Genomic DNA, 71,931 nt, shown 5'->3' on the forward strand with positions numbered 1-71,931 from the left:
AGAAGATGGAATACATTAAAATTCAGAATGCATAAAAACCAAATCACGGAAAATTTTGTTATTTATTTATTTTTTTTTTGATAGTGAAAACGTCACAGGCAAATTCATTACTTAGGACAAACTGTCCTCACAATTTACATCCAACTGAACTTGAATTGCAATTACAGGGGGGTGTCTTCCACCCAAATCTGACAGTCATGAATACCTCTAGCTTCCTTAGCCATAATATGCGCAGCAAAATTATTTTGTCTGCTAATATGGCTTACTGACCATTGCTTAAAGGAACCCAGCTCCACATTTATCCCTTCCACCACCTTCAAGATAAAGCTTGGCCTCGGTACTGCATCAGTGATTGCTTTGACTACGACTTGTGCATCACTCTCAATTTTCACTTCCCATAAACCAAGGTCACGAGCCAAATTTATCCCCTCTTCCACTGCCTTCGCTTCCACCTCCAAAGCACCTAAAGGGAGGGGCAAATTTCTGCTCAACGCGCCCATAATCTGTCCAACCTCGTTCTTAATGACCACCCCAATTCCACAGCTTTTCAGGCTTGTAAACACTGCCCCATCAACGTTAACTTTGAAGCTCCCTTTTTGAGGCGGACGCCATTTTGTTTTGACCCGGGCTTGGCTGCGACAAAAAGGTCGTGATACATCTGCTACTTCTTTTGCATACTCCCTAGCCTCCAGTGCAATTCTCTTAGGGTCCTTACATCTCCCCTCATGCTTGAGCGCGTTCCGGTTGTTCCATACCATCCACGCTGTTATGGCAAACAGCTCCCAATCTAACTCACCTTTCTCCTCTTTAAGCGACCACACCACATCAATAAAATTCGTCATAGACTGCTTCAGCTTGGGCAGATTGATATCTACTTCCTTCCAAACTTCCGCCGCAACAACACAGTCCCATTATTGACCAAACGTTATAGCATGCTACAAAATAGGGGTAGCTTTTTCCTTCCCATATCCCTCTCTCCTTGGACTAATCTGACTTCCTTATTGAAGGAATCTATCACTTTGCTCGAGTCTAGTGGTTCTATCAATTCTTGACATTGTCAAGACAATACTCTACTTCAAGTTATGGATTATGTGTGACCCTTAATTTGTAATTTGTTGAAACTTAATAATATAATGATGTCGGTTATGCTTAGCTTGTCATATCAAGTACTAATAGTAAAGTTGAGTTGCTTAGAGAAGTTAAAATCAAATTGAGGAACTCATGAACAGAAAAATTAATGTGGACACAAAAAGTTCATAGCAACTGGATTATCTTTGTGGACTAAGATGCCAAATATTTTCAGAAAGTGATTAGGAGAAGAAGAGCTAGCAATTTGATTGTGCATCTCAAGAAGGAAGATGATATGTGCATTAATGACACTGAGGGGGTGTTTGGTTCGCCGCGATGTTATATTATGCCATAATATTACGTTATTATAATCTTACATTAATGTAATCTTAACACAAGAATATAATGTTACATTGTTTAGGAAGGTGATGAGATTAAAATGATGCGATATATTTTGTAATTTTAAATTATTGTAATGTTAAAAAAAATAAAATAAACTAAAAACCTTAATGTCACATCATCATAACGTGCATCACATTAAGGGCACATCACAGCAATCAAACGCTCCCTAAGAGATTGAAGGGGCTTTTGCGCAAAATTTCAAAACTGAGTACAGTAAGACATAATCAAGTATTGAAGAGATTGTCCATCAAATTGATGAGCTAGACATTCCTTCGCTATCAGCAGAAGAAGTCATATTTATGGATGGCTTTGTGATAAAGTAAAATATTAGTGCAATTGTTTTCTAATGGGTAGCAATGAGGGCAATAGAATCATCAGATGACACTCCAACAGCATAGTATCTCAGCACCTTTGGATATTACCAGAACTTTTGAGTATCTCTACCGTATGCAAGCTTCTTATTTATTTATTTAAACTCAAATCACCTTCTAAAATCCCAAATTTTTTTTGTCATTTAACACGATTTTGCTAACAAATTCGTTAAAAAGAGACCATTTCACGGATTTATGAAGAGTGTGTGCATAAATCTCCTAAGAGACATTCATGTTTCACACAATGAACATATTCAATAAACATGGATATAAGTCAAATCTTATTGGAACCCCAACAATGGTACATACATAATAAATTTTACAATATTTATTTTTATTATTTGTTGAGGTGACAAATTGTAATTAGTACAATATCACTTTCACTCGGACCAATATTAACATCACGTTTCTTGAATGCTAATCATAATCAATCAGCTCAGCAATCACAAAAAAAAAATGGTAAAATTGGTTGTTATTAGAGCTATTGCACGGAAAAACCTACTTGTTCCATCAATTAGTGTGAGCCAAGTCATAAATGGGGCCCTGAAAGTTACTGTAATCAAATTCTGGACTACCATCTTCATCTTTTTCTCTTTCTTTAACAATTTGCTTTTAAATAGGATTTGAATCCATCTTTTTCTCTTTCTTTAACAAATTGCTACTAATATGATTTGAATCCATGACATACACGTGCTCTATAAAATTATGTATTTTCTAAATGATGCAAGGACCAGTTTAGCTTTTAGAGTTGGTTCTGACAAAGTCCACATTAGCATCAATGCATCTTAAATTCACAACTTAAATAAATTATTGATTTTACATTTTCAAATCATCCCCCATTCAATAACCACCTAACCATGCAAAGACAATATTCTTTTGACTCACACAAACCTACTCTCCTAATATTCCTCGAGTATCAACCACAATTTATTCTAGGACCACAACTCTTAACATATCCTTTCCTACAACTATCTTAAGTGGCAGATTATGTATCACTTTCACATAGAGCTATCACTTTTTCTCTATCAATCACAATCAACTACATAGGAGAGCTGTGATAAAGTGTATGAAATATGTTGTGGTCTTAGAATTATTGTTATTGTAACACATATGTATCAGCAAAATATTATATATAAATATAAACAGTAGCATGAATCTCACATATCTACTACTAGCTAGCAAAAATAGCCAACAAAACAAACTATGGCACTAACTGCTACTAGCACAGCCACCATCACCACTTTACTTGTCTCCCTCCTCTTCCTTCCCAAATTTTATTCTTTTGAACTCATCATGGACTATGATTATTCATCAATCTCAAAATCAGACGTGGATCTTTTGGAATTTCCTCTGAACTTAGAGTTCTTGGAAGCTGAATTCTTTTTGCATGGCTCTTTGGGTTATGGCTTAGATAAATTTGCTCCAAATTTAACCAAGGGAGGTCCATCACCTATTGGTGCTAAAAGGGCAAAGCTGGACCCATTTACCCAGGATATTATCAAGCAATTTGCTTTCCAAGAAGTTGGACACTTAAGGTTTCTCTCTTGAAATCATTATTTAATTTCTTTCACTCTTTTTTGTGTGTGTTTAATGGCTAACGGGTTTCAATTAGTTTAATTGACAAAGATTTTTGCTCTTAAATAAGGGATTTGGATTTGAATCCCACGTTGATGTCTTGACATAATGACAAAGACCAATCATCATAATGTAGATACTATAGATTTTAAATACTATCATAGCTATAAAATTATAAATAAATAAATAAATCATGGTACTAATTACTAAGTTTTTGATGCAGGGCCATTCAAAAAACAGTTAAAGGATTTCCAAGACCATTATTGGATTTAAGTGTAGCATCATTTGCAAAAGTGGTTGATCGTGCATTTGGGCGACCTTTGGCCCCACCTTTTGATCCTTATGCCAGTGGACTAAACTTTCTCCTTGCATCTTACCTTATTCCTTATGTTGGACTTACTGGCTATGTTGGAGCAAATTCAAAACTACAAGCCCCTGCTTCCAAAAGGGTAACCAAGACTTAAACTTGATTATCGATCCCTAGTAATGTTCTATGAAAGACAGTAATAACAATATATTGCTTCTATGTGCATGTAAATACATTCACACACACTACCATTGTTTTTATAGAATAAACTATCATTTTTCTGCTACAAAATGATAAAGCTTAACAAGTAAATTTGTAATTTTTTAAAGGTCCACAATCAAGTTATATTGAGTATAATTCACATACAAAGTTTAGCTACAAAATTAGTTGTAGCCTTAGGCTACAAACTCACTTAATAAAATAAATATTACTGTAAATTTTGAAAATCTAACCGTTGAATTACATGTTCTTTACGTTCTTAATGCACATGTCAATTTTTGTGTCAATCGGTTATCATTTACTATATAATCTATAATCTTATATTTTATACATAATTTTAAATTACAAAAACTTACAATTTAAAAATTTATTAATGACATAGCTATTGATTTTTAATTTTCTTGAAATTTTGCAAACATGGAGGATATAAGAAGAAGATGCAATCCAATGGTAAATTTGTCAAAATTCATCTCCAATAAAAAGATATTGAGTGAGTTTGTAGCCTAAGGTTACAATTGATTTTGTAGCTAAACTTTGTCCATAATTCACCTAATAGTTTTTTATTGGATTAATATATTAAAAATCCTATTGTTGGATTATATGTTCTCCATATTTTTAACATGCCAAAGTTTGTATCAATCAATGTAATTTACTTTTTAATCCACAAACTTCTTTTTTCTACCAATTTTAAAGTAAAAAATTTAAATTTTAAACATTTTATAGATGACATAATTATTAATCTCTAGTCATCTTTATATTTTTCATGCATATAAGTTATAAGAAGACAATGTAATTTAAGTTATTTAATAGTGGATTTGTCAAAATTTACTCTTAATTTATATATTGAATGGTATAACATTGATAGAAGTTACGCTAGGTTTAAGTTAAACCCAACCATTTTTCGAGATGAGAGGTAAACTGCCTGGTTGAGTAGAGATAGGAGTCAAGTTCACATCATTAAACCATTATTTTAACAAGATGTGGATGTGGATGTGGATATGTTCAGCTTGTTGCAGGCCTTTTAGCCGTGGAATCAGGCCAAGATGCAATTATTCGAGCCTTATTATACGAGCGTGCAACAGTGAAAGTGCCACCATATGGAATAACTGTGGCAGAGTTTACAGATCGCTTTTCAGAACTAAGGAACAAGCTTGGGCATGCAGGTTTTAAAGACGAAGGCCTTGTGGTTCCCCCAGTTGAAGGTGCTGAGGGAAAGATCATCGGGAACGTACTTGCTGGAAATAGAAACTCCATTGCATTTGAAAGGTCCCCAGAAGAGGTATTAAGGATTGTGTATGGTGGAGGTAATGAGCATAAACCCGGTGGGTTCTATCCAAAAGGAGCTAAAGGTCGCATTGCCAGATCTCATTTACATTCTATGCCTACAGCTTGATTAAAATAAAACTAACTTTGGTGTGTGTGTGTGTGTGTTTTATTTTTATTTTTATTTTTTTTAATGGTTTATTTCATTGTTTAAATTATGTTCCCTCTGCATTGATAACAAATAAATCTTTTGTGAGTCTTTATGATTGACAAATTACTGTTTTTAGCTTTATCAACATTGTTCAAATGCTTAGACTTTGTGTAGAATCCAGCTAACTTTTTAGTAATCAACATTGAATAAGTGTCATAAGGTCAAATCCTATCATATCTTAATAAAATGAGGGGAAGAGGGGTGGGGGTTGGAGTTAAGTAGGTAAGATTTATTCAAAAACTAAGCTAACAATATATCATATATTCATGTCCTTATCCTTATCTGATTATCCAACTCTCAATAATTTGAAACCCTAATAAATTATAACCCGAGAGGGCCGAGACTAAGCGGTGAGCTTGAAATATGCCATATATATATATATAGGGCTATCTCAAGCTGCTGTATGAAGAGGACACTTGCAAGGAGGTAGCTCAATAAGAACCTCCACAGACTAACTACATTAATACGAAGTTCACGAAATCATAAAGTTTTAAAGTTAGACACATTTCCTTGATTTTTGGTCTCCTTATAAACTCTTAATCTAATCTACTCTTTTCTATTTTTATCTTCTCTCTCTATTTCAAGTTAATGCGATTAACATTTTTTTTGTTCATTCAGCTTACCCACCTCGGGAGATTGTATAGTACCGAGGGAGGACATGGTTATTACATGAATTTGGGGGTAATAGTGAAAAATTCTTATCTTTCAACATTAATATATGCATCTATCTAGAGTATGTATACTTTTTTAAATGGTTAAAAGTATTAGAAGGGGAAAAATGTAGAGGGATTTTTTTTTTTTTTGAAAAAAGCAAATCCCCCCCCCCCCCCCCCCACCAAACAACTCAGGTCAACACTAAACACCCCAAGAAACACCATTCATATTAAGAGCTTCATAAAATGACAAAATAAATACTTGCATCAAGGAAAATATATGAATTTATTAATATTAGACAATGAAGGTACAAACCACTAATAAATCTATATAACACGCTTGATTTGGGCTCTTTCTAATGAGAAATTTTGGGTTTGTATCACCATTACGTCCTCCATCAAATGTATAAAATCACAGCTTTTAAAAGCCATCTCCCTGACACTCCCACATTGCATGGGATATGGATTCAACCTCCCCTCCACATATCTCACATTTGGCATTAGCTTTAATCAGCTTCCTTGCCAAGTTGTGTGTTGTAGGGAGGATATGTAATGACCTCGCTCCAATTGTGTAGATATTGTCCGCTTTGGGGCTCATGTCCCTCACGGTTTTGTTCTCCTTCAAAATTTATAGTAATAGGGAAAAAACCTCTACACATTAAAGGAAGGTCACTCCTTATAAGCACATCCCCATATGCTTCCATTGGCGATGTAAGATTCCATGAATTGCAAGACTCCCTTTTGGGTCACTAGACTCACTACAGGATATATTTAATTGCAGGCCCTTCATAGAAGCACCTTTTAACTATTTCGGCACCTCGGACTGCCATATGTATTGCCCTCTATACATGCACTCTCTGTGTCTACAAAATACGAGCATTCCGCATAGGTTGGGTTGGACGATGCTCAAAATTAAGCTAGGTAGAATGAACAGAGAAAGCTCTTGCCTTGCTATGGGTCCAAACTTACTTGACGATTTGGTATGCTTGGATTTTCGAGTAAAATTCTGGATATCATCTCTGCTTCCTCTTCGTTGAACACTTCTCGGATAAGTGAAGATTCTACTAATTTATGTTTTAAGTCAAGTAGCTTTGCTACTCTTGCCTAGGCATCCAGACCCCATCTCAAGGAGAGGACTTCAGCATGGTACGTTCAAGGTGGGCACCCATTTATCACCATATATATGGACACTCTTTCCATTCCCTATCCTCCACACCAGCCCTATTGGCTATTGCAAATTTGGGCATGCACAACTTTATCCCATTTTAGTCAAAAAATCGGTCTTTCTTCCCTCCCCTCTGCCCCCACCAAAATTTTGCCTTCAACATATTTTATTCATAACTTCATATTATAATATTACATGGTTTTTGAACTAAATAAGCTTCTTAGAAAAAATAAGTAAATAAAGCTATCTAAAACTATGAGATTTATATACAACAACTATGTGTACGTTTGGTATTCCATAGTGTAGGGACTCAAATTGGATTGACCCTGAGTGACGGGTTTACAGCCCAATAAGCCCAAACAATAAATTTATAGAGAGTGGGGTGAAAGGTTTAGGTGCTGACCGTCGATCACCAAGTAGGAATGTTCTTACAACGAAGAAAAGTGCTAAGAGTTTTTCTTTCAAGGGGGGAGATGCTCCTCGGCCTGTGGCCGAGGAGACCTTATTGTTCTCCCCCTCTCTCTTTGTTCTACTAACTTCTCTTTTATAGTTTTCATCCTCCTATCCCCTCTCTCCATCTGTTGATCATCTATTTGCCTTCTTATCTGGCCATCCGTCCCATCAGAGGCCTTATCGGTACTCAAGTGGTTCACTCTGATCAACGTTGTCCTGCCAAGGGGTTACCTCCCCATTAATGCGGCCAGGAGGGTTAGTTGAGTGTATTAAATGCGAGAGTGACAGCTTACTTTGGGGTTAGCCACTCCCTAAAGTCACCTTTGTCAGGCCGAGGACGTGGTATCCTCGGCGTGGATCCTAGGAAAATAGGCTCTCCCCCTCTCTCTCAGAAATAGCTTGTGCTCCTCGGCATGGGCCTTGGGCTTGCTATATGATGGGCCGAGGCTATCAGGCCTACGGGCCCCACACATAGTTTTTGATAATTTATTTGCTAAATATTAGACAAAAAATATAATAGCTTTTATGCTAAATGTATGACAAAAATATTAAAGTTTGCTTCTTTTTTCTTTTTTTCTTTTTTAAATAGTTAATTTTGTTAATTAAAATAAAAAACTGCAACAAAAAGTAAAAAAACAAATTTTCTATTGCCAATAATAGTATGTATCAACAATACTATGGGGGTACAACTATTCTTACACTCAATCTTACAACTTGTTAATTCGTTTGATTAATTATGAATGGTTAAGTAAAGGTGGTGGGTCACACAAGTTAGTATTATTAACCAAATGTTTAAATTTCAAGATTTTATAGTATAAAATTTTACATAAAAAAAAGTTTATTGATTGAATAGTAAATAACATCCAATTTGAATGAAATTTGACATGCATATTATGAACATAATAAACATGCAACTTAATAGTTAGATTTTCAAAATTCACATCCAATTAAAAAAAATATGAGGAGTTTGAAGGGTACACTATTCTGATTTATTGAAGAAAAAAGTTAACGGATGCCTTAAGGCATTGGTTTATGAAATATTTTTAGAAACTTTTTATTAAAAAAACAATTAATAATTTTTATGGTTTTTTATATTCTTATAAAAGTGGTGTCAAAATTTTCCTAAAATTGTTTATTAACAATTACTCTAAGGAAACCCGTTAAGATGACTGTTTATTGAATGAATGGTTTTAGGACCACAAACTATTCCACAACACTAGAAGAATCAAGAGAGACATTACTAAAGGGAGGGAGCTCAATACGCACCCGAGACTTCGTTGGAAACACATAGAGGGAGATAACATTCTAGTTAGGCCTCAAACTCCATCACTTGGGTTGTTAGGTTGGACCATTGAAGTAAATTCTTCACCCACCTTAAACAAATAAATTGGGGGCCCGACTTCATAGTTCATCAAGCATTTTGGGCCGGGCCGCCACATTAATTAGTTCATGTGAAAGTAACAAACAACTAGTTGTTTGTTACTTTCACGTGATCTAATTACAATTTGACACATAGGATAATTGTGGTATTTTATGTGTTACTAAAAGTATTCTTGATTGTGGTACCATAAATTTTTTAGGGATAATTACACTTTACCCACCTGTGGTTTGCCTCTAATTCTATGTGCCTACCCGTGGTTTTAATTTTGACACTTTACCCACCCAAGGTTCAGTCCGTTATTGCTCCGTAACCCACCTCCTTGTCTGCCGTTACTCTAACACGTAAACTCATAAAAGAAGAACCTAAAACAGAACAAACACTGAAAAATGAAGAACACATCAAATTACTGAAGAACGAAGAACATAGTACTCAAATATTTTCTTTTCCAACATTTCTCATACACACAAATTCAACTAAATACAAAAAATTTCATCCCAATTATCTCCTAATCTAGTAAATCAAAACCCAACCAAATCAATAACAAAACATCTAAATCAACTAAATACAAAAGCAATCAATAAGCGTGCAATGTACAGAAAACAATTCAAACTATTCATTTTTTTTTTCATTTAGGTCCTCACGCTCATTTTTTCTCTGCATTAAGCTTTTCTACTGGGTTCTTTCATTTTCTACTGGGTTCTCTCCGATGGGTTTCATTTTCTACAACATTCTCACGCTCATTTTTTCAGTTTTTTTCATCTGGGTTCTCATGCTCATTTTTTCTCTGCATTAAGCTTTTCTACTGGGTTCTTTCATTTTCTACTAGGTTCTCTTCGATGGGTTTCATTTTCTACAACATTCTCACGCTCATTTTTTTCATTTTTTTTCATCTGGGTTCTCATGCTCATTTTTTTCTCTGCATTAAGCTTTTCTACTAGGTTCTTTCATTTTCTACTGGGTTCTCTCCGATGGGTTTCATTTTCTACAACATTCTCTCTCTCATCTCATGGGTTTCATCTGATTTCCTTCGTTCTCGCATTCGTCTCGGTCTCAGCCTCCGTCTTGGCGGTTTGGAGCAGATCCAAGATGAGGGACGGCGGTGGTTTAGAGAGAATGGAGCTCGATCTCGGCCTCCGTCCCAATCTCGGCCAAAATGGAGCTCGATCTCGGCCTCTGCCAAGTCCATTGATGATTGCGAAATCCCTCTTCCTCTTTTTTTTTTTTTAAATCAATGATGGTGGTAGTGGGTTTGTTGACTGATCGGTGGGTTTGGTGACTGGTTCGATGGGTTTGGTGACTGATCGCTGGGAGTCACCGCTGGGGTGGATCTTTTGTTTGGTCAGCGGGGTGGTGGTGGTTTGATTGTGTTGGTTAGTGGTGGTGGGATCTGGGTTTGATTGTGTTTTATGGGTTTGTTGTGATTGGTTTCTTGATCTGGGTTTGATCTGGGCATGATTAGTTATACATTTTTCATTTTTGCCTTAATGTTGTTGTTGTGTTTTGTCTCAAGGAATGCTGTGAACCTTTGCATAAAAGAATAATACAAAGAATGCTAGAAAAGTTGCCAAGTTCTGAATTCTTGGAATCTTCTTGCAAATTTATGCTCCAAACTTATGTTTGAAAACCAATTTTCCTTGCTATTGTTAATGGCTCTTGAAAACAATTCAAAGATGAAATCATTGCATTATTTACCAAACATCAGAATACAAAATTTAATAAGAATACAAAATCTGTTGGGTCAAGCACCAAATTTTTGGAGTAGCTCACTCAGTAATGGTTTACATACTTTCTCCTACTGCTTTGACAGCAAAACCCAGTAATACAAAATCTGCCAATATACATTAATTAAACAACAAGAAGTGTTTGTCCAAATGAAAACCCAGATGATTTTTGGTCTAATAAATAAGGTGGTGGGTAGCATTGTAGCATCTAAGCTCTTAAGTGGGTGAGCAAACGTGGATGAGAGTGTTTTGCTGGAGAAGAGTGTTTGATCCATTTTGTGTTTTGATTTTGCAAGAAAACGCGTTAAAGTAACGGTAGACAAGGAGATGGGTTACGGAGTAATAACGGACTGAACCTTAGGTGGGTAAAGTGTCAAAATTAAAATCACGAATAGGCAAATATAATTAGAGACAAATCACACGTGGATAAAGCGTAATTATCCCAATTTTTTAAAGTCTTAATCCGGATGTCTGGGCCAAGTGGCAAATAAGGTGAATTTTGAAGTGCCTTTTAGCCGATATGGCAAAACAAAAGCCACACAATGTCAAGTGAGGTCAAATGGTTGTAGTAACTACCACTAGTAAACAAACAAAGAAATCATTCGCATGATTAGAAAAGCAAGAAAGAAAAAATGTCACAAACGCCGAGAAAGTGAGTGAGCCATCACTGTCATTAATTCATTAAAACTCACGAAACCCCACCAGTGTCGGAATTATATATATACCAGTAAAGAGAGAAATCGCTTATAGTATATTTTTATCATTAGGGCGAACACAAATAGAATCGCGGCTTATCTAAGCGATATTAGCGAACAACCACCATGGCCCACGGTGGCTATGGCAAGCGCAGGGTCAAGCCCGCCGCTCGCCGATCGAAGAGCTTGGGCGTAGAGAAGAAGCCCAAGCCCAAGCCTAAGGCCAAGCCCGTCACGCTCAAGAACCAGATTCGATCCATCGAGCGCATGCTCAGGAAGGTACTTTTTGTTTTGTTTATGAACTGAACTTTCTTTTCGTTATTAGGGTTAGGTTTTTGTGTGCCTATGTGTGTTTCAGTAAAGTTAAGTTGCTGTTTGGTTGCTGAGAAAAACAAAAACCAGAAAGGTTGGAAAATGGAAGGAGAGTTCTTAGAATTGAATATTGGCATTTTTATCGTATGTGGCCTAAACAATTAGGTTGTTTGGGTCAAATTACCACATGGGTTGTTGTATGTGGAGAATCAAATGCTGGAATTATTGTTTGCTTTTGATTTTTATAATGGTTTTCTGGCTGCCAAGGGTCTTGTAGCTCAACTGGCACCTCCTGGTGTTTTGAATTCAAATCCCTCCACCCCCATCATCTTAATCCGGATGTCTGGGCCAAGTGGCAAATAAGGTGAATTTTGAAGTGCCTTTTAGCCGATATGGCAAAACAAAAGCCACACAATGTCAAGTGAGGTCAAATGGTTGTAGTAACTACCACTAGTAAACAAACAAAGAAATCATTCGCATGATTAGAAAAGCAAGAAAGAAAAAATGTCACAAACGCCGAGAAAGTGAGTGAGCCATCACTGTCATTAATTCATTAAAACTCACGAAACCCCACCAGTGTCGGAATTATATATATACCAGTAAAGAGAGAAATCGCTTATAGTATATTTTTATCATTAGGGCGAACACAAATAGAATCGCGGCTTATCTATAAGCGATATTAGCGAACAACCACCATGGCCCACGGTGGCTATGGCAAGCGCAGGGTCAAGCCCGCCGCTCGCCGATCGAAGAGCTTGGGCGTAGAGAAGAAGCCCAAGCCCAAGCCTAAGGCCAAGCCCGTCACGCTCAAGAACCAGATTCGATCCATCGAGCGCATGCTCAGGAAGGTACTTTTTGTTTTGTTTATGAACTGAACTTTCTTTTCGTTATTAGGGTTAGGTTTTTGTGTGCCTATGTGTGTTTCAGTAAAGTTAAGTTGCTGTTTGGTTGCTGAGAAAAACAAAAACCAGAAAGGTTGGAAAATGGAAGGAGAGTTCTTAGAATTGAATATTGGCATTTTTATCGTATGTGGCCTAAACAATTAGGTTGTTTGGGTCAAATTACCACATGGGTTGTTGTATGTGGAGAATCAAATGCTGGAATTATTGTTTGCTTTTGATTTTTATAATGGTTTTCTGGCTGCCAAGGGTCTTGTAGCTCAACTGGCACCTCCTGGTGTTTTGAATTCAAATCCCTCCACCCCCATCTATTGAATTATCAACAACAAAAAAATGGCTTTCTAGGTTGCATTGCTGACAATATGAAATTGAAAATTACTAGCTGAGCTAGTTGCAATTTAAAGATTAATGCTTCATTCCCTTACTTTTAGTATACCTTCTATTAGTATGGTTGACATTTGCTACCGTAGAGTTGATTCCATGTAACGAGTGCTAGTGCTATTTTTTCCCCATTTGGTGAATTAATGTGTGTCATTTTTCACAAAGTTGTTGTGTGCACCCTAGTGCCAATGAGTTTTGGCTCAAATGGGATTTCCTCCTCCCATAGGAGTGGGTGGAGGGTGAGTTCGTGGGTTCAAAACCCACTGGGTACGTGCATAACTTGCCAATAAAAGAAGTTTAATGCATCCTAACTAGTATTTTACTTTTTCAAGGATTTACCACCTGATGTTCGGGAGGCTCAAGAGAAGAAGCTAGAAGGACTCAAGAAACAGCAGGAGATCCATTCTCGTCTTGCTATTGAACGCCAAATATTCTTGCGAGATAGGAAGATAAAATTTTTTGGTATGTTTCCTTGAAGTTTGTTCATGGTTGACTTTCTTGCATAGTGTGAAACTTAATTGCATTGAGATTGAACATTTTACTTAACTCATGCAAGTGAATATGTGCCCTTTTCAGAGAGAAGAAAGGTAGAAAGAAGAATAAGACGTCTAGAGAAATCCCAACGTACTTCATCTGGTCAGGCACAAGATGCAGAGATTGCTGACCAACTTTCTAAATTGAAAGAAGATCTTGAATATGTCAGGGTGAGATAAATATTGAATGCTCTGATATGTTGCTTCAAGAATTCAGCAATATGGCATTTGTAGATATATTTTGAGCTTTGCTAGATAATGTTTGCTGCCATGAGAATTTATGAGCTTTTTCATGCCTTTTAACCTTACCAAAGAAATATTTTGAACATAATACTGTGGCGATTCACTTATGACAATGCTAAACTGTTTGTTCGAACTTATGTCCTATATGGAAAGAGCTATAAAGTTTGCTGCCATGAGAATTTATGAGCTTTTTCATGCCTTTTAACCTTACCAAAAAATATTTTGAACATAATACTGTGGCGATTCACTTACGACAATGCTAAACTGTTTGTTCAAACTTATGTCCTATATGGAAAGAGCTATAAAGTTAGCTTTGCTTTGATCACAGACTTGTGGCCCGTTTTTTGTGAATAACATGCTTACCATTAAAGATAAGCCATCGGGGACTAAAAGATCATGTTTAATTGAATTGCAGTTTTTCCCCAAGACTGAGAAATATGTGTCCTTATTTACTGGAGGTGATGGCTCAGACATAGTTGATTCGAGAAATAAATTGCGCAAGCAAATCAAAGCCAACTTAGTAGCTGCTGCAGCTAGTGGGAAGGATTTGGAAGGTATTTACTTTGCTCTAGTTTCATTAGCACTTTGCCACATTTTGTTTGGAGATTGACTTATTTTGCTTAATTACTGGGCCTAGCTGGGTTGTTAAGCATTGACATAAATTCAAATTGTGGAACATGCATATCTTGCTTGTTTCTGCTTGTGTTCACATGTTGGGTCTAGCACCAACCCACCTTCTGACCCGATCAGATTGGGTTTCAAAAATTTCAATTGATGCTGCTCTGAAAATGATTGGCTGTACAAATGTGATTCCATTTCAAGTTGTCAGTCAGAATTGGTCAGTTCTGTCAGGTGAGAGAGGCATGGTAAGGCCTAGGTCTGGCTTCTCATGACCATGATCTGGCCTCACATGATGGTGGTAGTGGACAGTAAGGCCTAGATCTTGCGAGACATGTTAGATTGGTTGTATTTGGAAATATAACTCCTCTACGCCTGATATTTGACCAAAACTGATTGGGTTTCACAGCACAGAATCCAATGCTAACTGTAGCAGTGTCCTAAATCATCTGAAATGAGTCAGATGGGTTTTGTTACTCGGTTTTTTGAGGGGTTATATTGCCTATGGAAAGAGTTTTCATAAAACTTAAGCTGAAACATTCTAATATTCATTCTCTGTGGAGCATCAAAGCAAAATGTAAATATGTGACATTACAATAATTTATTGCAGGTTTGATATTTGTACACATGTTAAATGAAACTTACTTGATGGTTCAACTTGATTTCTTTTCCAAATTTTCAGATAACAAAATATTTTAAAAGGCTTCTATGTTTGCTCCTGACAGATATTTGAAGCTTCATGATCTTGCTTGCAAAGCTAATTGTATATATAAAAAAAATAGATATAATAAAATAACATGTAGAATTCTTTAGAAACTTCAAAAAAATTATAAATGCCTAAAATCATTGAGATCTAATTAAATGTTAATAATTGGGCTGGATTTTGTATAGACAAGTGTAGCCATCAAACTTGTAATCATTAAACTCAAGTATGTGTACAACCTTGGTGGCCAGCGATGATGTCCAGCTGTGTAAGATTGATATTGTGATTTTTACCTTTTGATTATTTGCTCTAGCTCAGCTTTGATTTGGTCATAAGTACTCCTTGGGTCTTGTTATGCTCACAAGAATGATGCCTTACTCAAACTTCTCTCAACAGAGACAGGGAGTGAGGATGATGGGCTTTTGGATCTAAGTGAAGATGATTTCTTCCTTAGTGGTAGTTCAAGTGATGAAGCAGATGCAGATGATGAATGGACTGACAAGAGTACAAGGTATTTATCATTATCTTTGAGTAGGAATTCAAGTCTTTAGAACTTCTTTTCTAATTTTGAGAGCAAGATGATTGATAACGTTAATTGGCTGTAAAGCTGGTCTCAATGCTGATTTAGTTGAAGCCTTCCATTCAATCTCTTCGCTGGTGCCTTAGCTGCTGTAATTATTATCCTTATTTTTTTTGATAAGTCAATTTTTTTTTTTTTTTTGATAAGTAAAAAGATGTATATTCAAAGAGCTACCTCATGAAAAAAAAAAAGTAGAGCAAGGAGTACAGAGAAGGAAACAAACAACAAGAAAAGACAACAAAACAAACATAAGCCAACAAAAGAACTAAGTACAGAGTAGAGAATTAAGGAACAAAGGGAGAGAGTCACTAGAGGTGATTCCCCAAGCCCTAGTCCAATCAAAAAGAGAACCACTAAAGAAAGCGAGCAACTGATTATCGGATTTGTTCGTATCCTCAAAGGTTCGCCAATTCCGCTCCCTCCAGATACACCACATAAGGCACAAAGGAGCTAAATTCCAAATGCTAGAAGAGTGCTTTCCAAACCAATTCCACCAACCAAAAAGCATATCTGCAACCGATCTTGACAGAACCCAAGAGATCCCAAAAGTTCTAAAAACCAAGCTCCACAGCTGAAAAGCTTTTTCACAATGGAGAAGCAAATGGTTCACCGTCTCCCCGTTACTACAACACATAATGCACCGGTCAACAAAAACAACTCCTCTACGCCTCAGAATGTCCCTTGTAAGAATCTTCTCCAAAGTTGCAGTCCAAACAAAGAAAGAGACGCGCGGAGGAGCCTTAACCTTCCAAATACCTTTCCAAGGAAAGATAATAGGCAAAGGACAACGAAGTTTGTTATAGAAAGAGCGGATGTCAAAATCCCCCTTCTTTGTCAACTTCCACCTCATACGGTCTCCGAGCTCAGATCGAGGTAAATTAAAACCCAAGGTACGAAGGAATTCATCCACCTCACCCATCTCCCAATCATTTGGATCCCTTAATAAGCGAACATTCCAGCTTCTCTGAGCCTCCATCCCCAACCTTTCGAGAGACAAGGCCACCGATGCCTCTTTATTAGAAGCAATCCCATACACTAATGGGAAGGATCGATGGAGTGGTAAGTCCCCACACCACCTATCTGTCCAAAACTTCACTCTATACCTCACCCCTACCTCAAACTGAATGCATTTACTAAACACCTCCCAACCTTTTCGAATACTTCTCCATAAACCACACCCATAGGCACCCCTACCCAGCTTAGAAGACCAACCCCCCCACTCTTCCCCGAACTTCGAAACTACAACCTTCCTCCAAAGACGAGTCTCCTCAACCCCAAACCACCATAACCATTTTCCTAGTAAGGCTTTATTGAAAGTGGTTATTTTCCTTACACCCAGACCACCGTTCGCCTTAGGAGCACACACCTTATCCCACCCCACCAAGTGAGCCTTCGAATCCCCCCACAAGAAGTCCCTTTGCATCTTCTCAATCTTATTCGCCACATGCGATGGGATGGTAAAAAGAGACAAATAATAAGTAGGAAGGCTAGCTAGTGTACTCTTAAGTAACGTCAGTCTTCCACCTTTCGACAAATACAGCTTCTTCCACCCAGCCAGCTTCCGCTTAATTTTCTCCAAAATAGAATTCCAAATAGAGGGAGACTTATGAGGAGCCCCTAACGGCGTACCTAGATAGGTCATAGGCAAAGTCCCAATCCTACAACCCAGAATCTCTGCCAAGGCATGCATATTATTAACCTCTCCTATTGGAACCATCTCGCTTTTCAGGACATTAACCTTCAAACTTGTCACAGCCTGAAAACAAAGGAGAAGTATCCGAACGTGAAGGATCTGCTCCACTTCCACATCACAAAAAAGAATAGTGTCATCCGCAAACAGAAGATGAGAGACACATTCCCCTTCACCCCGTCTATCATCTGCCTTAAAATCCCTGATCAAACCAGCACCTTCAACTCTTTTCAACATTCTGCTTAAAACCTCCATAATAACCAGAAACAAAATAGGAGACAGCGGGTCCCCTTGTCTCAGACCCCTCGTGCTCCTAAAAAAGTCAGCTGGAGTCCCATTAACCAAAATAGAGAATTGAACAGTTGAAATACAAGTCCGGATCCATCTACACCACTTCTCCCCAAAGCCCATTCTCTTCAAGAGATCTAGTAAAGCCTCCCAATTCACGTGATCATAAGCTTTCTCGATATCAAGCTTACAAATAACCCCCGGAGTCTTACTCTTAACTCGGCTATCAACACACTCATTAGCAATAAGAACTGAGTCAAGAATTTGTCTACCTCCCACAAAACTATTCTGGGACTCAGAGATCAGTTGGTCTAAAACCATCTTCAAACGATTTGCCAAAACCTTAGACAAGATCTTGTACATCGTAATACCTGTAATAAAATGTTTTTGCATTAATGGTGCTTTTAAAACTTTTGTCATTGATTTTTGCAGGGAACAGGCTTCTAGTGCTTCAGGCAAAGCGGCATCTGGCATGTCCAGTGATGAAAGGAATCAGGTTTGTTGTCTAACTCTAATTTGAATGTTGCACTGTTAGAAGGAAGAAATTAACTCTTTTGATGTACTCTTTTCTTTTCTTCACTTCAATATTTTTATATAGAGACAGATTTCTGCCAGAGCTTTAATGCCTCCACCCCGGCCATCCGCCAATAGCGTATCAACTTCAGGTCGCTCTCAATCAAGATTCGGGCCTTCATCAAGCAAAAATAAATTGATACAGCGGGCTGAAATGTCAACATCCAGCAACACATCAAATAGCCGAAGTGGTTCTTCCTATAAATCAAGGAGCTTCTCAAACTCAAAGACTGGTCACAGTAGCAACCTAAGTTCCAACTCTGATGCTCATAAACCCCGAAGAAAGAGAAGGCCAAAGAAGAAGAAGCAGCAGGTGTTTTACTTGTGACTATATAATTGTAATATGTCCTTGCTATATATCCACTTTTGGTATTGCACTACTGACATTTGCCTTATGGTAGACAACTAACCTAGCCTAACCTTTGCACATTATTATTTATACCTCTTAACTCTCTTAGATGGTTTCTGTTAATATCATCAAATAGGGTAGTATAAAACTTTTCTATTCTTTGAAATTTCTAATGACTACTACTAACCTAGGCTAACCTTCATACATGTTTTCACTTACCTCTGAACTATCTAAGATGGTTTCTGTATGTAACTTTGCTATTCTTTAAATTTAAGATGCTTGGTCAAAGGCTACCAAATTTTTGCTGTCCTCTCTTGGCTTTTTATTTCTTAACCTTTCTAGCTTTAGCCAGACAGCCCTCATATATAAAAACCAGAATGAGTTACTACACCTTATTTGCCATATCAGGACATATTTGGTCTTCTCCACCTCTATCAAGTTCATTTAACTTTACATGACTGATTTGAAATTCACATATCATATAGTATTTAAGTTTTTCCATCTCGTACAGGGATTCTCTATGAATATGCCACTGGTGGCATCAAGATTTTAACACTTTGAGCACACTGGTCAGGTCCCCCAACACCCCCACCCCCCCCCCCCCCGGGGGGGGGGGGGTGGCGGAATTTTCATCAAGTTTCTCCTTTTGAGGCGAGGCTGGAGTACTAGTTGACAAGGATAGTGAACTGGCTAGGATGTTTTGGCTATGTGCAAAAAAAAAATTCTAAGTGGGTTCTCATGATTAGCTTACAGGTTTCTAGATACAGTGTGTGTTTGGTATAGCTTATTTTTATTGGTGATTTTGTATAAAAATAAGTTGTGTAATAGTGCAATTCCACCTAGAAAAAAAAATGAGGCTTTTTGCGTTGTAAGGGAAATCTAATGGGCTAACGTGTAGTGATATTATTTGTGTAGCCAAGTTCATATAGCTGGGATAAGGCTTCTTTGAATTATATTTTGTCATAAATCAATGGATGAGCATGGGTGATGATATATGGTGTTTGTAATCAGTGTTCTAGAAAGTGTCCCTGGTGCTCTAAGTTTTCGTTTATCATTAAATATACAATTCTCTGTTCTTTCTGTGTCCTTGTTGCAGGTTCTGTAGGGGATTTATTCTCTTGATGTGCTTAAGTCTAAATCTTGCATATGACATGCTCTGTTTTTATAGCAGGGGATGGCATGTATTATTTGTTTCATTATGAAATTTCTTCAATAGTCAGTGTCTACATGTACCCACAAATGCCATGGGGTAGCCTAAATTCGAACTGTGTAATTGTTTTAGATTTGCTTATTTACATGAAACCAGTTTGTTGTTAATCTTACTTTTCCAGTTATTTCTATATTGAGCCTTGGATCAGCAATATAACAGGATCCATGGTTTGAAATTTTAGTTTACATATATATTTTTTTCTTACTTGAATATATAATTACTTCTCTTCTTTTGTTGCAGGCATAAATTGGATGGATTTGCTGCTGATGTGGTGTTGCTATAATCAATTGAACCAGTTTGTGAGATGTTTATGCAAAACATAAAGCTTAATTGTTTAATTACCAATTGTTTCTTATCTTCTTTCGTAGATTGGTTAGGAATCTGTCCTCACCGTTCTCTATAATGATTAGGTCGACCATTCTTACTTGAAGCTAGGTTTTTGAGTATTTATTTCCAAAGTAACTGTAGTTGAAGTCAAAATGAGTCCCCTAGGGGATACCTGGTAAATTGCGAAGTGATGGTGTTGTGTTAGTATGGAATTCTTGGGTGCTCATTATACTCATATGTATCAGAAAGTTGCTCTGATTTTGGGAAAGCCATAATGATTTTTTTTTTTTTGGGTCATTCCCTTTTTATGGAAATTCTTGTTCTTTATCTTTAAACTATGTTCTTTTCTCTTTTGGGTTTATTGGCATGTGATCTGGAGGAATGAAGACGTGTACAGAGGTGAATACATATTCTGACCCTAGCTGAATTAATTGTGAAAATACTATCAAGACTGACTTGCATTTCGTTTTATTTTTATTTTTATTTTTAATGCAAATGAGATCAGGCTTTTCTATTATTTAATCATGTTTATGGCTTACGTCTAGAATAACTTTTGTCATTATGTACGCTCAGAATTTTCTTCCATCCGTGTTTTCAACAAATTGAGCATTCGGGCCAGTTTATGAGTTGCCTCATTTCACTTTCTGTCGACATAGGATGCACTCCATTTTCAGAACACTCCGGTTGTCTTTCCTACTCTGACCCATCTCAGAATCGTTTAACCCGTTTGACATAAGAGCTCTTGCTAACTTAGTCACCCTCCATAATCATGTTGATTGCAAAACCAATTATCGGCCCTTTCGAGTATCTCCATTGTGGCATTTTCATGGTTCACCCTTGTACATCCGGTAAGGGAAGTGCCCAAGCAACCTCGTGTTGACTTCTGTCTGTGTCCTAGTTGCACCATGGTGGCTTGCCTAAACTCCTGCAAATATTTCACAACACTAGCCATCAACGATTTTGGTTCTTTCCTTTCACCTCCATCTTGGCTATACTCCAAAATGAAAAAAAATTTGTTGTCGGCTAAATTGCCTAGAAGTTTTTTATTTCCAAAATCTGCAAAATCCAAAGTGACAACTACTTTTGTTGTTAACCGAAGTGGACTTAGTTTTTTTGGAAAATTATACGTTATCATCCTAAACTGTACTCCAGATTACGCTGTATATCTTAAACTTTTCGAATGTACATTTTGTATCTTAAATTATAACCCTTGTTACATTTTGCACCTCGATGTTAAGTTTGTTGTTAACTTGGATAGAAAAGTATTATATCATTTGAAATGACTCAATTGCCCCTCTTCTCAATCCATTAAATACAAAGAAGAAACTACATTTTACCATTTTAAACTATACTCTTGATTACACTTAACACTTTAAACCTTATATTTCCATCCAAGTTAATGGCAAACTTAACATCAGGGGTGTAAAGTGTAACAAAAGTCATAATTTAGGGTGCAAAACGTGTATTAAAAAGTTTAGGATGCAAAGTGTAATTTAGAATATAGTTTAGAGTGATAAAGTGTAATTTGCCGTAGCTTTTCATCCCACAGTGCATGCATAATAGTCTCAAAAGAACTTTTGCCCTACTCACATACCTTGTCAAATCTTTCTTCCTTTTGTACAATGTGCACCTCAATACCACATCAAGAAAGCAAACTTCATAATTGACCTTTTTTCCACTTTTTTAGTACAACTCATTCCCCAGAAATTAATCCAATCTCATTAAAGCGAGAGGGATCGAGGATGTAGAATAATAGTGGCAATTATCCTAAAGGGATTGAGGATATAGGATAAAGTTTAATTGCAACTATTATCCAATAGAACTCTAAATTAAAGAACAGAGAATTTTTTGGGTAACAACACTCAAAACCAATAGTATGTGCTTTCCTAGCAAATCTATTTATTTTTAAACACCAGTAGAAAAATCATAGATATTTACGGTAATTGAAGCATTTCTACACTTGCATTTACATTCTCACAAAACAAACTCTATCACCAACACCGTTTCATACGATCAAAAGTATATCTAATCACTTAAACCCAATCCTAGTTCTTGATTCTGCAACGGGCAACATTCTACTCTGTAACTAGCTATTAGTCAGATAATCTTGAATCTGGGTAGTCTGACAAAAAAAATTCAACGTTCTTAATATATAGTGACTGTCTTTTCCAATCTTCTTTGAAAACACTCATCCAAAATACCAAAGAAAAAACTCTCCAGGAAAACGTTCCCATATGATATAACAACCATTCTCACAAACCCTTCACTCAAAACCTCAAGGCTCACGAAAAAGAGAAGCTAGAAGGCTAGAAGCTCCTAACAAATTCTTTTCTTGGGAGTAATTGTGCCATATGCTTGGAATTTACGGTGGTTGCAATGAGGGCAATCGATCTTGAGCGATCAGATGCTGAATTTGAGAATATTAAATACAAGAAAGTGTAGACCATGTTGCTTGTCTCACACTCGAACATCCTCAAAGTCCACTGTTCCTTCACAGATAATCATTGTTGTTGGGTGATGATGCCGTTCATGTCTGATGGTTCTTTACATTCCATATTCCATAATGTCCAAACAATAATACAAAATTTGTAAATATTAGGAGTGCAGAACATTGGCCACGTAGTCATTTTATGTAATTTTTTTGTAATTAAGGCGATTACATTTAATATTTTTACAAACTGTTGTTGTGGCCAATTTTTACTGGTTCTTATTTTGGCCCACCAATAACATAACATCTTTCACTTATTAATAAACACTCGTCACATTAGTAGATACAAAATTTTTTATAAAAAAATTTGTATCTCTAGAATTTTTTTCTTAATCTTTTAATATTAGGTTAGGTGTGCCATTGGTGCAGGCCATTTGCCACATAGGCATTTTCTGTAATTAAGGTGACGAAAAAGGTAAAATTCACTACAAGTATGAAAATATAAAAACTAAATTGAATGGAAAGAAAATTTGGGACCAAATTGAAAGTAGGCCTAAAATATAGGGACAAAAATGTATTTATCTCTAAAATAATCACTAATGATGTAGATGTCAATGATTCGAAATATTATCTGAAATGATATTTTTATTGTATTGGAATTCTATTTAGCAAAGTGAGCCCTATAAACTTGGCTAAATTTATGGATAAAGTTTGGTTCCAAACATGTTTAGAGTTACTTTTTCCAACACGTTACATGACGATTTATAAGATTATCAATGTGTATTATTTAAACAAGTCACATAATTCATTAAAAAAGTCACATGATTAAAATTATACATAAATGATCTCTTTAGTCGCTACATAATAGGTCTTTTTTAACGGTATTTTGGCCATTTCAATGATTCTAGGTATTAGAAATATTTTGGTCATTTCGATGGTTTTGGGAGTGTTTTTGACCATTTTAGAGGTTTTTGAAAGTATTTTGGTCATTTTAGAGGCTTAAAAGCATTTTTAGTTGTTTAGAGGTTTTAAGGGTATTTTGGTCATTTTGAAGATTATGGGTTATTTTTAGGTTTTGGGGGTAATTTGGTAATTTTGGGTCTTGCAAGGGTATTTTTTAGTTTAGAGTCAATTTTGGTATTTTTAGGTGTTAAAAACTATCTCAATCATTTTATTATTATAATAATTATAATTGTTCCTAAGTTATAAATCAAGTATAGGAATGTTACTGTATGAGCCCCACGTTCAGGCCCAATCCATTCGCCCTTGTGTGGTTGAGAGTCTAGGGCCCAAAGCCAAGTCAAGGCCCATATTAGATCGTGGACCAGTGCCAAGTTGGGGCCTAGTGCCAAGACATGGCCTATATCAGATGGGAACGATAATGCCTTGGGGGAAATCGCTCACTAAACACTATTTGACTACAATTGCAAGTTTCAAGACAGTCACATCAGTCATGAATAGTAGGCCTTATCTGATTAGGAATATATCTTAGAGGGACCCACTAGGTAACATAATACAGATTGGGCCTAAAGCACCTTCCATTGGGCCATTGGGTTGGCTTTAGGAGGTTTTTCCATTGTAAGAAATTCCACACCCATAAAAAACAAGTAAATTGGGAGTTTGACCCAAAACTTCGTAGTCATCTTGAGCTCAGGCACCACAATTACATTCTTGAATTATGATAAAATTGTAATTAATGAACCAAACATCGTAATCCTATATTGTTGCAATGTGATTCCAGGGATCAAAGATTACAAGAATCTAGCATTACTTGAATTAAATGCTCCTAAATGTATTAGCTGAGAAAGTGATTGAAGAGCCTATTATGATTCGTAAGAAAATATGTGTATAATGATTGAAAAAATAAATATTTCATTTCTTTAGAAGGAAGCAAAGATTGACATGTGAGATAAATTAATTGAGATGAAATTGTTATGGAAGATGGTGGCAATCAAAGCAATCGATCTTGATCAATAAAAATAATTAATCTTGATCTTGATCAATCAAAGCAACTGATCTTGTGTGCCCATGATTAATTCTGAAGTGGTGGCAATCAAAGCAATCAATTTTGATCAATCATATGCTAATTTTGACAATGTTAAGAGTGAAGCAACTAAGAACATTTCACTTCTCTTGCCCTCAACCCTCTTCAAATCCCACTGTTTCTTCAAATTTAATTTCGGTTGTGATTATCCCATTGTTTCTTCAAAGTTGATAATTTAGTTTTGATGGTGATGTTCTTCTAGTTCATTTAAATCCATTATATCCTCTTTCTTTTTGAAACAGCTTATTCGAGCCATGCATTACCATAGTTCTCAAAGAAACTTTAGAGGCCTTATCTTATCTTTATAAGAAATAAGATACCTTAACGATGACATTAAAGCCGCTAACATCCTCATAGACTCAAATGAGTACGTCAAACTTGGAGGCTTTGGTGACTTGTGCTCAATTTTGGAGTCGAAAAAAAGACTGATTCAAGGTTGTCCTTATCATGTTCTTTACAACAGCTCACTAATTTCGATTGATCAATGTTATACTAATCATGTTATAGAGCTCATTGATTTCATGGTGCCCCGTATTGGATGCAGTAAAGGTCGTGCATGTCTCATATTTGATTGATCCAGGGTTGTTCTTATCATGTTTTAGAGCTCATTGTACCTCGTATTGGATAGCACTAGAGATCCAAATTATCAAGTCGATTCAACACATTTTGTAGCCTATGGTGACAGTTTAAAATGAGGCCATTTATGAAAAGATATTAGTTTCTTCCAATATCCCAATGATGATACTAGTTAAACATTTCTTTGCAAAGCCATCAATTTGATATTTTTTTTAACAATTTTAGCCTCGATTGAATTGGTTTCTTTGTACTAATACCACTGTGATTTGAAATATTAACCATGTTATTAGCATGTTAATTCCTTTCATGCAAAAGATGACCACATTTCTATGAAGGTTTTTCACATGCATGAAGTATTTTAAATATAAAATAATTTTTTAAAAAAGTTGTAAAACAGCGTCGTTTCTATTAATTATGTCAATTCAGTTTCAAACAGATTCTTTTAAAAAATATGGCTTAGTATAGCTTTGCTACTTAATATTTTATAAGCTATAAATGAATTAGAAAAAAGAATCCAACATTTTTATATAATTTAATTTAATACATTAATTATTGAACAATGGCTTTTTTTTTTTTTTTCTTTGTGGGAGAAACAAACACAACACACAATGGAGAGGGAAAAAGGAAGGTTTTTCACATGCATGAAGTATTTTAAATATAAAATAATTTTTTTTAAAAGTTGTAAAATGGTGTTGTTTCTATTAATTATGTCAATTTAGTTTCAAACAGATTCTTTTAAAAAATATGGCTTAGTATAGGTTTGCTACTTAATATTTATAAGCTATAAATGAATTAGAAAAAAGAATCCAACATTTTTATATAATTTAATTTAATACATTAATTATTGAACAATGGTTTTTTTTTTTTTTTTGGAGAAACAAACACAACAAACAATAGAGAGGGGAAAAAGGATTCTAATACAAAGACGTACAACAACTCCACTCAAAAGCCATGATGACTTTTAAGGAATGGTGAAGCAAATTATATTACACACAACACACTCTCTTAAGTAATGTGGGACAATTACCCCACTTCCCTTTTTTTTTTGAAACAAACACACACATATGGGAGAGGGAAAGAGGTTTGATTCCATTTGAACAATGGATTTCAATAATAAATTTGTCTCGAAAACTATTAATTCTAATTTTAATTTTGATAGAGAGAAAGGAAAAATAATTTTTTTGGAGGATTGAAAATTTTTACATTCTTAAACTATTACAAACATAGTAAAACATATTAAAAAATGTTGAACATTAAAAAAAGAAGTATAATATAGATACTATTCTAAGAGCCTTTGGAGCCTTAGACCATTGCCTAAATGACAATATTATATCTATAATCTATCACACTTTGGTCATTCTTGCACTAACAAATTTAGATGCGAGTGTATCCCAATAGGTGTGAACATGTTGGAATCATATATATATATATATATAGACAGATGGCTCAACAAGTTAAAACAAATGGGTGGGTGGAGACCCAATTTTGGTTAAGTATAATTCATGTGACTCTAGTTTCCTAACCAGATTTCTTTTAGCCTTTTTCTTAAATGATTTTTCTGTGATTTAGAAGTGGAAACTCATTCTAGTGATTATGCTTTTCTTTTTTCTTATTAAAGGTTTTATTTTATTTTTGTATTCTCTAAATAGTGAAAGACTGTGCTCATAGGTGTTATTGCTGCTGTGTTAATGCAGCTGCTGCTGCTGCTGCTGCAATACAGAAGGTAGAGCTTGGATTTCCTGCACGTCGGCTTTCATTAATCAGCTCGTGGATATTTTACTTTTAGTAATGTTAGAGGAAATCATTTTTGGGCCAAAAAAATTTGGAAGTATCTCTTTGTAAGTTTGCTTGGGGTATGTTTCACAGTTGGATCTATGGAGGACAAGTGAAAAATGGAGAAACCCTTATTCAAAGCACAATTAATCAGCTCGTGGATATTTTACTTTTAGTAATGTTAGAGGAAATCATTTTTGGGCCAAAAAAATTTGGAAGTATCTCTTTGTAAGTTTGCTTGGGGTATGTTTCACAGTTGGATCTATGGAGGACAAGTGAAAAATGGAGAAACCCTTATTCAAAGCACCCAAAATAGCCCATTTATACCAATGTTATCCAAATGTTCACTTCACAGTAACAATAATTTTTCATAGATTTTACCAAATGTGTAAGCGTGATTTTAAAAATTGTGATTTTAAAACGTACATTTTAAATTTATGTATCTTCAAAAACGTATTTTTTAAAACAACTTATCCAAATAGACACATAAATTTCAAATACGGAAGCTTACTAGTTTTGGGCATGAGCTTTGTGAAATTTTACTTCTTAGTTAGAAATTGAAAAGAAAAAGAAAAAGGAAACAAAGCATTGATCCGTGTGCAATTAGTACATGGCCCCAGCTTTGGTTCTTCCTATTTCAATATTCCATTTTTTTGGCCAAGTACATGTGGTTGTAGTTTACAATTTTGTGAAGCTATTTGTCCTCGTTACATATATAATAATACTGCAGGACTTAAAATCTTTGTGTGACCGTGCTAATTGTTGTGAAATTAGTGTCTCGATTGGATAAATTTTAAACTGGAAAGCTCCGGACTTTGTTATATCCGTTAGTAGCTTTGGTTTCTAATGGCCTGTTTGGATGTTTAAAAAAGGAGGGGGAGTAGAGTAGAGGGAGGGAGAGTAATCTAATTACCTTGTTTGGAAGTTTTTTAAGGAAGGAGTGGGAGGGGTTTGGAGGGGTTTCAACTCTCTCTAGCCCCCCATTTTTAATTCCCCCAAATTGGAGAGATTTGGAGGGAGAGTAAAGTACATAAACTATTAACCAAGTAAATTACCTAATTTACCCTTATTATATTAACAAAATTACACAAGGAGAAGGGCTAATTACTCCCTTCCCCCTTACTAATTTTAAAAACATCCAAATAAGGTGGGGGAGAATCATTTTTCTCTACTCTCCTCCCCACTACTCCCCTCCCCTCTACTCCCCTCTACTCTCCTCTCTCTCTAAACTTCCAAACAAGCCATAAGTTTAAACATCAAGGTAGTTGTTGTTGCTGCATGGCGCGGCGGGATTGGGACCACAAACGACAAGGCAATTTGAGGGAGATCCTCTTTCTCTCTATGTTGGTTTCTCTCACAAAAACTGAAACCCTCTCTCTCTCTCTCTCTGGTGAAAACTTAATTATTTTATGATCCACGTTTTTGTCATGTAAGTACGTTAGTTAATTTAAAAGGTGGACTTAGGAAAGTATCAATTTGACAAATGTGTGAACTTCATGAAGTAAATTGACTAAAATTAAAGTACCGAGAGGTGGGTAATGACCACTCCAAAATTTAGGGGTACTATGACAGTTTTTCGGTGCACAAACCCAATATAACTCTTTAAAGCAAAGATTCTCAACAAACTCCAACTTAGATTTGCTAATAGTGCGTGGACTTCCTTTTCGCACTATATTTAGTCAAACAAAAATATATGATCAAGCCCTACGGTTTAAAATTACTGTGCCAGTTTAACAATTAATTTTTTTTTTCATAAGCTGATTAAACAATTTTAAATAAGTGAGTGTTTTTTAGTGAAATGATGGACACATGACGTAATTTATCATGAAAACTATATAATTTCTCCAAGAGAAGGAGTAACAAATCCTACCGTTGTTGTTAATAAAAAAATTAAAAAAAAAAAACCTACAATTACTAATTTGTAACATATAAATTCATATCAATATTCTTGCATTAGCTCACATTTTGGAATATTAGATTTTAATTGAAAGCCAAAAATCTTATAACTCAACTAATTTTTCATAATATCTTCAATCTAAGATTTAAATTCTCCCATTATAACTATCAATTTTTTTAAAAACTAGGGGAACTTTCTCAGTTGTTGTGTTCAGACCTTATGGGTGTGTATTTTGATAGGCTGCGGCAAATTTTTTTTTTTAAAAAAAATGCAATATGATATTAAAAAAAAAAAAATCTTTGTTGATAATGAGCTAGAGTGGACACGTGCCCTTAACATAGTAAGAAACTGAGTAAAATTTTCCCACCCCATATGGCCTTATTATTCAACTCTAGAGATTTTTCACGTTTTACAAACAGGAATGTGCAAAAGCGCGCAGTAGAGAAAAGCAAAGCAAAACAAAAGCGTATGTCTTTGTTTGTTCAAAGTGACACAGTGAGAGAGAGAGAGAGAGAGAAGCAATGGAAGCTCCAAAACGGTGCTTTGAAATCCTCTTGCTGTTGTTGTTATTGGTCTCAGCCAATCCCAACGCTTTCTTACATAGAGCTCTCGCTGAGGGCGTCACTCCTGAGGAAGCCAAACAGCTCCGAGACGAGGTAACACCCCCCGATCATATTTCCCGTAATCCGAAAACCCGAATTTTTTTTTTTTTTTTTTTAAATTTAATTTGACCTGTTTCATTATCAGAATGCCATACTTAATGCTCTGATGCTCTCTCGGGCAAATGATCGAACAGTTGGTGGGTCGGTAATTCTTTATAAAGTTTAGCCCTGGGTCTGTTTGGTAATATGGATCAATTCATAAAATCCATATTGGGATTTCAAAATGAAGGGCTTGTTTGAGTGTTAAGCTTGTGATTCTTATAGGTTGATGTGTTACAATGAAATCAATTATGTATTTTGATATAAAAGCAATTGGAATTTGCAATTGTACACGTCGTTTTTGTTCGAAATTGAAGGAATGCGTTTATATGTAGATTTTTCTTTTTTGGGGCTCTGTTCATTATGCTTGGAATGGATTAACAGTTGAACATCTTTGTAAGAATTTTAAAAGAAAAGTGTGATCTTTAATATTGTACCATGAATTTTGCTGATAAAATTTGGAAAGATAGCTGAACATTAACTATGAATGTGGTTTTGATGATTTTGGATATTGTGTCAGGATATTATAACCTTTCAGTGTTTGTGTATATATATTGGGTTTGGAAGACAAAATGCCAGGGTTTTGTATGAATGGCTTAGAGTTCTTCATTTACTGGAAAAAAAAAAGGCTCCAAAATTTCCCGAGAGCATTTTCTTTGTATATTTTCCTCCATTTCATTAATGGAGTTTCTATTTAGTGTTAATTGGAAATAGTGTTGGATTTAAATCTTCGGAGAGATACGAGCACTTAGTTGGCAGGTAGTTGTTTATTAGCGTTAGGCTGATGATGCTATTTATATGATGCTTTGATCTACTAAACTGGGTGAGATACATTTCTCTCATAAATTCAGGTGCGTGGAATGTTCTACCATGCTTTTAATGGATATATGGAGCATGCTTTTCCTCTTGATGAATTAAGACCTCTCTCATGTGGAGGGGAAGATACACTAGGTGGTTATGCATTAACTTTGGTAAGATAATTTCTTCTTTTCCAATTTGATTGATATTTGAGTTCTTGTTTCTCTTACATGATGTTTGTCATCATGGCATTGTAACAGATTGATTCCTTAGACATGCTGGCTTTACTTGGTGACTGGGAACATTTTGCTTCCTCTGTTGAATGGATTGGTAAAAACCTTCAGTTTGATATAGTGAGTCTCTCTCTCTCTCTCTCTCTCATGTAACTTGATGTTTCAAACTTGCCTGTTGGGATTAGTTCTATATACATTCTACAATTTTGGCTTGAATTGGTTTGGTTGCTCAGTCAATCTACATATTCTTTGGTTAATATAAATTGAAGTTGAAATCTAACTTGGAGCTCTTTATATGGTTTTTGCAGAATAAGACAGTATCTGTGTTTGAGACTACTATCCGTGTTCTTGGAGGTTTACTCTCTGCTCATCTTATTGCGAGTGATTATGCTACGGTATAAGTTAAATATGTACCCAAATGGATACTTTTCCTTACGATTTTGTCATTCTAGGTAAAGCATTGAATATCCTTTTGATGTTGTCAGAAAAATAGCAATTTTTGAGCTGAAAGGACTCATGTGCCTTGTTCAATTATAAAGTTTTATGTGAATGCTATTTGAGTTAGCTCTAACTCAAATGACACTTCCTTCTCCCATAAGAATAAGTGGATGGTGAGGTTGTGGGTTGAATACCAGTTGGGTGCATATGTAACTTATCAATCATTTTTTCTTCCTTCGATGGGAGGTTGGCATTAAGTGATAACAAAAAACACCAAACGGTAATGATAAAAGGTTTTCTGAGATTGCTTAATTGAGAAAAGATTACGCAGAGGATTTGTTAGCAACCATTTTGCTGAAAAGGGGGTGATTCTAGCTTCAAAAGAACTCTACACTCTTGTTTTGGATTGTAATATGTATATGCTCCATTATAGCTGAAACATTTTCCAGTAAGCAAAGCTTGAATATTGTTTGTTAGACCTTCATAATAAGTTAGTGCTACATAATAAAGGCCTTGCTATACGGTTTTCTGATGCTTTTGATTTGTTGAGGGTGTTTGCTGAGGTACTGGATAGTAGCAATGACTCCTTGGTGTGACCTGAACTTGGAATTACTTATTCATCTGGGAGAAAGTTTAGAAAAAAATTGTACTTATCAGGAAAAAAAAGTCTAGAAAGATATTGTATATCTACTAAGTATGAAAGCATTTGTGTTGCACCCCTTTCTTGCCAATGAGCTTTAGCTTGAATGACACCTCCTTCCCTTTTAAGAGCAACAAGGTGGAGGATGAGGTTGTGGGTTGAGACTCACTGGGTGAGTGTGTAACTTAGCAATAAAAAAATAAGCAACAAAGTGTCCTCAGCAGTCTCCTTTACCTTGATGTTGTCATCAAGAGATACTTAGAAAAGATGTTTGATTTCTCTTTTAGCTTCTAGTTTTCATATGACAGGTGTTATGCTGTACACCATCATCTTAGTATCTTCATTGGATTATTCCCATATTATTTCTTTGCAGGGCATGAAAATCCCATCCTATGACAATCAGTTACTTAACTTAGCAGAGGATCTGGCCCGTAGATTGTTACCTGCATTTGAGACGCCTACAGGTATTGCTGCTGGATGATTTTAATTGATATGTGCAAGTTATTGCAGGCTGAATTTCACTATTTGTTATGTATTTTTAATCATTCGAATCCTTTGCTGGTTTATTTAAATAGAGTATTTATTTTACATCTATCTTGGGACTTGTGATTTTTATTTGATATGATATTACCACCATTTTGTGGAATATTATAATAAGAATGATTTTACTTAACCTGCACCAAGAGCCTTGTAGCTCAATTGGTTGTCACCTCCTAGTGTTTTCAACGGAGACATCCAAGATTCAAATCTCCCTTCCCTCTTGTAAATATTGAATTATCAGTGATAAAAAAAGAAAAAAGAAAAAAGAAAAAAAAAAGGAGAATGCTTTTACTTAACCTGTAAATATACCACTAAATTAGCATGACAGAATGCTTTATTTGACAAATGGCAGTATGTCTCTAGTTTTGATAGGAGGCTTAGAGGCATAGGTAGATCATAAATGAATGTTAATGGCTTGTTTCTAATCTCAAGTTTGATAGTTGAGGAGATTATACTTGACAATGATCAAGGGGGTGTATGCATCACTAGCTTTCTGGCTTGATGGAGCAATTTTTAGCTGCATACAGATTTAAGTATTTCTGTAATTTTTTGATGTTGTCTACTAAAGCATGATTGAGCATCAAGCACTTTGTTTCCAATTGTTGAAGTATGCCATTCACTTGTCCACGTATAAATACTCTATCGTTTCATGAACATATTCAGATACTATTTCTTGCAGGCATTCCATTTGGATCTGTCAACCTTTTGCATGGCGTTGATGAACATGAAAGCAAGGTAAAGCCTTTCCAAATTTTCTCCTTATGTATAAGTTTTTTTTCTCAGTTTTCCTGTGGCATTCTAGCATGAAAAGCAGCTAATATTATTGTAGGACTACACTACACATTGATTTCCAGTTTACTAATTCCTATTGTACCACACCTTCAGGATAAATTCTAACAGTGTGAGAGTGCATACCACATGTAACTTACATAGGACAATTCAAAATTTTAACCTTGAATTTACCACTTATTAACTATCTTCTGAACTGTTCATTTAGTTAATTATTTTTTCTGTCTCTTTAATCTCTATTTTGTAATATCTAGGTAGAGTGTTAACGTTCCACTTTTGGTTTGTTTAGATAACATCCACAGCCGGTGGTGGGACTTTGACCTTGGAATTTGGAGTGCTTAGCCGTTTGACGAATGATCCCAGTAAGTGCTACTACCATGTTTCATGGCATTATGTTCTATCAATCTAGCTTCTGAATGGAATCTGGCCTCCAGTTTGTTATGTGGGATGACATGCCGTTGGTACTCGCTAGTGTAGACAAAATGCAGCCTTCTAGCTTTTAGTGGACAAGTATATGTGAGAGGAAGTTGTTAATATTATACTAGCTTGGACTTTCTATATGGTCTTAATCTTGAAACTCCTCTTGGAAAAAATCTAGTTCAAATGGCACCTCCTCTTGTAAGGCAAAGTGGAGGATGAGGTTGTGGATTCAAGGCCCACAGGGTGCATGTGTAACTTATTAGTTAAAAAAAAGTCCGTACATCACAGGCAGCTGGTTTTTGTTTACCCTCAGTACTCTTGTTCACTCCATGCTGAAATATTTGCTCCCATGAAGTGTCATATGCTTTCCTGCTAGAGGCTAGGCTTTATGAGTAAGCCACTGCCTTGGTGGCTGGACCTCTATCTTCAAGAAAGTTTGACTCTAGGCAGCCATGATATTTTATTACTTTTATTAGGTATCAGGCAGGAAAACAGGTGAGATATTTCTAGTTCATTGAGGGAAAATAATACATTCTTCCATGTTGACCTAATGAATAAGTTTTGGGGTCATTACTCAAAATTTCTTCTCTTCTTTTTTAATCTTTTACTCCTCCAAGCAAAAAAAAAAAAAATATAAAATAAAATAAAGAGCATTGTTCTTTGCTGAATGAGGAAACAGGCTAGCAATTTTTAACTTAGATGAGTGAGCTGATCCCTTGGATTCAGATTTGAGCAAAACCCCAACAAACTGACTCATAGCAATATTATCTATGGCACATTGCCACACTTGGTTGTCAAGTAAGTCTTATATACTTGGGGCTTGCCCCAGCTATTTTACACTTATTTTCTTTAATCTCCTTGCTTGTCCTGGTTGTTGTGCACCTTCTGCTACATCTCTTTCAAGTTGTTGACCTACCATATGAAGGGTGGTTCTTCAAGTCTGACTACACTTGTGCTGCACAGGAATTTGTAATAGTTCCCTTTATATCTCTTCCTTGTTAGCTTGTCAGGCTAGATTCTCTAAATATGGTCTTGTATACCACATATTCACCACCCCCCCCAAAATTTAATTTGACCTGTTTCATTATCAGAATGCCATACTTAATGCTCTGATGCTCTCTCGGGCAAATGATCGAACAGTTGGTGGGTCGGTAATTCTTTATAAAGTTTAGCCCTGGGTCTGTTTGGTAATATGGATCAATTCATAAAATCCATATTGGGATTTCAAAATGAAGGGCTTGTTTGAGTGTTAAGCTTGTGATTCTTATAGGTTGATGTGTTACAATGAAATCAATTATGTATTTTGATATAAAAGCAATTGGAATTTGCAATTGTACACGTCGTTTTTGTTCGAAATTGAAGGAATGCGTTTATATGTAGATTTTTCTTTTTTGGGGCTCTGTTCATTATGCTTGGAATGGATTAACAGTTGAACATCTTTGTAAGAATTTTAAAAGAAAAGTGTGATCTTTAATATTGTACCATGAATTTTGCTGATAAAATTTGGAAAGATAGCTGAACATTAACTATGAATGTGGTTTTGATGATTTTGGATATTGTGTCAGGATATTATAACCTTTCAGTGTTTGTGTATATATATTGGGTTTGGAAGACAAAATGCCAGGGTTTTGTATGAATGGCTTAGAGTTCTTCATTTACTGGAAAAAAAAAAGGCTCCAAAATTTCCCGAGAGCATTTTCTTTGTATATTTTCCTCCATTTCATTAATGGAGTTTCTATTTAGTGTTAATTGGAAATAGTGTTGGATTTAAATCTTCGGAGAGATACGAGCACTTAGTTGGCAGGTAGTTGTTTATTAGCGTTAGGCTGATGATGCTATTTATATGATGCTTTGATCTACTAAACTGGGTGAGATACATTTCTCTCATAAATTCAGGTGCGTGGAATGTTCTACCATGCTTTTAATGGATATATGGAGCATGCTTTTCCTCTTGATGAATTAAGACCTCTCTCATGTGGAGGGGAAGATACACTAGGTGGTTATGCATTAACTTTGGTAAGATAATTTCTTCTTTTCCAATTTGATTGATATTTGAGTTCTTGTTTCTCTTACATGATGTTTGTCATCATGGCATTGTAACAGATTGATTCCTTAGACATGCTGGCTTTACTTGGTGACTGGGAACATTTTGCTTCCTCTGTTGAATGGATTGGTAAAAACCTTCAGTTTGATATAGTGAGTCTCTCTCTCTCTCTCTCTCATGTAACTTGATGTTTCAAACTTGCCTGTTGGGATTAGTTCTATATACATTCTACAATTTTGGCTTGAATTGGTTTGGTTGCTCAGTCAATCTACATATTCTTTGGTTAATATAAATTGAAGTTGAAATCTAACTTGGAGCTCTTTATATGGTTTTTGCAGAATAAGACAGTATCTGTGTTTGAGACTACTATCCGTGTTCTTGGAGGTTTACTCTCTGCTCATCTTATTGCGAGTGATTATGCTACGGTATAAGTTAAATATGTACCCAAATGGATACTTTTCCTTACGATTTTGTCATTCTAGGTAAAGCATTGAATATCCTTTTGATGTTGTCAGAAAAATAGCAATTTTTGAGCTGAAAGGACTCATGTGCCTTGTTCAATTATAAAGTTTTATGTGAATGCTATTTGAGTTAGCTCTAACTCAAATGACACTTCCTTCTCCCATAAGAATAAGTGGATGGTGAGGTTGTGGGTTGAATACCAGTTGGGTGCATATGTAACTTATCAATCATTTTTTCTTCCTTCGATGGGAGGTTGGCATTAAGTGATAACAAAAAACACCAAACGGTAATGATAAAAGGTTTTCTGAGATTGCTTAATTGAGAAAAGATTACGCAGAGGATTTGTTAGCAACCATTTTGCTGAAAAGGGGGTGATTCTAGCTTCAAAAGAACTCTACACTCTTGTTTTGGATTGTAATATGTATATGCTCCATTATAGCTGAAACATTTTCCAGTAAGCAAAGCTTGAATATTGTTTGTTAGACCTTCATAATAAGTTAGTGCTACATAATAAAGGCCTTGCTATACGGTTTTCTGATGCTTTTGATTTGTTGAGGGTGTTTGCTGAGGTACTGGATAGTAGCAATGACTCCTTGGTGTGACCTGAACTTGGAATTACTTATTCATCTGGGAGAAAGTTTAGAAAAAAATTGTACTTATCAGGAAAAAAAAGTCTAGAAAGATATTGTATATCTACTAAGTATGAAAGCATTTGTGTTGCACCCCTTTCTTGCCAATGAGCTTTAGCTTGAATGACACCTCCTTCCCTTTTAAGAGCAACAAGGTGGAGGATGAGGTTGTGGGTTGAGACTCACTGGGTGAGTGTGTAACTTAGCAATAAAAAAATAAGCAACAAAGTGTCCTCAGCAGTCTCCTTTACCTTGATGTTGTCATCAAGAGATACTTAGAAAAGATGTTTGATTTCTCTTTTAGCTTCTAGTTTTCATATGACAGGTGTTATGCTGTACACCATCATCTTAGTATCTTCATTGGATTATTCCCATATTATTTCTTTGCAGGGCATGAAAATCCCATCCTATGACAATCAGTTACTTAACTTAGCAGAGGATCTGGCCCGTAGATTGTTACCTGCATTTGAGACGCCTACAGGTATTGCTGCTGGATGATTTTAATTGATATGTGCAAGTTATTGCAGGCTGAATTTCACTATTTGTTATGTATTTTTAATCATTCGAATCCTTTGCTGGTTTATTTAAATAGAGTATTTATTTTACATCTATCTTGGGACTTGTGATTTTTATTTGATATGATATTACCACCATTTTGTGGAATATTATAATAAGAATGATTTTACTTAACCTGCACCAAGAGCCTTGTAGCTCAATTGGTTGTCACCTCCTAGTGTTTTCAACGGAGACATCCAAGATTCAAATCTCCCCTCCCTCTTGTAAATATTGAATTATCAGTGATAAAAAAAGAAAAAAGAAAAAAGAAAAAAAAAAGGAGAATGCTTTTACTTAACCTGTAAATATACCACTAAATTAGCATGACAGAATGCTTTATTTGACAAATGGCAGTATGTCTCTAGTTTTGATAGGAGGCTTAGAGGCATAGGTAGATCATAAATGAATGTTAATGGCTTGTTTCTAATCTCAAGTTTGATAGTTGAGGAGATTATACTTGACAATGATCAAGGGGGTGTATGCATCACTAGCTTTCTGGCTTGATGGAGCAATTTTTAGCTGCATACAGATTTAAGTATTTCTGTAATTTTTTGATGTTGTCTACTAAAGCATGATTGAGCATCAAGCACTTTGTTTCCAATTGTTGAAGTATGCCATTCACTTGTCCACGTATAAATACTCTATCGTTTCATGAACATATTCAGATACTATTTCTTGCAGGCATTCCATTTGGATCTGTCAACCTTTTGCATGGCGTTGATGAACATGAAAGCAAGGTAAAGCCTTTCCAAATTTTCTCCTTATGTATAAGTTTTTTTTCTCAGTTTTCCTGTGGCATTCTAGCATGAAAAGCAGCTAATATTATTGTAGGACTACACTACACATTGATTTCCAGTTTACTAATTCCTATTGTACCACACCTTCAGGATAAATTCTAACAGTGTGAGAGTGCATACCACATGTAACTTACATTGGACAATTCAAAATTTTAACCTTGAATTTACCACTTATTAACTATCTTCTGAACTGTTCATTTAGTTAATTATTTTTTCTGTCTCTTTAATCTCTATTTTGTAATATCTAGGTAGAGTGTTAACGTTCCACTTTTGGTTTGTTTAGATAACATCCACAGCCGGTGGTGGGACTTTGACCTTGGAATTTGGAGTGCTTAGCCGTTTGACGAATGATCCCAGTAAGTGCTACTACCATGTTTCATGGCATTATGTTCTATCAATCTAGCTTCTGAATGGAATCTGGCCTCCAGTTTGTTATGTGGGATGACATGCCGTTGGTACTCGCTAGTGTAGACAAAATGCAGCCTTCTAGCTTTTAGTGGACAAGTATATGTGAGAGGAAGTTGTTAATATTATACTAGCTTGGACTTTCTATATGGTCTTAATCTTGAAACTCCTCTTGGAAAAAATCTAGTTCAAATGGCACCTCCTCTTGTAAGGCAAAGTGGAGGATGAGGTTGTGGATTCAAGGCCCACAGGGTGCATGTGTAACTTATTAGTTAAAAAAAAGTCCGTACATCACAGGCAGCTGGTTTTTGTTTACCCTCAGTACTCTTGTTCACTCCATGCTGAAATATTTGCTCCCATGAAGTGTCATATGCTTTCCTGCTAGAGGCTAGGCTTTATGAGTAAGCCACTGCCTTGGTGGCTGGACCTCTATCTTCAAGAAAGTTTGACTCTAGGCAGCCATGATATTTTATTACTTTTATTAGGTATCAGGCAGGAAAACAGGTGAGATATTTCTAGTTCATTGAGGGAAAATAATACATTCTTCCATGTTGACCTAATGAATAAGTTTTGGGGTCATTACTCAAAATTTCTTCTCTTCTTTTTTAATCTTTTACTCCTCCAAGCAAAAAAAAAAAAAATATAAAATAAAATAAAGAGCATTGTTCTTTGCTGAATGAGGAAACAGGCTAGCAATTTTTAACTTAGATGAGTGAGCTGATCCCTTGGATTCAGATTTGAGCAAAACCCCAACAAACTGACTCATAGCAATATTATCTATGGCACATTGCCACACTTGGTTGTCAAGTAAGTCTTATATACTTGGGGCTTGCCCCAGCTATTTTACACTTATTTTCTTTAATCTCCTTGCTTGTCCTGGTTGTTGTGCACCTTCTGCTACATCTCTTTCAAGTTGTTGACCTACCATATGAAGGGTGGTTCTTCAAGTCTGACTACACTTGTGCTGCACAGGAATTTGTAATAGTTCCCTTTATATCTCTTCCTTGTTAGCTTGTCAGGCTAGATTCTCTAAATATGGTCTTGTATACCACATATTCACCACCCCCCCCCCCCCCCCCCCCCCCCCCCCCCACCCCCCTCCCCCTCCCCCCTTGCCTGCCCCATTTCTTTCTTTTAATTGTGGGGAAGGGATGAGGTTAATTTTCAAGAGCGTTGGCATAATGCCCAACTTCATTGAAATGCAGTTTTTGAACAAGTTACCAAGAATGCAGTTCGTGGACTTTGGGCGCGTCGTTCAAAGTTGAATTTAGTTGGTGCTCATATCAATGTTTTTACAGGTGAATGGACACAAAAGGTAACATTCTATTTTACATGATTTCAATGTGAGCGCCATGTTACAATGATTAACTGTATCAGTATCTAATACCTAAATTTTTCTTTTTCTTTTGTTAGATAAGATAACATTGTGATTTTTTATTAATAAATGATAAGTGAAAGTAAAATAAACTTCTTTAATGCTTAGTGTCTTTTTTTTTATTTTATTATTATTTATTTATTTATTTATTTATTTTTAAAACAATTGGTTATGGTCTGGATGGATGGTTGTAGTAGGCTAACGGCTAACATAAAAATTGTACTCCCATCTTATCAACAACATGCAACAGATTGTAGAATCTGTATGTGCGATTGTGGTGGGCTTATGGTTGTGAGAATTTGAAGATCTATTGTTTAGAACTTTAGAAAGAAGGATTAGAGTTCAAAGAATGACTAGTGTTTCGGTAGGGAAAGGGAAGGGTTTGACTCAGGGTTGCAAAAGGAGGAGAGAAGAAATTGCCATTAAATCTGCCCACAGGTTGTAAACATTAGTTTGAACAGTATGTATGAATAGTATGTGAATATTGCATATGAATAGTGACAATTTGCCAAAGAAGAACAAGAAACAAGAGAGAAAGAACACACTACGACTAACATACCTCAGTACTCTAAACACTCACAATTCCATTAATTAATTCCCTCATTATTACTATATTTTTGATAAGTAAGAATCATTTTATTGAAGAGACGCTGATGTACTAAAAAACATAGACTAAAGAATTATATACAAAATGTCGACAGCTCTAGAAACAATACAATATAATTTTTAGTCGTAAGCACCAAGTGCAGGACCACTTATATAAGGATCTAGTTAGGGTTGTCCAAGATCACCTGTGGACCCAACCCACCCGCCATTATGACCAACCTGCTTCGGAAACCGCCCGATCCGACTCCTGTGACGGGTCGGCGGCAGTTTCCGAAATACTGAACCCGATTCCAGCGGGTCCTTACATCTAAACCCGATTTCAACCGACCCGACTGATTCTACCACCAAAAGGCAGCCGATCTCCACCGTCTAAGGAATTTCTTAGTCAGAACTTGCCAGGTCCAGTGAGATCTCTTTGAGACCCGCCTAGATCCGGCGAGATCTCGCCAGACATGGCCGGTTTTAGGCCAGATTCGCCGAATTTCGGCCAGATCCACCAAATTTTCGGCTAGATTTGGCGAGTTTCGGCCATATCCAACTATGACTGAGGACCTGACCACCTTCCGGAAAATAACCGTCTGATCCGACCTGACTCTCTGACCGGTCAGCAGCGGGTTTGGAACTAAGGCACCTGACTTGGTTGGGTCAGTCATGGGTTGGGCACAAACCCGACCTAGACTGACCCATGGCCACCCTTAGATCTAGTGTAGGTTGCTAACAATTGGCCCCTCATACTTTCCATATCTATAGAAGTGTGCCGATTCCTCTCCCTCCGTATGGTCCACATCAAACATAATGGAACAATATTCCAAATATCTGACGAGTGTTTACAAACCCAATTTCTCCAATCAAACATAATATCAAACCCACTGAATTCCAAAGTATCTAAAAACAAAGCTCCATAAATCAAAAGCAGCAGTGCAATGTTTTATGGTGCTTTCCAGATATAAACTTAGTTGATTTCGCTGGATTTGATAATCTCAACCTAATGATACTGGATAGTTGATGTTTTTCTGGAATTGGAGGCTTATGATGAAGAGTTTTAGAACTTATTGTACCTAATGATGGAAGATGACATTACATTTCCAAAGAGCCTTTTAGCAACTTACTGGCAGTCTGGCAGGCTGAGTGGCCAAATCTTTTCAATTTGTAGTTCTATTTACTTGTGCACACATGGTTTAAAACCATAAAAGTTTATGTAAATATCTATGTACTTAGAAATGCAGAGATGTGTGATATGTCAGTAGGATCCATAATAGTTGAAATATTTTTCACCTTCTGTGGTCTATTTGAATTAGTTTAAAACATCTCCAGCCAGCCTGCTTGCTAACTTATTTTTCACATCCATTAAATTCCATGTTCTATGAAAAGAAACATATTTTTTTCTTCCCAATTTTAAGTAAAATTATATTTCTTTGCTGCTTTTTCAGGATGCTGGAATAGGAACTAGTATTGACTCCTTCTATGAGTACCTCCTAAAGGTTAGTAAACATGATTTGGAGTGCTGAATCCTCCTTGGGCTCTTTGATATCCATGTAATACTTCGAAATGAGCTTAGTTCTATTAATTGATGCTTGGTGCCTTCTTTATGTCATGAGGCTAACTTCTTGTAGAATATAAATGTGTGTGGTAAAAGCACAAAATAGTGCTTTGGGGCTAGAGGGAAGACTACAGATATAGTTATTTCATATGCTGTCACAATAGATATGTTTGTTTTACAAGAAACTAATTGGAGTCTTGTGACAAAGTGTTGGTGGGAGGTTCAGGGTAGCATTTGGTAAATTGCTTTTCTTTTGAACAGCAAGCTGATCAAGTAGTGCGGTGTGTTTTTTTTGCAGAGTGTTTGTTTTAGTACTCTTGAAAAGGGTGTACAGTGAGTCATGGTGGTTTTCAGGAGTTTAAGGTAGAAGAATCATGTCTATTAGCCGGGAGATAGAAAAACTTGTTTTTATTTTAGTTTTTATGCCTTTGTTTGAGAAATTTGTTTACTGTACTTTCTTCTGCTTTCATTTCAAGTTCAATTTATTTTCTTCTACTGACAGGAAGAGAAATGAGTTTAAATAACTATGGATGCTTATAGATCATTTCTATCTTCTTTTAACTTGATTTCTTCTCCTGAATATTGCATTTGATTCATTCTATAGTCAATATCATTATGCTTCTGAAGCATAAACCATGATTTTGTGAAATAAAGTCGGTATTTAACGGTGCCAGCCTTCTTATGCACTAATATCAGCTCTGTATAGAGATGTTGATGCATATGACATGTCTGTAAAAATAGCAAAACACACACATGATGCTAAAGCTTGTTTTAGTGGTGAATTTGGGTTGTTATGTTTCTTTTCAGTTCTTGTTTACCTTTCATGAAAACTTTTCAGGCTTATTTATTATTTGGAGACGAGGAGTATTTGTTCATTTTCCAAGAAGCTTATGCGGCTGCTATGCACTATCTTTACAATGATCCTTGGTAAAAGCTTGTGGCTATTATGTGCCACTATGTAAATATACATATCCTTGCCTTTCTTTTATCATTTGTTTTCCATGTTCTTATTGGGATTCATCTGTATTCCAATTGGTTATTTATTGATTTATCTGTGTGTGCGTATACGTCTGTGCAGGTATGTGGAAGTCAATATGGATTCTGCTGCTATTGTCTGGCCATTGTTTAACAGTTTGCAGGCGTTCTGGCCAGGCCTTCAGGTTTTCAGTCTATTTTCATTCTGTCTTCCATGTAATATGAAGGAGTCATATGAATTATTGAAACTTTTGTGGTTTGGAGTAATTTGTATTAATGATATTGAAAGGTTTTAGCTGGGGACATCGATCCTGCAATTCGAACGCACAAAGCCTTCTTTAGTGTATGGAAAAGATATGGTTTCACTCCGGAGGGTTTTAATCTTGCTACTCTCAGTGTTCAGGTACCTTAATTATCATTATCTGAACCCTGAGACAATTGCATTCAAACTTAAGCTACTTGTAGGGTAATTTGCTAGAATTGTTGGTGTCTTAAGGATTTAATGTACCCAAATGAATCCCATATGCCATTTTGGTGCATTAGTTCTTTTAAGGATAATGTTTAGACCACTCATCAATATCTATGTATTGTTTATGAAGGGTTTGGCAGGTTAGAATATTTAAGTGCACGCCCCCTTACACAAGCCAGCACGAACTTGAATTTGTTTGAGCATCTTGCTTTGTTTTGATCTGTGGAATATAAATTGCAGGGAAATTCATAGAAACCCTTAGGTGAAACGCAGAGTTTACGTTAGACTGTTCAATGGCTGCCAATTGATTTTTGAACAAGCCCTAGGTGAAATGCAGAGTTTTATCAATAGTTTCCCATTTTTCTTTGCTCTGTTACTACCCTAAATAACAGAGATGGATGGAGCAAAAAAACTGAAAACTGTTGACTTTAATTAACAAGATTAAAAACATTAGACCTAATCTGAAATAAATATATATTCTTAGGCTTTTTATGTAATTCCCCCATTTTTTATATTCTATAAATTCTTGGCCTTCAGTTGATTTCTTTATCAGTAAATGATGTGCTCCTTATATACTAGATTTATTATGCATTTAAAGCACTAGTATTTATATAACATATCTACGTTGGTTTTATCATTACACTAGTGTTCAAATTTCTTTTTTTGCTATATTTTTTTTTTCCAGCAAGGGCAAAAAAGTTATCCACTGCGTCCAGAGTTAATAGAGAGCACATATTGGCTCTATAAAGCAACCAGAGATCCCAGGTCTGCTATGATCCTCTCAAATTTTTCTGGTGCCTTTTAGCCTTCTCACTCAACTCAACTAAACTTTAATTCTAATTGGGGTTGTCTCTCTTCAACTACTAGTGTTGGCCACCTGTAATGAAAATTTGAAAATAATCCATTCATAAAAAGTGACTAAATTTTAAGCTAGCTGTCAACTTATGGAAAATGTCCTCCTTTCTCCTTTCTTGGAGCCTTTATTTTATTTATTTATTTATTTATTTTTTTAACTTTTTCCTTACAATCCCAAATAGAGGGATAAACTTTTTCTGTGATGTCTTCCGCCCCCACCCCTCTTCCCCCTTTTTTGGGTGTGTTTTGTGGTGTGCTTCCCTTTGTGGGGTTTGCGCTGAATAATCTGAATATTTTTTGAAAGCTAATTTGGAAAGAATATTTAAATCAAAGAAAAATTCTTTTACACCTCAAATTGGTTTCATTAGGATTTCATAAAAAGTAGGATACTACTTTACAAGGACTAGTTGCTGAGGTGGGAGGAAGAAGCCAATAGAGCAATCACTGAATTTGGCGTTACCCAACTTACTCTGAATAAATAGAAAAGCAAATTCCAATGCTCCCACACCATAAAATTATGTAAGAGAAGCTGATCCACGGATTCCCTATTGGATTTATACGTGCAGAATTTTTTCAGAGCTACAGTCCATATAAAAAGGAAACTCTAGGTGGAGCTCTCACTTTCCAAATGCTCCTCCATGGGAAGAGGCAACACCCTCATCCCCTAAACTAAACACCCTGTAATAGCTTTTGACTTGAAATTGTCTTAATGTTATGAGATATAAATTCGGGCGACATCGCAATATAGATTTTTGGAGACTTGTACTGCATTGCTTGATGTGGTGTATATTGAGTGAAAGAAATGCTAGATGCTTTGAGGGATGCGAATGGTCTTTGCTAGAGATTAAGTCTTTTTTCTTACATACTCTCCTTGCCTGGAGTTTGGCTTTGTCGCATTGTTCTTGTTTTTCCCTTCTTATTTTACTTGATCATTGTAATTTTGGTTCTTGATTTTTGCCCCCACAGTACATCCCCAATGTACTTGGGTTGGCTATTTTTTTCTTAATAAAATTTTTCGTTATCTATCAAAAAAGAAAAAGAAAAAAAGGTATACATTCCAAAACATAGATCTTAGTGTTCCCGGTAACTGTAGTTTAACAACTCCACTCTTGTTGATGTACTTTTTTTTTTTTTTTTTTTCGATAGGTTTGATGTACATATATGCACTTCCCTTCTTTGCAACTGAAACCATGTTTAAGGTTTTTCTTTGTAGATATCTTGATGTTGGGAGGGACATGGTTGCTAGCTTGCAGTATGGGGCCCGATGCCCTTGTGGATACTGTCATATATCAGATGTAGAGTTTCACAAGCAGGAAGATCACATGGAGAGCTTTTTCCTAGCTGAGACTGTAAGAGCAAATTTATTCTTTTTGGCACCCTGCTGTCTTAAAAAGATCATAATTGTCTAATGGATCTGGAAACACCTATCCTCTATAGATGGTAGTCATGAGTGGTTTATGTAGGAATTCAGAGTATTTTTCAAAAGTTTCTTGTTTGGTAGATCCACTAAGCTTAATTACCTTTGAGGATTTGTTCTTTCCATCGACTATGGGGGAAAATGAGATTTGGTGCATAAAGAAAGAACATAAATTGGAAGGTTAAATTTACGAAGCTAGATGAAATACAGTTGAATGTGAGGATACTGTTGATCAGACACTTAATGGGTGATTTTGGCCCTGATGGAGGGCCACTTGGACAAAGGCTACAACTCAACCTGGTTGCATTGTGTTGGTGGGTCCTAACCAAGCAACTAATACATACAACTGGACAAATCAAAATTTGAGTCCTAATATGGCCTTCCTGTGTCAAAATTAAGTGCTAATTTCTCATCCTTAGATTATTTTGTTTGAACTTGAAGGGTGGTCCATTTTTTTAAAACGTACCTCATGTGCTCAGGGAACAGTCTATTTACTGCACTACCTAAAATTCCATGTCCTAGTGTTTAACTTGTGCCCTATGTAAAATTTGTAAATGCATTCATTTTTATTTATTTTTTATTATTTTTTAAGTATGTATCTGTGATCTTCTATGATTTCTGTGGTGTCTTATTAATCGTTTGTAACATAATTAGGTTAAATACTTGTGGCTTCTTTTTGATTTGGCTGTTGGTCCAGATAACCTCGTTGAAAATGGGCCATACAAGTAAGTGCTTTGTGCTTTCTAAATAATGATCCTTTAAGGCAGGGAACTTATTCTCATGAAAGTGAGGCACCTTTATTATTTTTATTTCTTCCTTAAGTTCTGAAAATTTCTCCATAAACAGATACATCTTTAGCACTGAAGGCCACTTATTGCCCGCAACCCCTCAGATATCCCTGTTGCGTGAACATTGTTCATATATTGGGGCTTTTTGTAAAAGTTCTGATTATAATCAGGAATCTCGTACATCAGACATTGCCACTGATCCTCATGAAGCTAATGGTAGTGGATCCAATGAAGGTCAAGTTCATTCTAGATTTTCTTCATCCTCCACTTTTTTCGAGTCAACGCTCACATCAGGGTTGGTAAAGGTCAGTTGTTTTCTATAGTTTCACTAATTTTTCTAAAACTTAGAATGGTAATTTGCTCTTGCAACTGGTGGATTAGTGGTAAATATGCTTGTTCTCCTCCCTGAATGCTTGGGTTTGGATTTTACTACAGACCGGCTGTGGAGATGATCCCTAGCTCTATGAGGTCAATTGGGGGTATATCCTTGTTAGGGGTGCCTTCTTGGGGCCAATGGTAGTGGGTGCTGCCACCACCTCCTTCCTTTTAACTTGGAAGAGAGGAGAGAGGAGGGGGCGAAGGGGGTAGGATAGGGGGTAATTTAGAAACAGCTTATAGATAGACAATGTGCTAACTTAATAAATGTACAACTGGAATACAGTGCAATGGAAAATCTTATTAAACAGGATATGTTTATAGTATTTGGTATTGTATGTGCAAACATGGTGAATGTTGATCACTTGTTGCTGCATTGTCCAATAGCAAGGGAGTAATGGGTGTTTGTGTTTGTAAACTTTTGGAGTGCAGTTGGTGATGCTGAAGATGGTGGATGGAGAGAGAGAATGCAGTGGCATATAGAAATTAGTGTGCATAAGCCATATGCAAAAGCTTCTTTTATTTTACATGTAATTAGGGTGTCATTCTCTACATTAATTATTAATAAGTTTATCATTCCTGCAGGGATTTTGCCCTGGACTTTCTCATGGACAGAAGTTTGGGATAACATACTTGGAGCCCGTTGATACAACTAACCAGTATGAGTCTGCAAACAAAAGAGAACCAAATATGTTGCAGAGCCACTCAATGGTGGTGGTCCCAGACCAAGGTTCTGATTACTCACATTCTAACAATGACAATGACCATGACAATTTACAGGAAAACCAGTAGGATCTGAGAATGAGCCGCCTCATCCATATCGAATATGAGGAAGGCATTTTGGGGTGTTAATGGAACTCTTGGAAATCAAGGTAATTGGTTGGAGCATGACCCTGAATCATTTGGATATCAGCCTTCTACATCCTGCTTGCTATTTTGCTATGAGATGGCATGAACTTTAAATGGATCTGACATGTTAAAACTTTTTCAGGCTAATTGGATGCCTAGAACAAGTGGGGTTCTCTTTGTGTTGTATGTAAATTATGATCATAGGTCTGAGCTATTCGGCAGTTGTTAATAGAATGAGCATAGAGCTTGAGGATAGAAATACAAGTAGGTCTGTCTGATATGTTGCTGGTTATCTGCTCCTGGAAGTGAGACTTGATCACTGGAATTTGATCAGCTTTATGCCCATATGGCAAAATGGAGCTGAATTTTTTATGTCCTTTTTTCTTTATTGCGGGTATCAAAGATTAATTGTGGTGGAGGGCTCATCAGCCTAGGGGTGGATGGTGCAAATATGGGACGAACACAGCTCAAAAGTTGCTAGAAGGGGGCCAACATTTTAACCGTCGAATTTGTTTATTTCAACAGTCATTGATGGGTTGGTGGCCATAGCTTGAACTCAAGCGTTTCCTGCTAAGACTCAGTCTAGAAAATCAATATTTTCATTTGGAACATTGTCACCCATGAAATTATTTGATTATGCCATTCTTCTAAAGGCCCTCGGTGGATGAAGATTCAGAGTTCATTGTTGCTTATTTATTTATATTTTTTTATAAATTTAATGAAGATTAATTTTTTTTTCTTCCTACAAAATTTTTTGTTTTTTCTTCGTGTATCATCTTTTCCTTAGATCATTTAAGTAGCTGTGAATTGATAAACTTAGTGTATGTTTGGATAGTGATGAAATTATTTTGTAAGTTGTGTCTAGCATTTTTGTGTGGGTCTCGTGCACTGTTTACAGGACCTGTAAGTATGGATTTTAGTAAAACTAACTTTAAAATTGGGTCTCACGATACTATTCACACATTTAAAAATTATTTTATTATAGTGTTTTCAGTTTTCAACAATAAGTGGTATCCAAATACATTCTTAATCTAATTTTGGATGAGTTTGGTTTAGCTTTTTGAAATTGTGCTTTTTGAAAAAATGATGATTTTAAAAAGTGCAGTATAAAATTAAGTTTTGTTAAAAAGCAAAATATTTGGCTAACATTTATCAAAATTGTAGTTTGAGGTGTAAATTACCAAAAAGGAAAATATATGGATAAGGCATTTGTATTTTTGAATAATATGATTGTGATTGGATTTGTGTACTTTACACTTGTAAGCAATATTGTCAAGTTTATATGACGTGAAACTTATTTGTTATGGGCACTTAAAAAATTGATGTGAGCATTTTGAAAATTGATTTGAACCTTAGGGCAAGCCATGATTTAGAGCTCAATATTGTACTTAGTCCTTAGTAAGGGACGGTGGTCATACTGTAGTTAGTCCTTAGTAAGGGATGATTGTCATAGTCCTAGAAAATGAATAATGCACTTTTGGTAACTCCTTATTAAGGGAGTAAACTATTAAGGATCCGAAAAGGGAGCTCCTTATCAAAAGGGGTTCCAAAAAGGAGCTCCATTTTCAGATCCTCAATAGTATACTCCCTTGCTAAAGAACTACCAGAAGTGCACTATCCCATTTCTAGGATTGTTCCATGCTGATGACTAGCTACAATATAACCACTCCTTGCTAAGGACTAAGTACAATACTGAAATTTAAATCATGACTTAGCATAGAGTTCAAAATCAATTTTCAAAGTGTTTACAACAAATAAGTTTCACACCATATATTCATATAAACTTGAAAATATCATTTACAAGTGTAAAATACACCAATCCAATCATATCAATATATATATATAAAAGTAGAGACCTCGTGTGGGAAAATATGATATTTTGCCATGTGGCACTCTCTTTGACAAAGAATTTGTTCACATAAATTCTTTCCTCAAGTGCCATGTCAGAGATAAAAACTAATTAAAATTCAAAATATAACTCTCATAAAAAAAATATTCAAAAGATAAAAACTCTTTGTTTTCTTAGATTCATTGTATCAAGACATTTCTCGAGTGCCACATTATAGATAAAGACTAATTAAAATTTAAAATATAAGGACTCTTTATTTTCTTGAGTTCATCGTTCCAAGACTTTTCTCTCTCTCACAAAGTACAAAACTTTTCGTGTTTTCAATCACCATTTTAGTCTTTCATCTTCATGCCATAGGTTAGGTGCTTTTTTATTTTGTTTTAGCCCTCACAATTTCTTGGTTTCTTTATCATTTTTTTTTAACTACTATTTAGTGTGGTATTGGAATCCTTGACCAAAGAAGTAAAAAAACAATGATTATTTTGAAGTTTTCTTTGTTGTGAATCAAGATTATCTCAACTTTAGTTGCAACCTCAAGTTTAGTTGCAGCTATTTAGGAATAGTGTGAAACAATGTACAAATCACAATCATATTGCTCGTTCTCTCCGTCATAGCTACTATTAGGTAGTTCTTCACATAATTTTTATGTTCTTTCTCATGCATCTTTCACGTATAATACTTATCCACCTATATTTTTTTGATTACTTTTGTTAGTGCTATAAATTATAGTTGCTATGGTTTGTTAGGATTAGTTTCAAAAGATTTAATTTGTTGTTACGGTTTTAATATACGATTGTAAGTTAATTAGCATGCTTTACTTCTCTATATAAAAACAAAGCTCATGTGTAAAATTAATAATACAAGATTAGTTCTCCCATTTTTAGCTTATACTTTTCTTGAATTTTAGCATTCTCTTTGTTTGTTTGTTTGTTTGTTTTTTTTTTTTTTATTGTTTTTTTTAATTTTTTTTAAGGATATAAAAGCCATATTAGAGGCGATTAAATATTGATAAATGGAAGTATATTTACCTATATTTTCTTTTTTTGATTACGTTATCTTTATGTTGGTACACAAATAATTTTGTTTCATTTAGATTACGAACAAAGTGTTTGAGATTGGGGTCTTGGGATTTGGTGGTGAGAATGAAGTGGTTGAGGAAGTGTTTGGTTTTAGAAATAAAGTCTACCTTTTATCTAGATGTTATTTTATTATTTTAACTTTATATTCAACATTAATTAAATATAAACAAAAAAATTATAAAATCATTATTTCTTAATATAATTCCATTCAATCATACGCCAAAATTTAAAATTTATTTTTTTTAATCTCAAATCTATAATTGATTTTAGATTTAATTCTGCAATAATTTCCCTTTCAAATTATAATATTTAGGAGTCCCTTAAAAATTTTTTTTTTTTTTTTTTTTTTTTTTTTTTTTTTTTTTTTTTTTTTTTTTGTGGCTTGCTATCTGGGTTATTAGAGGAGAATGGTTATTAGATAAGAAGAGAAAGGCAGTGGAGCAAACACAAGCCAAGAAGTGAAAACGTTTTTCAAATCCACAATGATTACAAGGTTGCCCATGACTCATTCCCCGATAGGTTTTTGCCCCCCAAAAAAATTGTTGGTTATTTTTCACATTTTGCTATGAGAAATGCTTGCTTTTATGATTATAGGTATATGATGTTTTATGCACACACTTGGTCCCAAACACATTATATCAATAAAAGAAGTTTAAGATATTATAAAACTATAGATTTACAACTGAAAATGATGTTATATCTCTTTTCTTCTTTTTATTTTTTATTTTCAGTATAATGTTAATTTATGGAGTACGCTACACAATGATTGCTCTCTATCAATAGACCTTAACACACTTATATATACATGACATATAATAGAATAAAAGAAAGATTAAATCTATTTTTCAATATCTTTCCCATGCATCGCACGCGATAGCGACTAGTTTTTCGTATAAAAAAAACCACTATCAAATTTAAATCTAACATAAAATCTACTAACTACATAAAAAGAGTGAATGCTCTATGAACAGTAACTTTCGTTTGGTCAAGTTTTTGTCCGTTTGTAGAGGGCTCTCTCTCTCTCTCTCTCTCTCTCTCTCTCTCTCTCTCTCTCTCTCTAATATTTCCACTTTGAAGTTTCATTAATCATAATTTGGTTCCATTTTTGCCTAATCCCATGTCATTCTCTCTATTTTTTAACAACGGGAAAAACTGGACTAATGATACATACACCAGAGACAAAACCAATTTTATCTCAATTGTTGTTTTTGTTTCCGGTAATGGTGGTGGTGGTGTGGTTGGTCATGGGGTTTGTAATCTTCCTCTTTTTTTATTTTTTTGGTTTAAACAAATTTTTTAGAAGTGCTAATTTGTTATATTCGATTTGTAGCCACCAAACTGAGCTATTTGATTCAAAAGTAGGGACTAATCTTTTCGGTATCATCCTCACAAAGGTAAGGTATGCTTTGTGTTTTTGGTAAAAATGTTAGGTCTTTGAATATATATATATATATATATTTGTAAATATTTGATATATTGATTCTAGGCATAACATGGTCAGTGATCTGTAATCAAATTAATTGTCACTCAAATTAATCTCTTTTCTTCTTGTTTAATTCATTATCATCATGGGTTTTGGATTTCATCTCATCTTTCTTCTTTCTAAAAATGCGCTTTTGTCACTCTCTCTTATTTAACTCTATATTTCTGTTATTCTGGAATGTTAGTTTCTTAGTTCTTGGAATTTTGGGAGGATGATCAATTTTGTTCTTTTATTATTTATTTTAAGCTTAGTTTGGCTGTTGATCTAATCTTTATATATGTGTGTGTGTATATATATATCATATTTTTTAAATCTCTTATATTTTAAATGAGAAATCTTACACTATGTGATCTGAACTTCGGAAGCATATTTGTATATTAAATCGGTGTGTATGGCTAAATTTTTTACCCCATCTATGAATATTAATTTTGAACAACATCATCAAAATTTTGTTAAGATGTTTCATACCTAATTTCTTTGCCTTTTCGTTTGTGAGATTTTTGAGTTGCTAATTCCAATTCTTATCTTAGTTCTTTTTTACAAATTTGGCTTGGAAAATTATTTGCATTAAATCAAGTTAGCATAACTAAAAAGAGCTTGACCAAACCGAAGTGCCAATTTATCTAAATTATCAAAGATCAGATTCTATTAATCTAGGCAAACACTAACCATGGCAGAATAGGTTCAATCATATCTCATCTCTCTTTCCCCCTAATGTATATTCTGATTCCAAGGCTGTTTTTTGTGGTTATGCTTTTAAAATCACCATTTATGTACATTGCAGATGGAGAAGGTGTTCTTGATTCTACCCAAAGTATTCCTCATGTAAGATTTCACATTTTCGTTCGAATATAGTTATATCCATGCTTCTTTTCTTTGCTTTGAAAATGTTGCATGTGTGCCTTTTGAGATGAGAATAGTTAAGAGCAAGATTTGGATTTGTTTTCTTTTAATATTCTGGCATTGTCTAATTTAGCCAATTGTGTATAATTATATGAGTTGAGTATGCATTTTATGCTGAGTATACCATTTGATCAAATATGAAATATGTTTGTATTCGAAATATGGATTCAGTTATGAAAGTTGTCTGTGCAAATTCTTATTTGGCCGAGTTCATCGAGTTTCCAATAGTCTGGTTTTCTAAAAAATTATATATGCTCGTTGCATTTACCAAGAAACGTTATATTACAAGTGTGATGCTCCAATTTGATTGACTGTGTGATATGCGTGTGTGATGAGTTTCACATTGGATATTTACTGGGTTGAACTGGGCTTTATTAACAATTACAAGGAACCTCAATTGTGACTAGTCCTTTTGAGGTATAACACTTTTTCTTGAGTCGTTACATATGGTATCAGAGCTGACCCGGTAACCCCATGTGGGCTTGGAGACACTACTTCACAAAGTGGGCCCTAATGAGGACATTAGGGATTTAAGTGGGGGAGATTGTGATGCCACAATCTAATTGATTGTGTGATGTGTGTGGGTGTGTGATGAGTCTCACATCGGGTATTTACTGGGTTGAACTGAACTTTATTAACAACTACAAGGAATCTCAATTGTGACTAGTCCTTTGGAGGTATATCACTTTTCCTTGGGTCGTTACATATGGTATCAGAGTTGATTCGGTAATCCCATGTGGGCTTGGAGACACTACCCCACAAAGTGGGCCCTAATAAGGACGTTAGGGATTTAAGCGGGGGAGATTGTGATGCCACAATTTGATTGATTGTGTGATCTGTATTTACTGTATTGAACTGAGCTTTATTAACAATTATAAGGAATCTCAATTGTGACTAGTTCTTTTGAGGTATAACGTAGATGTGACTAGCGTTTTTTCTTGGGTCGTTACATATGGTAGTCGGCTTAGTAACCCCATGTAGACTTGGAGACATTACCTCACAAAGTGGGCCCTAATGAGGACGTTGGGGATTTAAGTGGGGGGAGATTGTGATACCCTAATTTGATTGATTATATGATGTGTGTGGGTGTGTAATGAGTCTCACATCAGGTATTTACTAGGTTAAATTGGGCTTTATTAACAATTACAAGGAACCTCAATTATGATTAGTCCCTTTGAGGTATAGCGCAGATGTGGTTAGTGCTTTTCTTTGGGTCATTACAACAAGGCATAATGCTAAGGAGAAAGTTATTTTGTTGCATATGAACTATGGTCGTTTTTAGAGAAATGATTGAAAGACTCTCAAAATTAGTCAACTATCCATAAGGATTAGGGTCTAGATTGTCTATGTCATGAAGCTTGTTTACTTATTGAAGCAATTTTAAAGGCCGTTGCTAATTTCCATTATTCTAGTAAAATTCATGATGGACTTAGATATCATGAGAATTATTTGATATAATATGATATTGAGAAGAATGTCAAAGTTTTACTGATTCACGACAAAATGGATGATAGTATATTTGGAATGGGGAAAATGGGTTTCACATATAATTTTTGGCCAAACTCTTAAAAAGTGTGATTGTAGAAAATTACCTAGAAGATTTCAAGTGGTTATGCAATTCGATTACTAATTGTCATGGGAGCAATTATTGGATACATATTATCAAACATCCTTCCCTCTGGAATTATAGTAAGAGAATTGCTTTTATTGTGCGGGTTAGGATGTTGCTTTTGAACTCTTAGTTATATATTGTTACTGTCATTTCCAATGAACTCAAGTTTTTGGATGGACTTTTTGAGGATTGGCAATCAAAAATTCCTTTTGAGACTCCCTATACAGACTTTCTCTATACTGATGGTTGTGGAATTTACTTCAATGAACCAGTTTGTGGAACATTAATAGAAAAGCTCCTTTGATATGTTAGAAATTTCATGATTCATTTAAAGAAGAATTTGAATGATCTAGATCTAGCTAGTGACAAGTCTCTGCCACATCAAATTTATGAGAATGAAGAATATAATGAGCTCATGCTTTCCAAGTTTTTTGGAGATGTGATAGTGTACTTGTTTCGTACCATTTGAAACAAGTACACAATTAGGTCTCCAAAAAACTTGGAAAGCATGAGCTCATTATATTCTTCATTATGGTAAATTTGATGAGCTAAATGCTAGTCACTAGCTAGATTTGGATCATTCAAACTCTTCTTAAAATGGATCATGAAATTTCTAACATGTCAAAGGAGCTTTTCTGTTGATGTTCCATAAAATGTCTCATCGAAGTAAATTCCACTACCATCAATATAGAGAAAGCGATTCTTGGGAGGAATTTTTTATTGCTAATCCTCAAAAAGTTCATTTAGAAACTCGAGTTCATTGGAAATGACAGTTACAACATTTAACTAGGAGTTCAGAAGCAACATCCTAACCTGCACAATAAAAACATTTCTCTTACTATAATTCCAGAGTGAAAGATGTTTGATAATACGTATCGAATCATTGCTCCCATGACAATCAATAATTGAATTGCGTAACCACTTCAGATCTTTTGAATGATTTTCTACAGCCACCCCTTTAAGAACTTGGCCAAAAATTATATAACACACCCCTTTTTCCCCATTCCAGATGTACTATCATTCATTTTGTCGTGAATCAGCAAGATTTTGACATTCTTCTCGATATCATGTTGTATCAAATAATTCTCAGGATGTTGAAGTCCACCATGAATTTGACCAGAATAAAGGAAATTAGCAACGGCCTCTAAAATTGCTTCAATAAGCAAACAAGTTTCATGACACGGAGGGTCTAGACCTTAATCCTTATGGATAGTTGACCAACTTTAAGAGTCTTGCAACCAATCCTCTAAAAAGAGGTCATAGTTCATGTGCAGCAAAAGCTCTCTCCTTAGCGTTATGCCTTGTAATGTAACTTTCTTGGTAAATGCATTGAGAATATATAATTGTTTAGAAATCCTAGAACCCGAATAAGGATTTGCGCAAACAACCTTCATCTCTAGATCCATATCTTGAATACAAATATATTTCATATTTGATCAAATGGTATGCTCAGCATAAAATGCATACTCAACTCACATAATTATACACAAAAGAACTATCGACTCTATTTTTTTAAATATATACTTGGCATAAAAAATGTATATATTCAACTTACACAAGGAACTATCAAGTTTCAATTTCTAATAAAAAATACTATGTATACTCACTACTTAGTATACTCTATATACACAAGCATGTTCTTTTAATTTGTCTCTAATTAAACTAGTCACTACTTGGTATACTCATCTATGTATGTAGAAGCAAATATAGTATTGAGGGTAATTGCATATAAATATTCATATGGGTTGGTAAAACATCCCCAAAAAAAAGGTTCAATTCTTTTTTATTTTCTATGTTTAGTTCATGGTCTATAAGACGGTCTCATAAGACTTATGTCTCAATAACATGTGGGACCCACATGTCATTGAGACATAGATGTAGCTTAAACTAGATTACATTTGATAAAAAATGGTTGGTGACGACTTAATTTCATCCTATGGTGTAATCTCTTTAGAATAATTATTTCACAAACGATAAAATTGCAATCAGACCTTCTCATCATCTATATTTATATGAATAGGCAAAGCTCAAAAAAAGTTCAATTAGAATTTGAAATTAGAATATAATTTTGCATCATTTGTCTAAAATCATGTAGGGATTATACTATAATTATTCACTTAATTTGTGTCATGTGTTTATTTAAGTTTTTTAATTTTTGTGTCAAGTGAGTTAACGAGTGCAAAATACTAAGAATCTAATATTGATGAACTATAAAATTTTTAAAATAAAAAAATCAATTACATATACTCAATAAAAATCACTATATAACAAAAATCACTACATGTTCTATCTTATTAAAAAAATTTATAAAAAATGATCATAAGTAGTATTAAATTTAGATAAGAATTTTAAAATGTGACTAATTACGTTTACTTAAAAAATTTTTTTGACTAATTATTTATATTTTTATGCTAAAAATTGTGTTTAATTTTAAATATATCTATACGTATGCATGTGTTACATGTTTTTTTAAAAAAAATAATTGGACTAATTATTTATATTTTTATAATAAAAATTATGTTTAATTTTAAATATATTCATGTGTTTGCATGGGTTAGATAACGTATGCATGTGTTACATGTTTTTTTAAAAAAAATAATTGGACTAATTATTTATATTTTTATAATAAAAATTATGTTTAATTTTAAATATATTCATGTGTTTGCATGGGTTAGATGCTACTTAAAATTAATTACAAAGATTAAGTATCGCATAAAAATTCAAGGGAGGAGCATAAATTGCCACCTATCTTTTTGGGGAAACAAAAACTAATGATGGTTTTTCTTTTCTTTTCCTTTTTAAAAGGGTTTTGGCGTTTTACATATTTCTTACCTCACAAATGACTCATTGGTGGACTAGTAGGAGCCTCCATCCTATACAATGTTCTCTTTCTTTCAAGGATACTTAGAGTGATAAAGCTTTTACAAGTGGATATGTATGGCCTTTTTTAATTTTGTTGAATTCATTTTTCATACGGGTACAATCTTTGATATAATCCATAGTGCCACAACAACTAGGCAACTACATTAATAGTAAGGAAAAGTGTTTATAAACTTTTTTTTTAAATTTTTTTTTATAATTCGGTAATTAGGGGTGGGAGGACTGGAACCCTAAACACGCCTCAGTCGAAATGGCTAGAAAGTGTCAATTAAGGTGTAAGACTCTTGGTTATTGAGACACTCTCAAATGTTTGTAATAACTTTCAAGGTGTGCATGGGTTGGGTTAGGTCGAGGGATAAAAGAATTAAGAAAAAGATATTATATATATTTTAAAATATATATTAAATGTAGATGGGTCGAGTTAGATTAGGTGAATTTGTGAATCTCTTGACCTGAACCTTACCCAACCCATAGCAAAAAAAAAAAAAAAATGGCTACCCAATTCAACCCATCAACTCCTGAAAACCAACCTAACTAGGTGGGTTGGGTCAGTTTTGATGGATCAACGTGTTGGCTACACACCTATAATTACATAGATATATATCAAAACTTGAGTTTGAGGAAGCACCGGACTCCAAGTTGGTATGGGTTTTTGTTGCACACCTTTGGCTTTTGGCCTGATATTGTTACTTTTGAGCTCAAATATCATTTATCTATTCTATTGTTTATTTTTGCATAAAAGCTTAGGGCATTTGCATCAATCAATGCAAAATTTGCAAAGTTGTTACAGTATCTACGGAAATTTACACTGACAATATTCACTTTGCATATAATTTTTTATTCATTCTTTACATATCTTGAAGTTGAAGGAAGAGAATGGATGGTGGTTATTGTATGTAAAAAAAGAAAAACGATAAAAAAAAAAAGTCAAGAAAATATAATATTTTAATGTAATGTTATATAAAATAGATATTTTGATGTGTGGCATTTTGAAAAGTGTGAATGTAAAATAGAAAAACTAAGTTTTTATTATGTTAACATAAATAGAATTTTTTACATGAGCTTATGTAAATGCTCTTATTTTTTCTATTTTACATGACCACTTTTCAAAAACACTCATAGTAGATTATCTATTTTATTAAAATATTTTTTTATAAAAATAAATAAATCTCTCTTCACATAACAACAACCATCTACTCTCTTCCTTTATCCTTTATCCTTTATCCTTGGGAATGCAAAAAAGAAAAAAAAAAAAAAAAGGAATGAATAAAAAGGCGTATACAAAACTACAATAACCATGTAAATTTACCCTATTACTCCAGCTAAAATGGAAAATGGATCATATATGACTGATGTTATTGTTATTTTTTAAGATTGATTTGTTAAAATTTTGCATTTAGGCCATTTTACATGTACTGAAGCAAGTACTCTAAAGTGGGTGTTTTAAAAAGATTTAGGAGAGCTCCCACTCAAAAAGAAGAAAAGTCTACCGTTTATACTTTATACTGTGTGTTTATAACCGTAAACCAAAAAAAAAGGAGACCATACATATTTTCTCAATGTTTGCAGTTCCTCCAGCATCCAGATATAGCATCAGCACAAAGACAATAGTTAAATTAATAATGTCATCAAGAAGGAAAAATAAAAGATAAGGCAAACAGCAGCAACAACGTCCCAGCCATGAGAACCAGCATCCAGACTCTTTAGCAGCCCTTAGACTAAAGTTTTCTAAAGCATTGTCAGCAAATATGGATCCAGATAGAAACATTAGAGGGCATTGTTAAGGATTTCCCTGCTTTTTTAAGCAACACACAATTGATTGCAAAAAAATGGCTGCCTTCCCCCAGACTATACTATAAAAACCCAGATAAACTTTGATTACTTCCCACTGCTTCCTGTCATCGGAGATTCTAGTTGAAGCTAAAAATAGCTGACATGAATATTATTCCAGACCCTAAATGTAAATGACACACCAATTGCACTTTACCTCTGGTTTTATGGCTACTGTTGCAGTAGACGCATGCACATGACCCTGTGCTTCTAAGTTCTAAAGGATAATAGACATAAACACCAAAGAATTACAAGGTTCAACAATAGCCAATATCCAACGAGGAGAAATTTTACTAACAAATTTGAGATAACATAGATGGTGCTCTCACTAAACCCAAATAGCTCTCTCACAAACAAATTCCTTGTACTAGAGATTTCTTTACTTCTTTAGCCTAATTGCCATTGCCACTAATTTTGCTGAAACAAAACATATATATAGGGCTTTAAGACTTTGAGTCGAGTAACAATTTCCTTTGAGTTGAAAAACTTTGACAAGTCAAAGTCGTCTAATTGATTGCCGCTTACGAATTTCCAAGCCACATCAACAGGGTGATTACTAGGGAAGCTAATCAAACTAACAAGGGAGGGAGATAATGCCTTCATGCTCTAATGCATGGCAAAAGGACATGGACTTTCCTGGAGAATATGGAAATTGGAAGGGGAGGAAAAAAGGGATAGGTTATACTACTGACAGGATAGGATGGGAGTGGGTTGAAAACAGAGGTAATTTAACCAGAATTGTTGTGGAGAGGAATGCCAATTAATAGAAGTTCAATATTAACTCAAGTTGCATGCCAATGAGCTCTATCTCAACTAATGCCTCATCCCCTTATGAGTGCTAGGTGGATGGTGAGGTCGAAGGTTCAAGACCCATTGTGCGCGCGTGTGTAGCTTATCAATCACCCACAAAAAAAAAAAAAAAAAAAAAAAAAAAACTCTCTAGTTGCATAATTACTGCAACATGACAGATATCCACATTCACAATTTTGTAGCTAGCTCTATATTAAATATCTCAAAGGCAAGTAATCCCCAATTATTGCTAATAAACACACTTTCAAGCCTGATAAAAACATTTTTGCTTAGTTGAGGCAAACTTCTCGTTTTTGGAAACCGAAGCAACGTTGTATAAACATCATACTCAAATTCCATCTCCATCACATTGTAGTATTGTACTCGAGCAACATAGTAACAGTTTAACCAAACAAAATTATAAGCACATTAATCAAATAACTTCCCATTAGGTATTGATTATTAGTGCATCTCTCTCTCTCTCTCTCTCTCTCTCTCTCTCTCTCTCTCAATAAATAATAGAGAGAGCAACATTAAGGGCCAATCAAACAGTGTTGGCATATGCCCGAGCCAGACCTAACCCTCTTATCTAAACTTCCCCACTTTGAGCTACCATTGAATGATCACAATAAAATAAATAAATTCATAAAAGTTATAAATATCCTATCATTGAATTTGATGAGAGGGGCAACGCATCAGATGCAATACATTGTAGAGTGAAAATCAGAAAATCTGTATCACCTTCTTGGGATTTAATAGGTTGTTCCATGTTGCAAAATTCAAAACATCTTCACGTAATGGCACTCCCATTTGATAGTTCAACATAACCCTTCAATAAAAGAGCTCCAAATCATCTGTCCACTCCAAATGAATCTAAACAAAATAAAACATTTTGCATATTAATAAGTCTAACAAAAACACAAGAATTCTTTCCTAACTTATATTACTTTAAAATATATTAATGTTTTTCAAAAGAAACATTAATGTTTTCCAAAATATTAATGTTTCTCAAATCATTTCCAGTTTTTATAATGTATAATATAATATAACCACCACACACTCTTTGTGCGATAGTCACTCCACAGGTATAAGTGCTTGTAAGGTATGGGGGTAAGGGCCAAGGTTCAAATCTTTAAGAGACAGCTTTACACACATATACACTTAGATTAGGTTAGAGTAGAATTTCTATCTTGTATATATATATATAAAATAAAAATATATATATATATATATATAATGTATAATATATTAATAGTAATATGATGATTAGATAATTAGGTGACAATATGCTTGGAGAAATAAAATAAAATAAAAATTAATTATATGAGAATTGTACACAAAATTTTGATTAATATATATAAATGATTTAAAAGAAAATTAAATGATATTTTTAGAAAATAAAATGAAAGGGTTTAGTGGTAAATGAATAGTCTAAAATCTCTTTATGAGTCTTAAAGTTTTAAGAAGGGATGACTGATGATCATAGTACATTTTGAGAAATGGACATGTGTTATCATTGTGTGCATTCTCCAGTTTAGGAATCCAAGTGTGCAATAGATAAATTGTCAAGAATCTTATAGTTTAATTCGCTTTTTTTAATGTTTTTAATGAAGATGTATAGGTTTTAAATCCATTTTTTCCAACTATCATGTGTGTCTATGTATATAAACAAATATCAAGGATCAGAGCATGACAATTAATTAGGCATTTGAGTCTTAAACTCAGTTCCTTCTAAAGCATAAACTGGAATTAATGTTCGTAATTATAGTTTAAAAATGTGGCGAGGATATAGGAAGGAGCATATGTCTATTGTTGCAGGGATGGGAAGATTAATAGAGGATAGATATATCTTTAAAAAAATTAACTAGAAAACGTACTTGATTATTAATGTTTTGTAATTTTTTAATCTTATGATATTTGTTCTTCTTTTAACTAGAATTTTATAATTGATTGCTGTAGACATAAAATTTATAAAGGATTGGTATTTTGGAACTTCGAAAGCCAAACTCCAATGGCAAACCTGCAAACATGCAAAGCTATTGACTATTTTATGGTTACTCTCACAATGAAACCCTTTTGTTTGAAATATGGTACTAAATACACCTTTTTTTATTATAAGTACTATAAACATGTGTTTTCGCAACATTTTTTAAATCATAGTTTTCACGTCATTTTTAACAATAATGCTTAAAAACCGTTGCCAAACAGGCTATTAGTATTTTGTACTATCCATTATTGGAGTTTGCCATCACTTTCTGCAAAATTTGGAACATAGCTCTTCAAATTTATTTTCTTTCATAGCCAATAGCAAACATGTTTCAATAGCCAAGATATTGACTATTTTACTACCCATTATTGGATGTTGCCATCACTTTCTGTAACAGTTAGGAATACCTGAGCTTCAAAATTGATTTTTCTTAACCAATAGCAGGCAGAGTTGTTGAGTATTGTACTACTCACTATTGGGGATTGTCATTACTATTGTCATCTACTCTTTTAACTGTTTTTTCAGGCTGCTGCCTGCTGGATTCGTACCAGGGCAATTTCTCCTTCCGTGGTGAATGCCTAGAGTAATTCTTAGGTACTCCCAGAGTATAGAAAATGATGCTTCTTTCTCTCACAGTCATGGTGGGATCCACTCATTAAATTCATGGTGGAGTCTACCATGAATGTGAGAGGAGGGAGCATCATTTCTCCATATGCCGGGAGTATCTAAGAATTTTCCGAATGCCTAAGTTTTGATTTGTGTGACTCATCTATTTTATTTTATTTTTTATTTTGATAACAGTATGTCTCCTTTATTTAGTTAAATTAAGAGTAGTATTACACATTAACTATTCCACGGGAAACATACACCCGACTCTAGGATCGGCCCCAAGCTCTACCCCATCCTCAGATCCTGCACAGTACACCTAGAATAGTAAAAAATAAGGTAATAACCTAGTTTAGCTAATTGTCCCACAAAGCATAAATTATAGGATAAGTCAAGTACATAGAAGACCTTAGAAACTGAAATGTTGGAGGTCGAAATAAAACCTAAACTATTGACATGAGCTATGATGTCCTATAGTTTAGTGGAGGAGAGGTTGATAGTGGATCCAGAAGACTAGGACTCAGCTAAGACAGAAGACATTGGCGGAGTAGACTCAGTATTAGCAACAGTAGTAGTAGATTTGTTGCGACTATAACAAGTCTTAATAGTGTGGCCAGGACGCTTGCAATAGTTGCAGAACTTTTTGTTAGGCTGCTTGCAACGATTGCTAGAGCTAGATGCCTTAAACCCTGATTGCACATTAAACTTATTTTGGGCTTAAAGGGTTGCAAGACGAGCTTTTTCTCCAACTAACTCATTTACATTAGTATCAAGAGAGGGAGGAGGACTGCAATTAAGAAGCTGACCTCGAATGGGCTCATAGTCATTGTTAAGTGACATTAAGAATTCATAAAGATGAAATTCATTGCAAACAGTAGCATATTGCTGAGCATCCTTTGAGCATGCCTAAGTTGGATCAGAAAGGTTAATTTGGTCCCAAATTAAGCAAAACTGATCATAGTAGTCATTGAGATTGCCTTGGTTCTTGCTTGAGCTGATGCAACTCAACCACTAACTGATATTTCATGGGTCCATGAGAAGTGGAGTATCTTTTGGCCAGCATATCCCATGTAGGTTTTGCATCATCAAAGTTGCCCAACAGATTGGAGATGGAGGAAATAGAGGTGTTTCGGATCCAAGTGAGGATCATGTGGTTGTCACTATCCTATTCAACCATGCGACTGATGAAAGCAGTATCTTCTTCAATTGCCCCTTGACAGGAATAGTGATTGTACTAGCACAATGTTGCCAAAGCATGCGACCCTTAAGAAAACTACAAATAGATTGCAAAAATATCATTTTTATCCATTTACAGGTAAAAATATGCAAAAATAGACTGCAAAAATGAAATCTATGCGAAAAAACTAGGTAAGGAGCACCTAAACAGCAAAAAAGTCAATAGTTAAACTCACAGTAAAAGTCAACAGTGATGGTCAAAGTCAACGGTCAACGACGGCGATCAACGATAATGACATTAACAGGATGACATAAGTAGCTGATTGATGCTGACATATTGATGACGTAAACAGCAACTGAATGATGGTGTTAGCTAGGGTTGACGTGGCAATGATGACGTCATGGGTGATGTCAGCGTGGACCAAAGGACGGTGCATGACTGAGACGCAAACTCTTTAGGTGGCACATGAAGGCTTTGATGGTTGTGAGGGTTCCACAGTTGAGTAGATCGGGGCAAGATAATCATAGTGGCACCTACAAAAAGTTAGTTGGAGTAAGATTCAAGGCGGAGACGGCAAAGGCAATGGTCTTTGTAGTGTGAGACTCCTCAACGACAGCGACTGCAGGTTTGGAACCCAAGGACTAGGGCTGAGAGACGTCGGAGGTCCAACGGTGAAGGGCTGTGATGATTGCTGTAATGGCAGAAGCAATGAGAGTGGAGTAACACCAAGAGAGACAAGACTGCTAAGAGAAAGTTTAGAGTAGTGGCTCTGATACCATGTTAAAAATACCGAATGAATAGTATTTTATTTTTCAAATAATAAAATATACATGAGTGTCTTTATATAGGAGGCAAAATATACAGTACAAGTATGTGTACTATACANGGGGAAGGAGGGAGAATGAAGGGGAGTAGAGTAGTGTTGACTAAAAATAAGTTAATTTTGTACTAAATCTACTCTACTTTACTCTACTCCCCCTCCCTCTCTCTCAATCCAAACAGACCATTAGTGTTTAGAGTGGGGGAGCATCAATAATTATTTTTGGGGTGGAAGAAGATTTAGAATCCCCTAAACTTGAAATTTTCATTTGGGATTAAGTTTAAGTCATCTGGCAATTTGATTATATTGTGAGTTTGGCTTTTTGGCCAAAATTCAAGGATGTTTTTTTTGGTTTGGAAAAGATTTGTAATTCCAAGTTGGGCCTCCCCACCCCCCACCCCCCACCCCTCCACAAAATCAATAGGCTTGTAAAACTTTTAAACTAATAAATTGGGATTGAGTAATGGTTGGGATTTTTTTTTTAAAGGGTTGTATAATGGCTTAAAAATTTAGACCTAAAACATAAAGGACAAACATAGCCCTAACCAAACCGACCACCCTAATTGCCCATTGATATGTTCAATGGCCTTATATTTACAATTAGTTTTGATTACAAGGTACACAAAATTGATGGATGTGGTAAAGTCATGGTTTTTAAAAACTTCATTGGCTCGGTCGGTTCAACAGGGAATCAGATAACTTGGCTCGATAAAAATGTCAAATCTGGCAAAAGCTGAGAACTATACCATTTTCCAGTTCTTTAACCAGTTTAGTTTTTGAAACCATGAATAAAGTTATGATCATTTCTCTGTCCAAAGTAACTAAAATAGTTTTTTTTTTTTAATAAATAAAAGAAATGGGTTAGCATGCTACATGGCACGTATTCCATCGGAATTGACACTCTCTATTATAATACTAGGAATTCTTTAAGTTACTTCTCTAAATATAACATAAGGTACTAGTGAATATGAAAAATTTACTCAATGAGTCAATGTCTAAAATGATTTAAAAAAAAAAAATCTATAATCTATAATATATATATTCAACCAAAGATTGTGATTCTAAAATAATATAAAAAGTAAAGATGCTTGATTTTTTATTGAACTCATAATATTTTGCCACATAAGATTTTGAGGCCTCACAGTTTTGCACGTCATTATTCTAATATGCATATTTTAATTGAGTTTAAATTTTATTTTATATCTAAACCATCCACTAGAATATTGCCACATCAAGAAATGTTGTTGTAGGGACTCAGTTTAGGAAGGTTCCCCAACAATACATTTTTAGAGAGTGGGTCGAAGAGTTAGGCGCTCACAAGCTAACAACGGAGCACAAGCTCCTTTCTTTTATTGAAGGATAATAAGCCCAATTTACAACTGAGGGTAGCTCCTCGGCCCCTGGCCGAGAAGGTTTTCCCTCCTCAAACTTACATCGCCCCCCGGAGCTTATTAGCTCGCCTTTTTTATATAGTTCTCTTCCTCCTATCTCTTTCTTCTTTCTGTTGATCATCTATTAGCCTTTCCTTTGACCGTCCGTCCCATCAGAGGTCTTATCCGTGCTCAAGTGACTCACCATGATCGATGTTGCCCTGTCAAGGGGTTACATCCCTATTAATGCGGGCAGGGGGGTTAGGTGAGCGCATTCAATGCAGAGGTGACAGCTCGCCTAAGGCTCGCCCCTTTGCCGTGCTCTTGTTGCCGACGCGTGGCACTGGGCCCTCTCCTCCTCGGATATTCAAGGAGTCTCCCTCGGAGGGGAGGTACTCATGTTCTTTTGAGGTCTCGGACGCCCGAGGGTGGGCCCTCCTCGGATATGTTCCTCAAGGGTCGGTCCTCACGCTTTCATCCTCAAACCTTTCATGTATCCTCGGCGTGGGCCCTTGGGCCTGGCTTGGAGTGGGCTGAGGCTACTTGATTTTCTGGCCCCACAGTTGTATTTATAATATTTTCACAACAAATCATAAGTGATAAGTTGTTAGGGTTGTTATCGATGGTCAAAAAAAGTAATTTCAGAAGTATGTTTAAATTGAAATCAATAATAACTTACTACTTATAATTTGTTGTGAATATAGTACTTCTCTTAACATATCACAGATACAAAAATATAATCATGTACATGTTTATTAATAACTATCATAGTTATCATATCTAATAGTTAGAAAAAAAATATAAAAAATCATATTTTGTTCAACTTTCACATGAGTTGCACAAATTAATAACTATGCACGTGAAATTTTAACAAAATATGATTTTCTCTAAATTTTTTTTTTCTAACCATTAAATGTGATAATTATGATAGTTATTAATAAGCATTTACATGATTATATTTGTATATTTGCCGTTTAAAGAAAATGTGACCTGACAATATTCTATTTCTAATGGATGATTTAAATATAAAAAAAAATTAAGGCCTCACTTTACACTTGATTGACTTCATAATATTCTCACATAAGCTTTTGAAACCTCATAATTTTACGTGTCATTATTCTAATACACACACACTATATTTAATTGAGTTTAAATTTTATTTGATATTTAAACCCTCCATTAGAATCCACAATTGAAATAAAAGCACTATTAATAACTATCATAATCACCTATTAATAACTACCATACTTTTCAAATTTCATATTTTGACAAAAAAAAAAAGAAAAAAAAAGAGAGAGACTATTAATGAACACCATACTTTTTAAATTTCATATTTAGGCAATTAATAACCACCACAATTGAGTTTAAAATTTATTTTATATTTAAACCCTCCATTTTAATCTTGCCACAAATTAAAATTAAAAATAAAAGTATTAATAACTACCATAATGACCTATTAATAACTAATATAATTATTTAATTTTATATTTAGACAACAAATAAAATAGAGAAACAAATAATAGTTTATTTAACTTTCCCTTAAATTGCACAAGAGAATGACTAGTTAAAAAATATATTAGTTTCAGTCAATATATATATATATATATATAAAGTTAGCATGTAACCTGGCATAACTTACAATTAATTTAGATATTTTTTTTTTTTTTGAGGAACAATTAATTTAGATATGGTTGTCTTATGTGAACCTATCATAGTTTAACGCTCTAACACGAAAAGAAAATTAAAAATAAATGAAAAAAAATTAGAAAAATTACTCAATGTGATATGAGTTTCTAGTGCATACATGTTAGATTATTATCTATGTGTAAATTTGATAAAAAGGAAAAATTATTGCTCAATGTGATGCAGATAGTAGCTACTATAATTCATTGCCTACCTGACTACTTGTTACTATCCAAAATTATTTAAAGAGAAAGTATACTAACAAAAATCTAATTAAAAACAAGTCAATAATTTATATTAAAAATATACCCAATTAGGAGGTGCCAATGAACACACGCATATAGGGTCCGTTTGGATAGCACTTATTGTTGTTAAAAGTTGATAAAAACTGATTGTTGCTGAAAATACTGTAGCTAAATAATTTTTAAATGTGTAAATAGTGTTGTGGGACCCACTTTTAATATTAAATATTTTGTGAACAGTGCGTGAACAGTACGTGAACAGTATATTCATAGTATATGCACAGTAAATTTTGTCCCCAAAGTCAAAAAAGTCGAAAAAAAAAAAAAAAAAAACGTGAAACTGAAAACGTGCCGCAACTAATTGTGTTATCCAAACCGGGTCATACTGTCCATTTGATACGTATATACCAATTAGTTGATACTACCAAAAAGAAAAAACCATTTCAATTCCTGTGAGTCTGAAACAATCGGCTATGGCCGGTAGAATCGATCCAACCCGAGACAGCAGCATACTCTGTCTGTTTTCAAGTCATAACAACGACAATTGCGTGAAATAGTAGACGACTATATCCACATCCAAATCCAAAATTCTCATCCTATTTTTTTGTTGAGAAAGAAATCTTCATCCTATTTTTGTTCGCTTGCCTCCGACCAACCCATAAAGAAGAAAATTGCCTATTTTGTTTTTTACTTTTTTTTTTTTTTTTTTTAATGTCTAAAAGTTATGCAGTCCAAAATTTGACTCCAAATCATATAAACCCACGTGCCGTTTCGAAATACTTTAAAATGAAAAATAAAAATAAGAAGCCAAATCAAAGCACGCGTTGAATCATATTTTTTTGATGAACGCGTTGAATTTATATTTGGAAACACAACATGAAAATAAATAAGTAGAAGATAAATAAAAAAAGCATGGAAAATCATATTTGGAAACACAATGCCAAGTTGCCAATAAGGCAATAACGAGGAACACTGATCCTTATCCTGCACTGTACTATCTTTGATATACTCTTATATAAAAAAGGGAGCATGTCAATTTGTTACTTGTTACATCATATTTAGCTCCACACAAAAAACACCGATCAAAGGCGCATTCAAAGAAAGAAAGAAATTTGTAGTGAAATTGATTTCTCTCTCTCTTTCTCTGTGAGATTAAATAATTGGGGTTTCGCTTCGGTTAGGGCTTTTGTTGAGTGTTTGTAGGAAATGGCGAGAGTTGATCAGCTAGCGAGCGAGAGGAGCAAAGCTCAGTTCGATGTGGATGAGATGAAGATCGTCTGGGCTGGCTCTCGCCACGCCTTCGAGATTTCTGATCGAATTTCTCGCCTAGTTGCCAGCGATCCGGTCATTTTTCTTCACTTTTTTTTTTTTTTTTTTGAAAAATTATTCGTTTGGCTTTGTTTGGATCGTGAGAAAGTGTAAGAAAGTTGTGCTTGTTTCGGTTCTAACGTAATCATGTTTTTATTTTTATTTTTTTGGTCGATTTATTTGCTCTTAACTTTTATTAGAAAAATTGAAGAAAAAAAAAAAAACTGTGAGCTACCGGGAAACCAAATCGTTTGAATTGTTATGGTGATTGTGTAATGTATCTAGGTTGTGTGGTTCCGATATTTGCTATTGTCAATTTGTGAACTTCTTGTTTGGTTTTTCTTAATTGGATCAGTATTCTTGTGTTTCTAATGCTCCGTTTGGTTGATGGGAAATGGTTGTTCAAAGGAAAAAAAAAGGGTGTAGCTTGGAATTTAAGGTCAGCTGCTTTAATTTGTTTTTCCTATAAGTTTTCTTCAACCAAACACGGATGGACCAGAAAGAATTAGGGGGCAGAGCTTTTTCAATGCGGGCAAATATAATCAAACTAAACAGTAATGACTAATGACTAATGATTGGTTGCTCAATTTTTTTTTTTTTTTTTTATATAAAGATTTTATTGAAAGCTTTCAGGATTTTGTGCATTGGCTCTGTTTAATGGGGGTGGAATAAAAAATTAATTACAAAATACAGAAAGTAAAGGTAATTTTTTTAAGAAAAAGAATATTTTCTTGAAAATGTGAATCTGATAATTCTTTTCCTTTTAGGCCTTTCGAAAGGATAACAGGGCTATGCTTGGTAGAAAGGAGTTATTTAAAAATACTCTGAGAAAAGCAGCTCATGCATGGAAACGGATAATTGAGCTTCGTCTCACTGGTATGTCCTCACTTGATTATTGATGCATTATTGTTATTTCCTTCTGTTCCCTATTTTTTTTTTTTTAAATGATAATTTATTTACATTTGACAATGAGTGAATACCTTTACAAGTTTCGTCTGTAATTCATATTGGAAAGTGTTATTATTACAGACGAAGAGGCATCCAGGTTAAGGTTTTATGTGGACGAACCTGCTTTCACAGATCTTCACTGGGTATGTTCTATTCGTTGTCTTGATTGTATTATATTTATAGTTTACCATGTTCCAATAGTTAGTTAAATCTATGAGGAACGTTAAATTATATGTGGGAAGATAGTTCACTGACATGGTAAAATTGGTTGTAATTTTTGTTCTTTGAATTTTGTATGTTCCAAAGTCAATTCATGTTTGCTTCCAGGATGATCTTATACAAAAATGAGCTTCTTGGTTTGCAATACAAGCTTAATTTATATATTTTCTCTGCAGGGCATGTTTATACCAGCTATTAAAGGGCAAGGCACTGATGAGCAGCAACAGAAGTGGTTGCCGTTGGCATACAAGATGCAAATTATTGGTTGCTACGCACAAACTGAACTTGGTCATGGTTCCAATGTTCAAGGGCTTGAAACAACTGCAACATTTGATCCCCAAACAGACGAGTTCATTATTCATAGTCCTACATTGACTTCAAGCAAAGTGAGTATAATGTGCAATGAACAACCTGATCTTTTTAGAATTAATCATATATCATGAAAATCGCGTATTGGAGAACTGCTCCTAGAGTCCTGCCTTTGTTTTTTTGTTTTTCCTGTAACAATATTCTTAAGCATAACCCAATGAAGGCTTTTATCTCTTTATCTATGCATCTACTATGTGTAGTATAATGCTTTGACAGGGTACTTGAAAAAGAGATATTGTTATGTATTTTTTGTCTCTATGACTGAACTTGTTATACAACGTTCTTACCATTCAACCTCCACTTTTGTGAATAGTGGTGGCCTGGTGGATTGGGTAAAGTTTCCACACATGCTGTTGTTTATGCACGACTTATCACTGATGGCAAAGACTACGGTGTGAATGGTAACTTCCAAACCCATTAAAATTTTCTAGTTTGGGAATTTTTTTTCTTCTGGAATAAGTGTGGAATATTCCCACTTTTAGGTTTCATCGTTCAGTTGCGGAGTTTGGATGATCACTCACCTCTTCCGGGCATAACCGTTGGTGATATTGGAATGAAATTTGGAAATGGAGCATACAACACCATGGACAATGGTGTATTACAATTTGATCATGTTCGCATCCCAAGGGATCAAATGTTGATGAGGTTTGTTTGTTTTATATAGCCTCTCTCTATTTGCTGTCTCGTTTTCATTCTCTTTCCTCTCTCCTAGATATTTAAATTTATTAATTTCAAATGAGCCTTGGGTAAATACTCTAATGACTCCTCATAATGGGTTCCAACGATTTTACTCATGGTTTGGGCAAACCACTTTGAAAATCCATCTTAATTTTAGTGCTATAAAATGGATGGCTTCTTTTACAGGCACAAAAGTAACACAGGGAATTTCTATTACTAGAAAAACCACCAGGATAGCAGGACAGGAGCAAACAGTTTTTGCCCCCCCCACCAAATTTAAGGGGAGTTCTCAGTAATTTAGTAAACATGAGTATTACACGTTCACCCTTCTGTAACCATGAAACCTGTTTATCTGGATTTTCTTAATGTAAAAATAACTTAACACCCTTGACAAACCTTTGAAAGGATTTTGTTAATTTTTGGATCAGAGTTTGTTTTGTGTAAGAAAAGAAGATTTAATTCTATTTAGTAGTCTTGGGTGTTGTGGCATG

General features: G+C 34.8%; 4 protein-coding genes across 7 annotated transcripts in view; all 4 read left to right on the plus strand.

Annotated features, from left to right (window-relative positions):
* The first annotated feature begins 3,008 nt into the window (after positions 1–3,008).
* On the plus strand, positions 3,009–5,458 carry LOC111996489 (desiccation-related protein PCC13-62). Its single transcript, XM_024028483.2, has 3 exons — positions 3,009–3,376; positions 3,640–3,865; positions 4,949–5,458. The coding sequence occupies exons 1-3, from the start codon at positions 3,045–3,047 to the stop codon at positions 5,333–5,335; spliced, it is 945 nt and encodes a 314-aa protein (XP_023884251.1). The 5' UTR covers positions 3,009–3,044; the 3' UTR covers positions 5,336–5,458.
* A 6,797-nt stretch (positions 5,459–12,255) lies between these two features.
* Positions 12,256–20,458, plus strand: LOC111996690 (rRNA-processing protein EFG1). Of its 2 annotated transcripts, none has more exons than XM_065768442.1 (8): positions 12,256–12,644; positions 13,409–13,538; positions 13,653–13,780; positions 14,268–14,406; positions 15,570–15,684; positions 18,164–18,227; positions 18,336–18,617; positions 20,104–20,458. In XM_065768442.1, the coding sequence occupies exons 1-8, from the start codon at positions 12,492–12,494 to the stop codon at positions 20,107–20,109; spliced, it is 1,017 nt and encodes a 338-aa protein (XP_065624514.1). In that variant the 5' UTR covers positions 12,256–12,491; the 3' UTR covers positions 20,110–20,458. The 2 variants fall into 2 exon arrangements, with proteins under 2 accessions (XP_065624514.1, XP_065624506.1); XM_065768434.1 differs by having other exon boundaries at positions 12,257–12,644; positions 18,330–18,617.
* Positions 20,459–29,297: 8,839 nt separating this feature from the next.
* LOC111999821 (alpha-mannosidase I MNS4) lies at positions 29,298–48,472 on the plus strand. Of its 3 annotated transcripts, none has more exons than XM_024031934.2 (17): positions 29,298–29,564; positions 30,461–30,580; positions 30,668–30,760; positions 30,949–31,035; positions 32,092–32,182; positions 32,938–32,993; positions 33,337–33,409; positions 39,565–39,674; positions 41,771–41,821; positions 42,719–42,807; positions 42,959–43,040; positions 43,145–43,258; positions 44,010–44,089; positions 45,393–45,528; positions 46,251–46,321; positions 46,443–46,689; positions 47,345–48,472. In XM_024031934.2, exons 1-17 carry the CDS (start codon positions 29,430–29,432, stop codon positions 47,549–47,551), a joined length of 1,842 nt encoding a protein of 613 aa, XP_023887702.1. In that variant the 5' UTR covers positions 29,298–29,429; the 3' UTR covers positions 47,552–48,472. The 3 variants fall into 3 exon arrangements, 2 of the variants coding, with proteins under 2 accessions (XP_023887702.1, XP_065624518.1); XR_010626993.1 differs by lacking the exons at positions 29,298–29,564; positions 30,461–30,580; positions 30,668–30,760; ... (2 more) ...; positions 32,938–32,993; positions 33,337–33,409 and adding exons at positions 34,578–35,483; positions 35,571–35,663; positions 35,850–35,936; ... (1 more) ...; positions 37,839–37,894; positions 38,238–38,310 and having other exon boundaries at positions 47,345–47,631; positions 47,751–48,472; XM_065768446.1 differs by lacking the exons at positions 29,298–29,564; positions 30,461–30,580; positions 30,668–30,760; ... (2 more) ...; positions 32,938–32,993; positions 33,337–33,409 and adding exons at positions 34,578–35,483; positions 35,571–35,663; positions 35,850–35,936; ... (1 more) ...; positions 37,839–37,894; positions 38,238–38,310.
* A 20,357-nt stretch (positions 48,473–68,829) lies between these two features.
* The window catches only part of LOC111999820 (peroxisomal acyl-coenzyme A oxidase 1), an 8,608-nt gene continuing 5,506 nt past the window's right edge, over positions 68,830–71,931 (plus strand). The window contains exons 1-6 of the mRNA XM_024031933.2: positions 68,830–69,262; positions 69,994–70,102; positions 70,256–70,317; positions 70,570–70,779; positions 71,076–71,163; positions 71,245–71,407. Coding sequence (XP_023887701.1) covers positions 69,125–69,262; positions 69,994–70,102; positions 70,256–70,317; positions 70,570–70,779; positions 71,076–71,163; positions 71,245–71,407 — 770 coding nt within the window. The 5' untranslated portion in view covers positions 68,830–69,124. The remainder of the gene's footprint in view (positions 69,263–69,993; positions 70,103–70,255; positions 70,318–70,569; positions 70,780–71,075; positions 71,164–71,244; positions 71,408–71,931) is intronic.

Source organism: Quercus suber, unplaced genomic scaffold (genome assembly GCF_002906115.3).
Source record: "Quercus suber isolate HL8 unplaced genomic scaffold, Cork oak 2.0 scaffold_26, whole genome shotgun sequence".
NCBI classification, from domain to species: domain Eukaryota; kingdom Viridiplantae; phylum Streptophyta; class Magnoliopsida; order Fagales; family Fagaceae; genus Quercus; species Quercus suber.

What these genes read in the sequence shown, in the direction of transcription:
- LOC111996489 (XM_024028483.2), top strand. Translation starts at nt 3,045, where the DNA reads ATGGCACTAACTGCTACTAGCACAGCCACCATCACCACTTTACTTGTC. An exon ending in CAAGAAGTTGGACACTTAAG is followed by an intron (nt 3,377 to 3,639) that starts GTTTCTCTCTTG and finishes TTTTTGATGCAG; the next exon opens with GGCCATTCAAAAAACAGTTA. An exon ending in AAGCCCCTGCTTCCAAAAGG is followed by an intron (nt 3,866 to 4,948) that starts GTAACCAAGACT and finishes GGATATGTTCAG; the next exon opens with CTTGTTGCAGGCCTTTTAGC.
- LOC111996690 (XM_065768434.1), top strand. Translation starts at nt 12,492, where the DNA reads ATGGCCCACGGTGGCTATGGCAAGCGCAGGGTCAAGCCCGCCGCTCGC. An exon ending in AAGATCTTGAATATGTCAGG is followed by an intron (nt 13,781 to 14,267) that starts GTGAGATAAATA and finishes ATTGAATTGCAG; the next exon opens with TTTTTCCCCAAGACTGAGAA. An exon ending in TAGTGGGAAGGATTTGGAAG is followed by an intron (nt 14,407 to 15,569) that starts GTATTTACTTTG and finishes TTCTCTCAACAG; the next exon opens with AGACAGGGAGTGAGGATGAT.
- LOC111999821 (XM_024031934.2), top strand. Translation starts at nt 29,430, where the DNA reads ATGGAAGCTCCAAAACGGTGCTTTGAAATCCTCTTGCTGTTGTTGTTA. An exon ending in CCGTTTGACGAATGATCCCA is followed by an intron (nt 33,410 to 39,564) that starts GTAAGTGCTACT and finishes ATTGAAATGCAG; the next exon opens with TTTTTGAACAAGTTACCAAG. An exon ending in GCTTTTTCCTAGCTGAGACT is followed by an intron (nt 45,529 to 46,250) that starts GTAAGAGCAAAT and finishes TAACATAATTAG; the next exon opens with GTTAAATACTTGTGGCTTCT.